The sequence below is a fragment of the Mizuhopecten yessoensis genome, unplaced genomic scaffold (genome assembly GCF_002113885.1).
Source record: "Mizuhopecten yessoensis strain PY_sf001 unplaced genomic scaffold, ASM211388v2 scaffold2329, whole genome shotgun sequence".
Classification (NCBI taxonomy): Eukaryota; Metazoa; Mollusca; class Bivalvia; order Pectinida; family Pectinidae; genus Mizuhopecten; species Mizuhopecten yessoensis.
Window position 1 is genome coordinate 5,289,341 of NW_018404492.1, and position 72,089 is coordinate 5,361,429.

Sequence of the window (72,089 nt, forward strand, 5' to 3'; positions counted from 1 at the left end):
TGCAATCTTTAAAGGTTTTGTTTGATTGTACAGTGTAATTCTCATCCCCCCTAAACTTAACAAAGTCATTATATTGTAATCCTCATTTCAATAATAAAAAACTTTTCTCATTTTTCCTGCGACACACTGGTGACCAGCTTTATGCAGTCGAGATGCATTCCTCCTATCACACAATCTCTATCGTCAGTACGAACGATTTCGACCTCTACTGGCCATGTAACATCTACGTCAAAAATACCTCCCTTATCCCATAAGCACTTCTTAATAATTGCGGTACCTAGTGTCTTACCCGAATTCTATGTTATATGTATATGTGGCACCCCGTCCCCTCCTAGAATCCTGACCTCTACGGGCCAATATCATATTTATTGTAAATATATCTATTCAGTTCTGGTGAGGATTTAAACCTAAACTCCAATCGCTAATGCCGATTGATGTTGCAAGGTATTAATAACTATCTAAAATGAGCATTTTGATAAAAGTACTCTTAACATTTTGTACAATCTATCGACACCGGTAATGGTTGTTTTGTAATGTTTATACTGTATCTCCTACACGTTTTCAATTACATTGATTCACACAATACAAGATTATCATCTCTGACATGTACACGTATAACGCGTCACAGCTGGCTAGCAAACATATGTTGCTCGGACACAATTAACAACCGGTGTCAACCGTCTGTTTCTAGAACGTCTTCTGATCATCTACTAGATCACAAGTCCTTGAATCGATTGTCCCCTAAAATCCATCACCTAACCCATATAACCCATATAACACGTATTTGATAGTAGAGAAGGGTTTGGGTAGTAGTCGGAGCTTGTCACAATTAGACACAGCAGAGTGTCATGTGACATCCATTCAGAATTACAGATGTTATTGATTTACTCTTCCTCAAAATAGACCTATAATCTAGATGATATGCAACTCCTACCCGACTACAAAACAGCACACACTTTATGTATTATCATTTTAACCTAACAGACAGCTGTCAACATATTTCGATCATTGCAATTCCTGCGAAAACAACGTCTGGGAAATGAGCATTCCAGTGGATCCTAGAATGACGGAACAGTTGTATGATACAGTTTAATTCCTTGTTACATACTGTATCTATCCCCACATTTTCAAGGTACAATCACCTGCGTGTGTTACAGTCACCATTCAACCTACCTATCCAGTTATCTAGCGATATCACATCCCTTGTACCTGTCAACCGACCCATTGACCGATTAATGGGTGCTAGTTGTACCCTGGTATGTTATAATATAAACAAAACATATTGACTTTTTCTTGTTATGTCTTTTTTTCCTAGCATACTAGTAACACAAATGTTGACTGTTTGTGATTTAAGTGATTTTTGCTTTTCAAATCATAACATAAAATACGCACGTCTGTCTGTTTTAAAAAGGAACTGGTAGGCTTTGCCATCACCACAAACATGGCCTGTTTCTAGGTGAAATAACTTAAATAGTATATAATATAATATAACGGAGGGCTGATTTGCTGTATCGATCATATGATGGGAATCAAAACATACAATTGTATCTATATATTAGAACTTTTGTGATTTTTCAACTAAAGTTGAGAAAAAATACAATGGTGAGGGAACTTTTAAAGACATGAAGTATTCTTTAAGCAAAGCTCAGATTTTCTGATATTTAAAATATTTTGTCTTTTGATTATATTTTATCATCAATTTCTAGCATGCCACCATCACAGAGTCATATAACCTGTTTGAATACAATTATCATCGCCTGTAAACCTGAGTAGGAAGTTTTAATCTCTCGCTGTAACTTATACTGTGAAATAAAAAAAAATCGTTGTACATTAAATTTTGTTTATTTCGTGGATAACAAAAATCCACGAAATTGAAACCCCACAAAACATAAACTTGGTATGATATAGATAGGGGAAAATCAGAAAACAGCGAGATGTAATGTCCTTGAAACAGGCTAGTATATGAAGACCACGAAATTTTAACCCCACGAAAATAAATGATTCTGCAGTATGTTTAAATCCAGTGAACAGATTTGTAGATCATATTTGGACGTTTGCTCTCCTTTTGAAGGCCTTGCTTTTGTGTCGCATACTCTATATGAGGTCAGACCAGCACTTTCTAAGGTATGAGGATATAATTTGGTTCCAAGTGTACAAATGACCTCCATATTCGGTACACGCTGGATATGCGCTGTAAAACTCCAACGTCTATCTCTATCTTTGATTCAAAAATGTCAAGTTGGAAAGTTATTTCTTTGTCCGTTAGATGGTATTTTGGTACATTTTTTATTTTCATTTTTTTATTTGATACGAACAATAATTTACACTTTTTATGATGGAATCGCAATAGCCAGTTTTTTAACCGCTTCATCAAATTGCAGAAATCCTCTAGTTTCATAGATAGAGAATATTAGTATAATATAATGTGATCAACAAGCATTACTTTTGCTCTCTGCTAGATCGTGATGTATGTGACGAAAAATATAGACCAAACACACTAATTGAGATATTCCACTGGTGACAGTGTGTTATTTTGACGACTCCCGGTTACTTTTCCCTCTTGTTTTCAGTGTTTCAAAACATTGACTACCAAACACTTAGATTTTGTTGTTAATCCATATCTTCAGACTTGGCTTAATTAATTGAAATATAAATCTTTTTAAAAGTCTACATAATACTACTATGCAGTTCGTTGTCAATTTTCAGTCCATTCATTCATTATTTTAAATTAATGAAGCAAATTTTATCTTCTACATAAAAAGCCAAATTGTCGTTGATCCTCCCTTGATGATTTTTGTGTGAGACATCAGAAAAATCCTTAAAGCTGTCTTGGGTACAGAAAGGAGAAAATGTGATATAATTTATCTATATTGAAGATTTCCCGGACAGTAAATAATGCTATAGGTCAATATATACAATGAGTCGTAAAACAATTGTAAATAACATAATTATATCAAACGTTTTCAAGTGTGATTCTTTGCTCTTTATATGTACATAAATAATATCAAATATAACCACACGGGACAAAAGTTACCCTCTCCATGTAAACAAGTATGTGACGTCACATGAGGGAGGACCTACTTAGATTACTTGTTTTCTTCTATACACGTCAAAATTCTACTTCGTGATTACCTTTCCGTTGTTTAACAAACAACTCTTGTCAGACAGTTCTATCGTCTCCCGGACCTTATCGATCAGACTTTTTTTTAATTGAGCCCCATCATATTTGCCCCATTTTCCACGACTGAGGGATTCTTCTTCATGCAGTTTTTCGTCCTATGGCAATGAGCAATTGGCAATGATACGGAAAAACATGTTCATATGGGATATTTTCGAGAAAGTGTAAATGATATTCATTTAGTCGCACTTGAGAGTAATATAGAGGCTAGTGCAATGCACACTCATATCTGTATTCCCTTTAACGGTTTTTAACTAATTTTCTCAATATACAAGATTGTATCGTTTGCTCAATTTGCTAATGTGTACTACTTTATTCACGATTTGTGTTAATGGTCTGTTGGGATAATTTCGTTTACAAAAGAAGTTAAAACTTAGTGTTTTAATCAAGATTAATGATAATTATGACAATTTGTAACATTGAACTCTATCTTTTGAATAGAATTTTCACCGGGATATTGATATCAAAAGATAAAATGACTTCACATAACCCTTGCCTAGATTTTGCCAAGTTACCACATTACAGTATTTATCTTTGGTCTAAAACGTTAAAGTTATTTCATCTGCACTTACGACCCACGATGTGTATTCATTATTACACGATCAGTCAATTTCCTAGCCTGTCGAACAGGTATGAACATGTCTGCTAATGCAAAGCAGTTCACAAGAACTTTTGTTGTTATTATGCAGGTTTGGCAGCCAATGTCAAAGTGCCTTGTTTATATTTGAAGGTAACGCCCCGTATTAAATCACGCAAATGAACTGCAAAAGGGCATTTCCTTGTCAATAAATATCGAACATTAAAGTGTAATCGAGTCTGTAACAATTTGTGTCCTTGTAGCGCTTAATGTTACATTTTAGGGTCTTTGCACAGACTACACACCACCGTTTATTTATGCATCTATATACGTATTGAGATGATTATCTTCTTACTTAATGCATACTGGTGATTTGTAATTCTGTTTTTGTTTATCAATTTTAATTAATATTATTATCCATATGTTGTAAAGCACTTTAGAGTAAAATTATATAGGGTTCTATTTAAATGTTGTATATTATTAATTAAACAAATTTCACGTTATGCTAATGGTGCCGACCTGTGAACGTTAGGCGTATACTGCATTTGTCATCTTTTTTTTCAGTTTGTTTTGAATTAGAAAGACGAATTGGTAACTTGTTTATCAGGAATATGACACGATTTATTGGCATTGTTGCAGGCGATCAAAGTTTGCCTCGTAAAAGCGTTTCCCGATTTAAAATTGAACTATAACTTTGACAACTTCAACGAAATAAATATTTAATTGGCTGCAATAATTGAAAATTCCTACCAATATAATCCCCATCTTTATTGTTTACAGCACGCAATTAAATGTATTTATATAGATAGACGTCATTCAAATAATATTCTTGCTGTGAGGTCTCTCAACCTGAGCCTTTAATTGCTTTTGTTTCCAACTCTATTTTTATGCATTGAAGATTTGCAATAATCTCATAATACGTCCGGAAAATTAGAGTTCAAAACAGTGCAGTAAGATGTTACATACTCTGTTATTACTAGCAGTAGACACCTGAAGGAAATGTGTATGACGTCAAAACATAGCTATAGGATAAGTCAAAATCAAGTGTTTGATGGATGATGGGAAAGAGTAATGATAAAGACATATGGACACACTTTTAAATGGTTCTATGATTTATCATAAATCACTTCTGCAAAAATCATTACCGATAATATATGATTCACCACATATCGCGTTTAATTAACAAGGACTTTATTATTAAAAATGCACTAGCATATACTTGCGTAACGAACTTTCGAGGTGATTGATTCAATTCGTCACCAAACGATTTAAACTTCTATCTAGGTTATGAAAATGATTTAGCAGTGCTGAATCCTTTACATTTTCAATGGCAGGCCGAACAAATATTCTTGCTAACCTAGTTTAGTAATTGTGACTGAACTGAAAGTAAAAAGAGATTTTTGCATTTTTCAGTGTTAAGTGACCCGAACAAATTTATGCATAAATGCTATTGCTTCGGTCGTTAGGACGGTTGTGTTGTGATACAAAAAACCGCATACACTTTGTATAAAAATGTGTGTGGATTGTACATATATTTATATATATATATATTGATTTGGACAGTATGGACTATGGTCAAGTTTTATGGTCGTCATCACGATCTCATAGGGAAATATTACTTTCTTAGTGAAGTCTTTTTATTATGCCCACTAGAGGGCCTTGTGATTTGTTGTCAATACCCGAATTCTCGATGTGAGAACGTAACATTATTTTGATTTGGCCTAGCTTGACATGGCGGGTGTCGTGGGTAAAGCAGAAGACGCCCACTAATCCGGAACACCTGGTGTAATTTTGCTAATATTATTTTAAAAGTCTCATGTCTGTTTTCCTATTTTGCCCTAATTTTTTGAATTTGAGTTCAAATTATAATTTTGTTGACATTCCGGTATTCTCTAGTTGTTTTTGGTTTCCTTTTGATTCCATTGTGTTGACACCATGTTGTTTTCAAGTTAACAAGATTCAAATGCTGTGACTGCTGCTTAATTAACACTTCTGTCCGCTTTCATGTGTCAGCTATAAAGCATTTACAAATCTCTCAATTTGAAAAAAACAACTTTTACAATCCCACCACAGCATTTTGACAAATAAGTTCAAACTGAATCTGACTCACCATCGGATACATCAGTTAACACCAACAATGAGTAAAAACTTGAATTGATCTTTAATATTATTGATTCTTCCCGTCCGTGTGGAAGGGAATTAAAGACACATACAATAATAAATAAGATAAAACTCTCATTCATAATATTATATTCACAACATCTTGGAATTACACATTGCATAGGCAACCACGTGCTAAAATTCAGAATTTTACATACATACATACATACATACATGTCAGCAATGTGGTATTCATTTAATTGACAAGTGCTTATCCAGCAGTTACTATTTTCGATAGAACACAGATATAGTAATTGATAGTATGATCAATTTGCCACAACTTCTTAGTTATTACAGTTTAAATAATGCAATTTATGAAAAAATGCATTTTCTTTTTGTGACCTAAGAAGACATTAAAAATATAATCATAAAGGACAACGAAAAGCATTAAGCATATATATTTGGCACTTGTCGCTTAAAAGACATAGGTATTCGAATTGGGTTTCAATAACCTCACCACACGACTTCGAATGTAATTGTATGTGTCTGACCACATTTATCTCATTGGAAAAAAAATTAAGAGGTATATGACAGTTTTGATCCACATCACACCAACTTATCACTGAGCTATTTACAATTGAAATAAAATACGTATAACATTATAATCTGAAACATGTCTCAAATACACAAAATGGCAATACATAACATTACTATAATTTTATTTTCGTATTTGATGTTTTTAGATTATATCAATTTTCACAGGCATTGGTTGCTCTGCCTCTCTACTGTCTTTCTTAAAACTCCTTTTAAACATTCTCTGTCTCATGATGTTTTCCCTATCTGAAAACCTGTTGCTATCATGCCGTGACAAGCCCTTATTCAATCCCCCGCGGAAAGCTAGTGTCCCTTGCTTCCATTTTCTATGAATATTTTCCAGTCTATCTTCGAAGATTTGTTGGAGAATAGGTACGTCATTATTCTCAAAATTTCTTTTCTGTAGAACACGTGTTTTACGCCCGAACGTTCTGACGGTACCACGCCGACTCTGGGGAAGAGATGGTAATTCGTCGTAGTGTTCAGTTCCTTGCGATATCCCGTCGTCCTCCTCATAATCTGGCGGCAGTTCGTCGTAATCCGGTGCAGGTTCCATTCTCTGAAGTCGTTGCGCTTCACTGACAACGAAACGCACGAAATCTTCCTCTGTCTGCACCTTCTGGAACCAGTCAATCCGTGTACTGGACATCAGGTGAAGAAAGGTCCCGTACCTGTGGATGAGCATGCTGATGAACTGGAGTGAAATGGCCATAGCAAATACAGATAGGAAGGTAAGAGACAACGGCTCGTATTTGTTGATGATGTAGAAATTCTTTAGTTCATTCTCCATTGACTGCAGCTGCAAAGTAATAATTGTCCACAGGAAGTTGATCATGAAGTATATGAAAACTACGTTGTTCTTAAGGGAAATCAAATCCTCCTTGATTTTCTTTTTGTGTGATTGATCTTCGTCGAGGGGATGTAAATATTTCTTAATCATAAACCTCCAAAAGGCCGCTTCCTCCTCTGATATGTGTTTAACAACTCCATCGCCTAAGTACTCCAGTCCGAGCCAGTAGGGATTGTCTGGATCGGCTTCCCAACCTGTCACATCCTCGGTACGGGACGGCTGCACTTTTTTTACCTCGGGTTGTCGGCTTTGTTTTGAAATCGAACGTTGACTATCTATAGTTTCTTCCGTTTGGACAGATACTGTCGAAGTCTGAACAGCTCCTTGATTCCAGAACAATCTCTTGAGTGCACTTGTCACATCTATGATGAGGGGTGCTAGACCCAGTCTGTTGAAAAGACTTTTGCTGGCCTTTTTCTTTTGTTTTTCCTCTTGTAACTTTTGCAGTTCCTCTTCTTCCTCTTTTGATAATTTCTTCGGTGTTTCTCTAGTTCCCCACGAAACGTTATTGACATTGCAAAGGTAATAGACTGTAAGCAGGATGAAAGTAGACGGGACTGTGATGAAGTAGAGGGCGCCGTACACTAAACAAAAGAATTCTTGTGGATGCAATATTCCTGCTATCATAAAGATGGATGACAAGCCAGTAAGGAAAACAACATTTGGACTGCCGAAATTCTCTGTGACAATACTTATGACTGTCCCTACGGTAGCTACCATCATTATGAGGGAATAGAGTGCCGTAATGACTGCCGCGGCGAAGATCTGTACATCGTTCTTGAGTTTTAGGCAAATTCCCAGATAGATTAATACCGGAAGAAGGGACAAAATGTAGGACTCCCATATGCCGAGCTTCAAAACTGAGTGGTAGGACCCTGTGATCATCAGAATGACGGTAGAGGGAGCAAGAATAGTTGATGCCATGAGGACGAACTGGTAAAGAATATACAAACGACTGATGTTATCGTTAATTCGAACAGTGTCTCGCCAGGAAGCCAATAGGTCCATCATGTTAGCCAATGTCGACGGCGACCAACGACGGCGCTGAGAGAAAAACTCGTTGAACGTTTCCGGTGCAAAGGTCAAAGCATCGGCTCCGGCGCAGTAATCGATACGATGTCCTTGTTGCAGCATGAGCGTGCATAGCCATCGGTCCTCGCCTTAAAATAGAAAGTAATCAAAATACAATACAGGACTTTCTAGACTTTGTCTTTGTTTTTCGTTGTTTGAAAGTGAAATATTTTAGGTTAAAATAGTAACATAGATCACAACATTTTAATTGTTAATTTATTTTTCTATTGAATATTTTACAACATACTGCTTGGACATCGACTTATTAAAACCATGTATATGTAAATATTACTAAAAAAATCAATTAAGATAATATATTCAAATTTCATTTTAACAACTTCAAAAGAATAGTTCCTCGTTGAAATGATCTGTCCTTACCCTGTTCAAACTGGATGTAATGGCGGGCCTCTGTTGGTTTTGTAGTGTACATCTTCAGGACATTATCGTCCATGATGGCAGACCCTCGAAATAGACTGAAACACCCAGGACAGCAAAGCACACAACCGAACACGTGTTCTGCAGCTTTCTGCAGCCAATGACCGACGGCATACTCAAACTGCTGGTACCATACCATAGGACCTATTAAACAGATTGACAGTTGGAGTAAAGAAAGGCCAAGTAATTAAAAAGGAATTAATCTGCATTTAATATTTATCTTTATCATACCTTCATGATAGGCAAGTGTAATTACTCTAACCTCATAGCAAATTGATCTATATTGTAGGTAGTAGACTGCAAATACTCAAGACCTGATACAATATCAATTAATTAATATAATATAGGATAATGAAGTGATTTTGCTCCGGACTTTGTGGCACTATATAACATAAAATTGACGCAAACCTATCATCAATAAAATACCTGACGAAGCATGACACAACATATTGAGTCGTTACTTACCTGAGCCAATAGGATGAATACGCCCACACACAGCTCCGACTTTCCGGTTTTTCTTCATTCTGTCGATTAACAGTTTCACTGAGTCAGGGCGGAAATCAACGTCTCCGTCCAAGGTCAGTATATAGGTGCTCTCAGCCTGGTAACATAAAAGAACGCATAATGTAGCGAAAAGTAAAGAAATTCAGCAGGATATGCTTATCGAAAAGTGAACTAATCTGTTTGAACTTAAGAAATATCACCACCAAATTCAATTTGTTGTAAGATTGATAATTAGTGTTGAAAAGCAAACGTAACAACATATTATTTCCTAGAGGCACCATTGATAAAACAAATGCAATACTGGAGTTATGTCCTTGTTTCTCAACGATATTGTTAGTCCTTTTCGGGGTACTTGCACATCTTCATACGTACACTCTTTCATATTGACAGAAACGAAACAGGTACCCTAGTCACGGTTTTAACATAAGGTATGCAACGCTATTTTGTACTGTGTTACGCGGTTATTCTTTTTTTTTTTGCATACAATTACAGTCCTTTTTTCACTATAATCGCGCGCGAGAGACTATTTAGTTCAACTGGTAGAGCGACAGAATGGAAAGCTTGGGCTGGTGCATTTCCCGATATATCTGCAAGGTGTACAACTCTCGTTATGTCACACGTGCACCACTACATATGAATATTCATAAATGAGTATGTGTGATAAGTGAGATATAATACCTGTTCATATTGTTCCGGGTCCATGCGAGTGAAGAGGGTCTTTAGCGGTCTTGCTCGGTTTTTCTTGCCCTTCTTCCGGTTCCTTAGCTTAGACATGCAACTCTCGCTTTCCTCCGTCATAAACCGGTCAGCTTCCTTACCTCCTAGTAGTTTGAACCCCAGCAAGTAGTAGAGGTACATCACCTTAATTGGAAAGAAAGAAAATGTGAAACAAAACGTCAATAGTCAATTTAAGATTATAATTTTAATATTGTTTTGGATGTAAATGTCTATCTGTTTACTCTTAAAATGACATATAAACATTATAGTTATTAAAAATTATATAAAAAAAAACCCAAAAAATAAATCGCTTTTAGAACTGTCGACGATAATCTTGAGACATTATCATTACATCATTACTATATCTTTGTTTGTAGTCGTACTACAAAGTACATACAATTCAAACAGAGACATACCACCAATTTTGATTGCAGTGTATGGGGTACCATCGTGAAAAACTCACCTGTGACCATCTCTTCCTGTGTCGCATCTTGTTCTTGTTTTTCATGTGCACGACCAGTTTCGTGTGACCAGGCATCGTCCAGACCAGTCGTCCTCCGTAAGATGTCGGTATCTTATCGGGTGACCCCATTATCACTGGGCCCTTCACCACTGACCTATGGAAAATATAGAGGTATGGGTGTTTGATTGATTAAGCTATCTGAGAGTGATGCCGAATTTTTATAAGGTAATGCATTTTAACCTTTTCAATCAAAAAACCATTAGGAGGCGCGGTACTCTAGTGGTAGGACGCCGGGCTCGTGACCGAAGGGTTGCGGGTTCGAGTCACGGCACGGCACTGTGTTGTATCCTTGAGCAAGATACTTTACTCCGCTTGTTCCAGTCTGCTCAGCTGTGAATGAGTACGTAGTTGGGCAGCGCTAGAATTGTAGAATGTTAGCTGTGACTGCCGAAATGGCAGCACCGGCTGTATGCTCCCCATGGAGTTGAGAACGATATAAGCTGGTTGCAAAGGCCCTATAACCATGGATAATAATTTGTGAGCCGCTTTGAGACGACCTTCGAACTAGGTTGTTATAAAGCGGTATAAAAGAACCTCGAACTATTATTTATTATTTTTATCGTAATTTAATGAATCCCCCAACTCGATTTCTGTGTTCCGATATTGATCTGTAAAAATACTTTGAGTAGATTTGTGTAGCAATAAATCGTATTACAAAGAAATTAATCTTTTCCAAGTTACTGTACCATTAAACTGTTGCTTCCTGTTAGGAAGAGTATTTATTTGATTCTTAGTTGAAGTATGTGTCTTAACATGCATACAATGGGTACGTTAATATATGTAGAACTAACATATCACCCACAAAAAGTAATAGTTAAATGGAAACCTAGGGATTCCGTAAAGGTGATACTAAATAATGATATAACAGTGTCACCGAAATACTCGAATATGTTTTCGAATGGGACGAAATTACATGTAAAAGTTCTTGATGCCATGCCCTCATATAGACATGTCGATTAAGTAGGAACATAAGGATGTACAACCGGCATTTAAATATATGGTGTTGTAAGGCTGATTTATATGGTATATTAAACAAAGGTGAACCCGTTTACTTGAATATTTTATCAACACAGTTATACTTTTAGCACTTTTTTCTGTAATAAATGAAAACAATGTTCGTTTGTATGCCTGTCAAACAATAACATGACACGACGTGATACGAATATTTCATACTAATGACCCATTCAATTCGATATATATAAATATTTACCAAAAAAAAAATCAAAGGTACCAATGTGACCCACATTCCATTAGGGCCACGAACACAGCAATTTGATTGGCTAATATGACATTGATAGATGGTGACACGAGCGTAATAACTTGTGTTATCGGTGACATGTCATTTGAAGCATGCTTTGTTAATTCAACATTAATTATCTAAATGATACATTACGATAAAAATTGAACCACTGACATTTTCATTCTTAAAAGTTCGAGATTTCTAGCATTCGACAACACGTCATTTAGAAAAGTAAAATGATAAAAGTACTTTTTGTTGCAATAGGTATGTGGATAATGTTGTTTAACATTTCAGTAAGCTATCAATGACTTCTACAACAGTTCTCTGATCATATTTTAAATTGATATCAATCAAATGAAATCGCTGAATTGTTTTGTATATCCGTGAAATCTTTACAACATATATCATCTACCTTATTATTGATTAGCTTGATTTCCGACAATTTAAATCAATCTGTGATTTCTTTACTAATTATTACAATCAAAATGTAGCATTATATTTATAGAATAAAATAAATCACATACATATATAATAAAAAATACGGTAACGTTATAATATAGAAATACACAAAACAAAATACCAAAATACGGTAGTTATCAATATGAAAATATTCACCTGGCAATGGTTTGTGGGATATTGTGTTATGTTTTCCTAGCACGTTTTAAGGTTCTTGGTCACAATAAATCACATGTGAGTACAGATGAATCATAAATACGCGACACGATTGGTGTCAGCTATTCCTATCATGTCGAGGACAATGATGCACAGTAAATGTAAATGAGATGTGGCCAGTCACGACTTGGTTTACAACACATTTGTCCGTATGTTACTACAACACGTCCGTCTGTTACTACAACACGTACTTCCGTTACTACAACACATTGTCCTTCTGTTACAACAACGCGTCCGTCTGTTACTACAACACGTCCGTCTGTTACTACAACACGTCCGTCTATTACTACAACGCGTCCTTCTGTTACAACAACGCGTCCGTCTGTTACTACAACACTTCCTTCTGTTACTACAACACGTCCTTCTGTTACTACAACACGTCCTTCTGTTACTACAACACGTCCGTCTATTACTACAACGCGTCCGTCTGTTACTACAACACGTCCTTCTATTACTACAACACGCTCTTCTGTTACTACAACACGTTGTCAGTATGTTACAACAAGACGCCCTTCTGTTACTACAACAAGTTGTCCGTATGTTACTACAAGACGCCCTTCTGTTACTACAACACGCCCTTCTATTACTACAACACGACCGTCTGTTACTACAACACGTTGTCCGTATGCAACTCCAACACGTCCTTCTGTTAATATAACACGTTGTCCGTATGTAACTACAACACGCCTTTCTGTTACTACAACACGTCCGTCTGTTACTACAATACACCCTTCTGTTACTACAACATGTTGTCCGTATGTAACTACAACACGTCCGTCTGTTACTACAACACGTTGTCCGTATGTAACAACAACACGTCCGTCTGCTATTACAACACGCCCGTCTGTTACTAAAGCACATTATCTGAATGTTAGAACACATTGCCTTATATAATAAAGAGAATTGCCCTTTGTAACTACAACTCATTTAAGGTATTTTACTACAATACATTGACCGTATGAAACTACAACACATTGTCCGTATGGTACTTCCACACATTGCCCGTATAATACTACAACACATAATCCTTATGTGAACTACAACCTATTGTCCGTTTGTTACTTCAACGCATTGTATGGTAATTCTACACATTGCCCGTATGTATCACAACACATTGCCCGTATGATACTACAACACATTGCCCGTATGATACTACAACACAGCATCCTGATGTTACCAAAACACTTTGTCCGTTTCTTACTACAACACTTCGTCCTATGTTACTACAATACATCGTCCGTATGTTAATACAACACGTTATTCGTGTGTTACAACACTTTGCGTATATAACTTCAGCACTTTGTCCTAAGTTACTACAATACATCGTTGACTGTATGTTTCTACAACATACTGTTCGTTTGTTACTATAACACATTGTCCGTTTTTTATTACCGTACATTGTCTGTCTGTACTTAACATGACCGCCTTTGCAAAGATATACCACGTTGTTAACTACCAACACACACACACATCGGAAATACGCAATGTCAGAGTCAAAAAATCATTACAAGACGACCACAACAGGATATGAGAAGTCACACCAAAAAACCCACCCGAAAATGTATGAAGATATTATGCTTAACGAAATCAGGTGTTTGGCAGCAGCTGGACGTCAAAATACAATATATGTAACCTCTTTTCTCTAATCAATGATGGTCTTTCACTTTAAGCTGATGTATATTGCGATGCCTCTTTACAAAATACGACCATGATATGAGATTCACAATATATCCAACAGTTGATATTTCCGTAAGGTAAAGTCATGAGTTATGTGTGGGACTTACAACTGATGGATCGACTGAACTGACAGTGCTACATATTCATGAATTATTTATGGTAAATTGACATCAGTATCGGTTTTGTTCTAGTTCAAACAACAATATTAATATATGTAGTAAAAGTTACATGTTGTAATTAATATTTTCTTCACTTGTACTTGATATGGCTTTAAGTTTAAAATATCGATATAGATTTAGTTATTCATCATTCAAGTATTTTATGTGACAAACCATTTGGCGAGTGATGAAAGGGTAAATGTCATGACTCAATGGTGTCGTTTTTTAACCAGATGGTAGTTAGTTACTGTTAAATTGGATGTTTTTGCGTGTGGAAATTTTCGCGTTGACAATGGTGCTGAAATATATATACTCAATAAACCTATAATCAAGATGATTTATAAATAAATATTCACGTTATGATATTTCAAGCTCATTTAATCAAATTTTCCACCCCAAACATTCCCAATGGTTTCAAACGGAACAAACTCGTGAGCAGCCTTTGGAACGTTAATCACTTTTGTCTCACCACGACGAGGTAGCGGAAGCGAGACTAAGGTGTTGCTTTTTCGGCGACGGCGGCGCAAACATTAAGTTTCTGCGTTTAACTTAGGTTCACTGACAGTATAAATGCTGGACCAACCAAATTTGGAACATAGATGTATATGAGGTAGTACATCCGAACCCATGCATAAAATCTATGCTAACACTGTGTTACGGCCGTAAGCATGACCTGATGCCAAACAAAGAGTACAATGTGTTTGCTGCCTCATCGATCGTTCATGGCCTACATAATTTACCGGATTTCAAATTCCGTTTATTTTGCTGGAGTAACTGATTATTGCTCCAACGCCTTGACAATAAATCGTCAATAGTATTTCGATTTCACATCCTCTTTACAAATTTCCCGTCATATTTACCTTGCAGCGTCCTCCATACAATCCACCAGCTGTCTCACAAACATGTTAGGGACATATTTATCAACGGTCTCGTCCAGTTCAAAACTGTCATCGAAAATGATGTGCACTGGAAAACAGAAAGAATCATAATGAACGTGATGATTATTAACGTTTAGATCAATTATCTTTGATATGTATCATGAAAGGTAAGAGTGTAATGTGATGACCATTTCTGATATATACTTACTTTCCAGGTCAAAGTAATCTGGATCGCGGATGCGAAATTTCTCCTGTGCCAAGCGACTTGCACAATGGACGTAATCCAACCTGTCCATAAAGAGAAAACATTAAATAATACTCTTTGGAATTCCACTCATTAACAACTGTAGATATTTTTCTGGTCTGTAGTTAGTTTAATAACATGTAAACAGACACTTCCATGGTAACTAACAGTGCAATTATAACAGATTCAGTGAATACACCCACGTCATATTTTCGCGTTGGCGTTCATGCAATATTTCTTATTGTGACGTATTATAAACCCAAGATGGGAAAACGTAAGACTTCATAAATGTCCAAAAAATGCTTGTTATCCGCAATATTCACATAGACTCTAGTTCAAACATGTATAATAAGATAGATCTAAAATTCGTATCCATTTCACATGAAACTGTTGGAACTTGTCACAATTATTTGAATTTCAACTTGCAGGAGGATTGCTAAATTGAACATTCTCAAACTTGAATAAAAAAATCACATTTAAAATGGAATTGATGTAAATACTGTATTTATAATTTACTCATAATGATATGCAGTGTATCATATATTTTCACACATATATATAAGAAAATAAAGCGAACATTTTTCATATTTCATACTGAGACGACAGTCATCTACACAGCAATATGCGAAAGCAGCATGTGCAAATAAAAACAAAACATACATAAGAGATAAACCACCGCCAATACCAAATTAGAGCAATAATAAGATGGTATACTTGTAATATATAACTAATATATAACTTGTAATATATAACTAATACATAACTTTTAATATATAACTTGTAGTATATAACTAATACATAACTTGTAATATATAACTAATACATAACTTGTAATATATAACTAATATATAACTTGTGATATATAACTAATACATAACTTGTAATATATAACTTGTAATATATAACTAAAATATAACTTGTAATATATAACTAATAAATAACTTGTAATATATAACTTGTAATATAACTTGTAATATATAACTAATATATAACACTTGTAATATATAACTAATACATAACTTGTAATATAAAACTTGTAGTATATAACTAAAATATAACTTGTAATATATAACTAATATATAACTTGTGATATATAACTAATATATAACTTGTAATATATAACTAATATATAACTTGTAATATATAACTAATACATGACTTGTAATATATAACTTGTAATATAATGCATATTGCAATAGATTAACAAAGTACCTGAAAAGCGATTTGAGAAGCTGTGTCATTTCTTGTCGTGTTTCATGCCACATAGTTGCACACACATACACCTGGGGTGTGACATTGATTCCCGCGTAAATGTCATCTCCTGTAGTGTAAGCATCCTCGCCCACATACCGGAACGTGTCGAATCCTGTTAATTTGATTTCCTTATCGTTGCGCCTCCGCCGGAGTGTTAGAGTGAAGTCTGGGAATAGAGCATCCATGTGTGGTGTAACGAAAAGTCTGCAAGCGAGAAGAAAACGACCATTTACATTTTGTCTGTCATTCAAATCTTATTTTGCGAAATTGATAAGGAAAACTGCATATACTTAATAACTTTTTTTTATTTTATTAAATTGATAATAATTATGGATTCGCCCTTTTACAGCTTTGAGCACAAGACATTTGTTGTAAACACAATAGGTCAGATACACTGCGTCAACATACAACGAAAAATCAGTCTTAAGTCAATACTCAAAGATTAACTGAGGGAACATAAAAAAGAGAGATAAAAACTGCACGATATTTAAGCACCCATCACATACATCAGCATAATAATGATATTTCGTGATTATTTCAATTAAATGTGGTACTTACTTTTCTAGTTTGGCCATTCGCTCGCTCTGAGGAAACCATATGTGTGAGACTGTGATGGAATAGGACAGCCACAACAGAAAGGAGCAGATCAGTGGAACTAGCATAGTTTCCAGTTCATACCTTCCACAAAACCAGCCACCTAAGTGCCAGTGGGCCGGGAGAAAGTGATATTGGCACTGCAGAAAAATGACGGCCAGGGACACGGGTGGTGCAATTATCAATGGAAGAGCAAAGGCTGTTCTCTGCATATGGAGTTTGCACGCGAGTCCCGCTAGATAAGTGCATATTATTCCAGATCCAATTTGAATGAAAACCAAACTGTATGAAACGCCAACCTCCTCGATTTTTGAATCGAACTCACTCGTTGTTTTATTAAAAACACTGGCAGCTGGTACAACGAAGTTGGTATTGTTGGTGAGAAGACGAGCAAACAGAACAGCAAGACCGACTTTGAATGGCGCTACAAGGAAATATGAGGTTTCTCTTGTATCCTGTAAAATAGACCGCCATTGTCTGAATGGTATAGTGATCCGTCCAAACACCGTCCACTCTCCAGAGACGTAGTTCTCCCACCAGCCGATTGATATCAGCACCAGCGCAACCGGAAGTTCCCATTCTCCATTTGTTGCTTTCTTAACCGCTGTCGTTACATATGTGGTAGCGTTATGGCCTTCAAGGAGTGTATGATTTCCCTCCAACATGAATTTTTCGGTGGAAAAAAATGGAATGGACGCCACTTGTACGAGAAAAGCGGCAATGTTCATGATGATTGTGACTATTTCACTGAGACTGGGATTCGGTCTCTTTTCGTGTACAACTACTTTAAGAAGACTGGGAATTTGACAAACTGCAAAAGTCTTTATTAGGCCACTAAAGAAGTCTGTAGAAGGCAACACACGGAACAGCAGAAGACACAACCCGAATGTTTGCATACTCTCCATAAGAAGAAGCTGAAAACAGAATCAAGACAATTATTTTGACATATAAATGAAAATGATCAAAGACACGTCCATCTGTATATGAAAATAAGTAATTCAACGGTACGGTGAAAGAGCGAAATGGTAAAACGTTAAAACATTACGACAGATTCCGAGGTAGATAATGATCTAACAATCACAAACACTTACCAAAACAAATGTCTTTATTGAAGGCCATTCCTTGCCACCAAATAGGATTTTCATAAACGCCATAAACCAGCTCCAACCAATAGGTAAGCACATACAAATAAGGACCATGAACAGGTGCTCCCCACGGGACTCGGCGTCCTGTCAAAAACAATCAGCGGGAATGCTGCTTTGAATTTTTTTATTTTTTTTATGTACAACTTACATAACCAATTTTATTTCATCATTAATATCAAATCAAATAGTATGCTATTTCTCTACATATTTATCCTATCAATACTTTAAAACTTGCTAAAGAGACCACCGGTTTTAAGAGACCACGTGTTTGCGCACAACATTTTGGAACTCCCCAAAGCAAAACATTTAGTGTTGAGTGAACATGTATTAAAATACCACCTTCAATAGAGACCTCTTTATGAACGGCCTTGAGGTTGGGTCAGGTTTGGGTATATTAGGAACCCTTACTTGTAAACTAGTTTACTGCAGATACAGACAAAGGCAACACAGTGACACTTTTCCTTGCCATGTTATAGTCAAATTTTACCTTACTGATCCCTGATGTTAGAAGGAGGAGTGATATTTTACTGGCCACGGCACAACTGAGGATGATGATGACGAAAAACACATATAGGAAAAGTCGAATGCCCTTCAGGATTTCTTTGAATATATAATCGCTTTCTTCAAACTCTCGCTCTGATACTTGGAAAATGTCATACGGTTGCCTGTAACAAGAAAAGGGGTTCAAGCGTTAAATACAATTAGTCGATTTTTTACAAGACTGTTTTAAAAGTAAACCATAGTTTTGACGTGATAAATTATTTTCCCATATGAGTGAATTACAAATAATATTAATAATAATAATAATAAACTTTATTTATTGAGGATAAAATACATGTTTAGCCAAAGGCTAAACTTCCACATGGTCCTCTTGTTACTAAAATACGTGTGTTAGATAAAATAACATATCTACGCAATCGATATATACCTAAATACATAAACATGGTTATCTCGCTAGTAAAATATATGTGCTAGTTAAAAGTTACATATATATTGATGCAATCGACATATATAAGGTTATATCACAGTTATCTTAGTTAAGATTATCACAGAATGCATAAAGTTTCATGCAAATGTATTTCATCAATTAAATGGCATGTGCCTAATATACATACATGCTAATATAGCAAACAATAGAAATTGACATAGTTATACGCTAATATAGTATAATCTAAAATATTGATATAATTAGATAAGAAGTCTATTTAGAAAGTAAGAAGTTTTGGTTACATGGAGAAACAAATTAAAATCCAAGACATTGATATACAATATTTAGTAAGTTTTCGTTTGAAAATGGTGAAATTATATATTTTCTTTATGTCACTGGGTAAAACATTCCAGTCGTTGATACTGTCAATAAGGAGGGGGCTGGAATAAAAAACAGTTCTATATTTTGGCACTTTGAAATTATTTTCCCTAGCATATCTTGTATTCCTACTCCTGCATCTCGCACAAGAAACACATTATTTGATAAATATTCAGGCACAAACTGACGATGACATTTATATAGCATGCACAACCTTCTGTATTTATAGTATTTGTCAATCGGCATCCATCTAAGGAGTTCAAACATTTGCCTAGAAGGTGTGTCAAATGGTACATCTAAAATAAATCTAGCTGCTTGCTTCTGAGTCTTAAGCAGCCTGCCCATTTAAATTTTGAAAACACAAGAATGAAAAATATTCAGCTTTTCTTCCGTAGGTATATATTGGCTTATACGTCTCAATAACCTTATTCTTTGCCTTATTCTAGATAAAACAGATGTAACATGACTTCCCCATGTCAATCCATTTTCAAAATGTACACCAAGCAGTTTTCCACTGCATACTTGTTCAAGGGGTTCATTGCACATAACTAATTCTAAATTTTAAACAGTTTCTTTTTTGCTTTTGTTTTGAGGCACTGCACATACATTTTGTTTTCTTGACATTTATCATCATTTTATTTTCAATAAATCATTCACAAACATTGTCTAAATCAAACTGCAATAGACTGTTGATGTTATCTAACGACTTATCAACATCAGATAAGGTAGAGTCGTCGGCATAGGTATTAGTGTTAAATACAACATGTAGGGGCAAATCGTTTATAAAAATTAAAAACATAAGAAGACCTTCAGGGAAAATGGTTGTTGTTTGTCAATTTTGGTATGATGTAAATTTGTACGTTAACAAATAACAATTCACGGTTTACACGTTAATATCATTGGTCGCGCATTCGGCTATAAATAGGGGTACAATATGAACCCGTACCAGTGTTCTGTTGGCTCTTTGTCTCCTTCGACTGTCGTCGTGTTGTCCGTACTACGACTATCTTCTGACTGAACTCGACTGTTCTTTTTCGGTGGAACACTGACACTGTCGTCTATTTCAACTCCGTCAATGAGAGGAATTTGACTATCTGAGAATGGTGCTTGTGGTTGTTTATAAAGACCGTTTTTCTTTGCATAAAAGTCTTTGAAAGGTCCTGTCCTTTCCCTGGGACTACTTGTCATGTCCAGACCACTGTCAGCCGACTGTCGCGGTGTACTATGCAAGTTGTCTGTTCCCTCTGACAACAATGACAGCAGTGACGCCTCCGACTGTCGACGTCTCATCTCCTCTCGTCTGACCTCCTTTTCTCTCAGCTGTAACAAATAGGAATATAATTATGATACAATGAACCGAGAGACCACATCATTATTATGATACAATGAACCGAGGGACCACATCATTATGATACAATGAACCGAGCGACCACATTATCATTATGATACAAAGATCCGAGTGTCCAGATGGACCACATTATTATGTTGATGTAATGAACCGTGGGATTGCATTATTATTATAATACAATGAACCGAGGGACAACATCATTATGATACAATGCACGAGGGACCACATCATTATTATACAATGAACCGAGAGACAACGTTATCATTATGATACAAAGATCCGAGTGAACAGTTTGACCACATTATTATGATGATGCAATGAACCGTGGGATTGCATTATTATTATAATACAATGAACCTTGGGACTACATTATTATTATAATACAATGAACCGAGAGACCACATCATTATTATGATACAATGAACCGAGAGACCACATCATTATCATGATACAATGAACCGAGGGACAACATTATCATTATGATACAAGGAACCGAGGGACCACATTATCATTATGATACAAGGAACCGAGGGACCACTTTTATCTTTATTATACAAGGAACCGAGGGACCACATTATCATTATGATACAAAGATCCGAGTGTCCAGATGGACCACATTATTATGATGATGCAATGAACCGTGGGATTGCATTATTATTATAATACAAGGAACCGAGGGCCCACGTTATCATTATGTTACAAAGATCCGAGTGAACCGTTGGACCACATTATTATTATAATACAATGGACCGAGGGACAACATTATCATTATGATACAACGATCCGAGTGAACAGTTTGACCACATTATTATGATGATGCAATGAACCGTGGGATTGCATTATTATTATAATACAATGAACCGAGGGACCACATTATCTTTATAATACAAGGAACCGAGGGACCACGTTATCATTATGATACAAAGATCCGAGTGAACAGTTGGACCACATTATTATGTTGATGCAATGAACCGTGGGATTGCATTATTATTATAATACAATGAACCTTGGGACCACATTATTATTATAATACAATGAACTGAGGGACCACATTATTATGATGATACAATGAACTGAGGGACCACATTATTATAATGATGCGATGAACAAAGGGACTACATTATTATTATGATACAAGGAACCGAGGGACCACATTATCATTATGATACAAGGAACCGAGGGACCACATTATCTTTATAATACAAGGAACCGAGGGACCACATTATCATGATGATACAAAGATCCGAGTGAACAGTTGGACCACATTATTATGATGATGCAATGAACCGTGGGATTACATTATTATTATAATACAATGAACCTTGGGACCACATTATTATTATAATACAATGAACCGAGGGACAACATTATCGTTATGATACAATGAACTGAGGGACCACATTATTATTATGATACAATGAACTGAGCGACCACATTATTATAATGATGCGATGAACAAAGGGACTACATTATTATTATGATACAAGGAACCGAGGGACCACATTATCATTATGATACAAGGAACCGAGGGACCACATTATCTTTATAATACAAGGAACCGAGGGACCACATTATCATGATGATACAAAGATCCGAGTGAACAGTTGGACCACATTATTATGATGATGCAATGAACCGTGGGATTACATTATTATTATAATACAATGAACCTTGGGACCACATTATTACTATAATATAAGGAACCGAGGGACCACAATATCATTATGATACAAGGAACCGAGGGACCACATTTTTATCATAATACAATGAACCGTGGGACCACATTATTATTATAAAACAAGGAAACTTGGGACCACATTATTATTATAATACAAGGAACCGAGGGACCACATTATCATTATGATACAAGGAACCGAGGGACCACATTTTTATTATAATACAAGGAACCGAGGGACCACATTATTATTATGATGCAATGAACCGTGGGACCATATTATTATTATTATGTTCTAAATATATTTAACGGATCATTATGACGGTTTGAAAACCATTTAAGTGAACGTTTTATTGCATTAAGATGTATTCACAATTTTTGTCAATTTCAAATTCAAACTTCATTTTTTGATATATTTATTTAAACACTGAATGTTTTTTTTATATATATGTTTTCACACTATATAAGGCCAGTTTTAAGACAGGATCCCTCTATTGGTATGTGTCAAATCAAAATTTAAGTGCACCTACCTTTTCACGAAGAATTGAATCCAAGTTATCCTTTTGCCAACTTTTCATGAAAATCTGTTAAGAAGAAAATATGCATCTTGTGAATCCCTATAATATACATATCCAATAGTGTTTTTAATGATTTTGAATAATTATGCAGACATGATATGTGCTGAAATCAATATTCCGATGACATAAAATTTGAATCATACATTCCTATATCTGCCCTTATTTAGTATCAAGAATCAAATTAAACCAGGTCACGTCTGAATTTTCATAAACGTAGTCTCATCATCAGACAACTATACTGAAATTTATACTAACAACTTAATAGAGGGTGAGTAATTGATGTTTATGTTAACATGCGGAATAACATAATAGACAAGATATATTTATATATTTTAAAATAGTAGGGGGTCAAAGGTCTACACATATATCTTCTTGTACCGCTTCTTAAATAACGCACTTTACCCTATACTGGACCCCAAAAATAGAGTAAGAGTTTGTATTGGTTTATCAACTGTGCAATTAATAATCATAAAATGACGTCTTTACCTTTGACCTGCCCATTTGAAATCCCTCTATATTTGCTGTTCGGAGTATCTCTATACAGGACTCCCGTTCGCTTGAGACGTCATTTGCGTAATCACATATATCAGAGTATCTGAAACAAAACATATTGTATATTTATATTTCACGTTCGCATGCATGACATTGAGTCTTTTTATTTTCAAACTTGGAAACTGTATTTAAGCTAACTTTTTTATGATATATTATAATTAAGCATTTGAATACGAAGAATGTACACTTGTTTATATTTCAAAGAAGAACACCAAAGTAAACAAATACATAATTTCCTATTCAAAATTTGTTTACTGATTCATAAAGCAGACATACAGATAAACATATCTTCGAGTCTTGTTATGTCTTACTTTCTTAGGAAATCGTCATATTTAATCCTGGTCGGATACCCATCTCTCCTTAACTCTGCGATTTCCATGAGGCCATTGCAAAGGAGTTGTCTGCGGATTAATTCTACGTCAAACTTCCCTGATATCAGTGCATTGTTTGGTTTGATACACCTACAAGACGTTTAAAAGATCATCATAAAATTATGTAGCATGCTGAAATGAATCTGTATAAATTTCAATACAACAAACATTCTACCAATGTTTTAATCCTTAATTTAAGCAGCATCAAATGGTATTCAAGAAAAAGTAGTAAACATCATATGGTAAAACTGTTTTAAGTATGGCTAATAGCATCTAGTACGTTTGTTTTAATATTTAGCTAACAGGCACACTCGTTTAGCATACACAGGCAGGGCACATTGAAAACTAGAATGGTAAGAAAAGGCAGTTGATCTATGACACCGTATTTTCCCACAGGCATTGTAATAAAACTGAACAAATATCTAATATTTAGATTGATGTGTTCCATAATTATTTATATTTGAATAAAAATACTTATTAAAGGCAAGAATGACACAAGTAAGAACAAATGTTAGAGTTAGCTTGTTAAATCATCGCCTGAAATATTGCTCAAAGGCATTTATGTTATTGCAGCTTGTGTCAGGAGGTTATCAGCAGTCGCACTTTATCACCAGATTTGTATTTGACGACCTTTAAAATATAAATTATTTATCAATAAAATAACACGACTTTAAGAAAACGTTAGTATATTATCTAACAGTAATATATTATAATTTATACATATACTGTAAAGATGTTTGCTTGATAACGGAAACAACTGTGTTTGTGACAAACCACAGGTAAGCCAACTGATCAAGTGTAACTTAATGCTTACAGTCATATAGATAAGAGTAATACTTATTTGCACTTGTCAAGACAAAGGATATATTCGCTCCGTTTGTTTCTTTATTTGCTCAAGATTATAAACACTGGTGGTAATTTACATCCCTATTTAAAGGGGAGTATATAGTGTCTCTGTTATGCGCAAATGCGCGAGTGCGTGCGTGCGTGATAAGTGTTTCCATGTCATACATCTCTTGTATGGTGCACGATCATGGTATGAAAATATATTTCGCTCTTCAAAGACCTATATTTTCAGCACAACTGAGCATCAAAAGACATTTCCCCTCTTAAATAGTTACTTCACACAAACATCTAGGTTTACGAATTTCGTGCAATATAATACATGTATCGAGAAACAAAGGTATAATCACACACTATCACTACGTCAAAGCGACCTATACTTTTACTCAACTTAATATCAAAGACATTTTGTTTAAAATGTTCCCTTGTTTCTTTTTCATACATTTTTACCAAACTTCATTTGCTGTTAAATTAAGGGTCGCACACCTTAACTTTAGCACAGTGACCTATATTTACAGGACACTAAACAATAATTGAAATTCTTTGCGGGACTATAGAAACATATATTATGGTCTTTCTAGTGATTTATGATATTCCAAATTAAAAAACCCCAGAAAAAACAACAGGAAAGAGCGGAGGAATTTATTGAACTTTGCTCTGTAATATTTACTGTTTAAATGAAACAGCAATAAATATTGATACAAAGTTGATAATTATATGAGGTCGTCCTCCGCTAAAAAACTGTATTGAAGCTGAGGCATTATTAATTTCTTAATGCCTCATCTAATTATGTTGTCTGTGGAAATTGTATTTATATTCATATTAGTTGATTAAAACGTCTAACGAAAAGAACCAGAGAAAAAACTATTAGTTTATCAACTCGTTGTTTAAAATTAAGAAATCAGGTTTGATACAATAAGTAGACAGCAAAACTAATGAAATAGAAAATAACTTACCTTACAAACAGAGGCTGTGCTTGAGAAAGCTTTGTCATGAGATCTGAGAGGGACCTCTAAAATAAATTAAGGAAATATATGCATAAAATATATAAGGATCGTGATAAAAACATCAATTCATTAATTAATATTGAAGCGGAACTGAAAACAACAAATATTACACTTATATCCTTTATACGGTATGCGAACAATAATGATCATTAACAAAAAGTTTCAAATTGTGTAATGACTTGTGTATATGTTCTTCAGGTCTATGACATCGACACACGAGGACGAAATATACAACAGCGTCAATTCAAATTCCAAAGTCTTTACAAGAAGGCAACAACCGTAACCAACGCAAAACGAGAACAATAACAATCTATCGTAAAAATACAAAGAATCGAAGACGGACGCAGGATCTACAAAAAGTGTTTACTATATGTAGCATTCACCACGTTTAACTCCATATACATAAAGTATGTGGGTCAGCAACGTTGCACTATGTCATTACAGCAATACAGTTTAACTTAGAAGCAATTATTCAATTTAACATATATGTACCTTAAAGTGACGTGTGACAGTTGGAGAGGTCTTCCCTCCCAAGGAACTAGCGACACTGTCTCCGGATAACCCGCGACTGTAAGAAATACACAAATGCTTACAAGTGGAAACATTCAGGTACCTGACGCAAAGTATCCCCTATATATAACGATTAAGTATTATGACACGTCTTTATATGTTACGGATGCTATGCAAATTTGTGTGGTCAAATTTGGCATGATTGTTTTAACTATAGAAATGAGTCAAGAAACAAATAGGTTATACGCCTACCTTACTAAAAAATCTTGCAATTACCTATTTGTTATAGGAGTGGGAGGTTGGAGGTTGACACGGCTATAGGTAGCCGCCCATGTATGTGGTTGTTTCTAAATGTTTAGCTTTAAATGCGTTAATGCGATTTTCAATAATATAACGCCCATACTCAGTGGAAAACAATATATCTTAAACAATGATGTTATTATTGCGGTTGGTAAAACATCATCTTTATCCTTGAAAAGAAGAGTTAGATGACGTAATTCATACCTCCTTCTTATCTTGAGCGACGCCTGTCGTGAAACACTTTCCCGGAGTCTTTCGGGTTCTATAGCTGACGGCCATACACTAGGTAGGCATGGCCTAGATGTGCACTTACTGGCAAAGCTAAAATAAATAAACAACAAATAGTTAAATAATTTATGTGATGATACAAAAAATCTTACAGAAATGAAACTATAAATGAGCAAACCGACAGTTATTCAGTATTACCTTCCGTTCTAATCTAATGTTTAAATGAAATGCGTTTTTCATGTCTGTGTCAGCTTTTTAAGAAACGTTTTAATTAAACAAAAGTGTACCCTTTGAAAAACCATAGACTCCTACTTCACCACCGATGTGGAAAAAATAATGAAAGTATAGCCCTTATGACACGTCCCTATAAACCAAACAAACCGGACATATACAATAATGCTACATAATTATTGATATTCACCAGGCATTTGTTTTAAATATCATTGTATGACATTTGTGTAGTAGGCGTTCTCATGTCACGCCTACGTTAAATGATAAATAGAATACCATCATTGTTAATTGTATATTAAATGTGTCCGCATTAGTATCTAATGCTCTTATTTGGTAATCTTTAAAATAGATAAGGATATGAAAAGTAAAACAAACAAATAAAAAAAAACACACGCCGGAACCGGAAAAGATAAAAATGTCGTATACACAGGTAGTCATGATAGTAATAAATTATGCAAAATATGTGGTCCATGCAGTCTGCATTTAGATATAACTCGTAAAAAAGACAAACATAGATATACAAACGCGCTAATGTATAATTAACGTAAAGAGTGGCGTCCGTCAAGGATATGATGTACATCCACGTTAATCTTAACAATATCTCTACTTGCAGTTTTTTGTACAAATCATTTGGAGTAAATTCTTGCTTATTTTCAATTGAACGAGTAAACAAGAAACTGTACGGCACATAAACAAAATTCTTATTATCTAACTATATGCGTTAGCTTGAATCTTCCATCTTTAAGCAGACAACAATTTCTTACTATCTTTGGATTTGGTAGTTTCCTTTAGGTATGGTATATTGTTTTAAAATGAACGAGACAATTGTGGGTGAGGTAACGAAATGATACAAAAAGAATTAACCATATACTATAGTAATTATTGTATTTCAAAACGAATACAATTGATAAATGTAATTCGAATAAGAATGGGGAAATGTAACTTATTGATTATTTGATAAATTAAACAGAACACTTTATTACAGTATTGCACAGTGAATTGTTAACGGCGCAAGTATCTTTATAATTTATGCTGTCAAAATGATGAGCTATAACTAGAATTAGAAGCACAAATATATAAATGTATATACAAATAGATACCTGTATATAAGATATGAAGTGACATCACAGGGTGATGGTTGACATAAAGTTCCGTGTTAATAACATAGTGTTGTGACTAAGTGCTGAAGTGTATCATGTATCGTGGTATGTCATGTCATCACCATATAACAGTCATTCAGATATACACATCATACAAGGAGTAAGTTGATTAGGTCATAATAATATCGAAATCATAGCCAGGCTGTAACTTGGTCTTACTTGTGTTCTTAATTCTTATGTTATTTGATATAGAACATAAGTTTTCTATGAACTTATGTCTAGAATTAAGACCGTAAAAGCCTTATAGCATCGTTTTAAGTTAATATATCGATATGGTTATAAAGTAGCTAAACACTGAAAAAATCAGCGCTTTTGCAAATAATGTTTTGATATCATATGCACTAGGTCACCACAAAGCTGTAATATACAAAATCAGTAAAAACGATATATGACGCGAAAAAATGACAAAAACAACGGTTCATATCACACTGCTTTGTTTATATCATGTTAAATGTACTTACTCAGATATGGTACCGGTCGGGGACATGGAGGCCGAGAAGAGATCCTTGATGAAGTCGTTGTTACTGTTGAGGAGACATGCAATGAGGTCTTGACTGAGAGTATCCCTGTTCCTCTCTAAGAAGCCATCGGCATCGTACATCACCTGTTATACAATGTTTTAACATATTCCAATTGTAATTCCCTTCGTAGTGAGTAAGTATATGAGGACAGTTTGAAACATTTTTATAACATGGGCTATCAAGGAAATTTTCAAAAAAAATCCTAACTCATTTGATTAATATTTATCAACAATGGACTTATTTAGTAAGACAATATGAGGGAAGACGTACCTGTTCGGCATAATGGCGGATTCCAAAACTTGTCCGCTCTCCCATGGATTTCACATATCTGTGAGTATCCTTGCAGTACTGATTTAGTTTCTGTACTAACGTTACATCTGTCGACCTCGGAAAAATAGATTCCTCGTCCAGTAACGATAGAACACCGTCTGGTCTCTGTAATAGTACCATTTAATAATTATTAAGAAGACATAACTGGTTTTCTTCAGGCATCGTAATTCTTGAAAATGTATGCGATATGTTTTTTTTTTTTTTTTTTTTTTTTTTAACGAATACTGTATAACACGTTATATATTTTTACAGTGCTAGACTATATTTACTTAAGAAATAACTTTACGAAACAAGTGTTAGAACGGATACAAGTTCAGTCTAATAAAACCCGGAAGTCATGCCTACCCTGAATACAAGTTCAAGGACGTCATCGTTAGAGTGGTAGACGATGTCCCTCCACTCGACTCCCTCGAGCTCGTACTCTCGGCGTTCTCGCGGGAAGATGTAATCCATGAAGTACTGCTGTAACTTTTCGTTGGAGATATTGATGAGAAACTGATCAAAGGTGTTGGTGCTGAAGTTCTCAAAACCGGACATGTCCAATAAACTGATTGTTAGTCCTCGGGTGAAACTAAAAAAATGTCATAAGAGAGTATTAGATTATACACACGATATAAGCATTGCTTACAATATCTTTGTTTTTGTGCTTCGATAGTTGCTCCGTTTGAGCTTTATTTATTTAATTTGCTTGTGTTAATCATATTGATAGCTAACCAGTTGCAAGAAAAGGTGCCTGCATTATCTTCAAGAATTCTTACTGTTTTGCACATTTGTTTTGCATGTTGTCTCATTTATGGTATATTACACAATGTAATACTGTTCTACCCTTATCTGTGCATGCCACTTATCAGGTCCTATCCATCCTACTTACTGAGATGTCTTGCCATCTCGCTGAAGCCACAGTTTTCTGTTCACCTGACCAACAATCCACCCAAACAACCTGGAATATAGGTCTTTAACGAGGGCATCACGGCTGTCGTTTGCTTCCCTGAGATTTTTCCAGGACTGAATCCGTTCTCCTGTAAGTAAACATAATTTCGAAATTTGTTTAAAATGAATAGGGCATTGTATCTGCTGAAGTGACACAAACAACGGTAAATAAATTAGTAATAGATTTTTTTACTTTTTTCTCTCTCGAGTTGAAGATGTGTAAACAGCACGAGTTCTCATTTGGAAGGAAAAGCCTTCATTTGCAGACACTGACGTTACGGAACCGACATTAACTCCAGCAAACCTACCGATGATGAAGTAATGTGACGAATGTTATTTCCAGTTAACGTACCTTTGATGAAGTTAACGTTAGAGATAAGGGCCTCTGTGAGTTCCACCTCGTCCTCTATACCCAGAAGTTTGGCGACCGCGTGGAGAGGGTATTCGTCAGCTACAGTCACGCCATCTGTTTCCTCACACGGCATGAACACGATGTTGGCTAAGTGGAGCACGGATGCCAGAACGAGGAAAATTACAGAAATATGCTGCAAATTTAATAAACACAAAACTGGTATTAATACAAAATCGCAAGTCAATAAATTAGCTTCCAAGTCCCGCTATATAAACTTTTATCATATGTTTTATTTATTTTTACTAAAACGTTACATCATTTATTGACACTGCAATTTCTGCATAAAACAAATGTATTGCCTACTCCATGATATCACATATTATGTTTTTATGAAATTTATGGAAGGATGGTGTATCCTTAGTTTCCATTGCTGTTTGGAATGGAAATGTTAATGGTATACAAGCAGTTAAAGGAGTATAGATATTAAATTTGAATACTTTAGTTATTGTTATGCGTTTGATATTTTATACTTTGTAAAAGTACGGTATATGTATTTGTCATGTTGATGTTAATGGATCAATGCATGACATGCTGATTGAAATTACTTACCTCATCTGAAAACCCTATGTTTGACATAATCACTGTCAGTTCACCAAACATATTTTTGTAGTATTGGAACTCGTCAGAATCCCGGAACACCCCACATGTCGGGTCACCATCACGCATGATTCTGCAGAAATATATTAATGTTTTATGTTTTATTATTTGTAAAAGTTAATCACATTGTCAAAAAGTCATTCATTTGACTGTTTTCGCAAGTTGCAGGATGTAAAACATATCGTATTTTTATGTTGAATATCTTATTATCTTGCTCATTCTTACCTATGACAGTCGGGATCCTCAAGAAAGTAGTATAAGAGGCGATCCCTGGACATACCAGCGAACAGAGAATAAAACACGTGGAAGTTCTTCTCGCCCCTGTTCCGGTACACCACTCGTGATTTCTCTAGTATGTAGTCATCGATTTTGGCTATAGGAAAAGGAAGGTTAAAACCATTGACCTTACCGTATTGGTTAATACCTAGAATTTCTGCAAATCTGTCTCTTATCTGGAGTGGACTTTTGTATATTACGTTGGCTTCTTGTGTAAGGCTATTATCGAATTTTGGTAATTTGGAATAAAAGTTTGATTGTCATCAAGTTGATAATTATCTTATTCTTGCTACACTTTGCTGCAGTGTCATGATGTAATTGTGAAAATTTGGTGAAAATCATAAACAAAGTGATATTATACATGCATGATTTCTGTGACTATTTTAACATATATGCTATGTTAATAAAAAAAATTCAAACGATGTGATGTTAAGAGCATCATGCACTTATTTACACAGCTAAACATAAGATAGGAAGACTCATATCTGGTGATTTAATTGCTCATTAAATAACAATCACGCAATGTATGTACTAAGAGACAAGCTGATCAATAATGCCCTGACAAAGATTGATAATGATTAAAATTGACCTTTCTCATTGTCGTTAATAAGACATAGATATTCAATTAAAAATCAAAAGGTGTACACTTGTATAATGTCACACAGTTAAATATTTACCTTGTGCAGTGTAATACAATTCTCAACAGAAATGTAAGCAGTTTTGTTTTTGCTAATTTTGGCAATCAATTACGTTAATTCCAAAATTTATATTCGTCCTTTGAAAGGCCTTTTGTCAATAATTGGAAAGCAAAAGACCATCATTGGCTTTTGATCCCAACGTCATGATTAACGTCATTGTTGTTATGACGTCATACTCACCGCGCCATATTTAGGGTTGTTCTATATCTCATAGTTGACTATGAAAGTATTTATATAGTGGCAATGCAGAACAATTAAAAATGTTCAAAGCATTTAACTGCATTCTTTGCACAGTCATAAGGCAATGTCTTAGAGTTATTCCTTATAGAATTCAGAAGTACCGCTGATGACTATACATAACTAAACATATCGAATCCTGCTTAAAAGACAACATAGACAAAGCTTGAACATGGCTGGGATAAGTCTTAAGATAAAACCGGTAAGAAATGAAATACGATTCATATTCTCAAACTTACAACCAGCCTTTTTGTTTTTACTAATCAGAGTTTGTCTACTGTCTCACAGACGGTATTTCTGAGTTCAAAGTTCGATGGTTATCATAATACATAATAAGCGTTCACCATAGCATAATCATGATGTGACATAAAGCTTTGAATTAATTTTCATCGCAAAATAAAGTTTTGTCACTGAAATTCATATCCTGTGTTTTTCTTCAATTGTACTTAAATAAAATATGCAAACAGTTAGTATGCCACATAAAAGTGTTATTATTATGCTAATTAACTAATTAATTATTAATACATTATTAATGTAGTAGTAATTATATCATGATATATATGTTATAACTATGTAAACAATGTGTTGTGTATTAACATTCAAGGGAACCTATACACAATCTGATATGTTTTTGTAATTCCTACCTCCAAGAAGCGACCCTTCTTCTGTATAGTGAAGTTCTATAAATTTTCCAAATCGACTGGAATTTCCGTTGATAACGGTGGAGGCATTTCCAAAGGCTTCAAGTAAGGGATTTACCTATAACAACACGAAAAAACGAGTACAGCTAAAATATTATTTGATATATTTGAAAGGTGCTATGATCAATTGTCAATAAAACAATTGAAAAGTTCGAAGTTTGGAGGCATGGTAGTCTAATGGTAGGACGCCGGGCTCGTGACTGAAGGGTTGCGGGTTCGACTCAAGGCACTGTGTTGTATCTTTGAGCAAGATACTTTACTCTGCTTGTTCCAGTCTACTAAGCTGTAAATCAGTATGTGTTTGGGCAGTGCTAGAATTGTAGAAGGCTAGCTGTTAGCGCCGAAATGGCAGCTCCGGCTGTATCCTTCCCAGGGAGTTGAGTAAGGTATTGGCTGGTTGCAAAGGCCCTATAACAACGGATACTAATTTGTGAACCGCTTTAAGACGACCTACGAACTAGGTTGTGATAAAGCGGTTTATATAAGAACCTCGAATTATTATTATTATTATTAAAAGTGGCATTTGTTGATACCCTGTTGTATGAGTTAAACAGTAATGCATTATAGCATAGCGTATGCCATTATAATTCTGGTAGAGTTTCGTGCTAAACGTTGGCTTTGTAGTCCTCTAATATGATGTATTTATGTGTTATGTGATTGATGAAACAAGTCATTGGTCACATTTTCATATTGATATCATGCTTTAACCGACGAAATTAATACATTTCAATATCAGATATACATGCACAATAAAAAACGGTGACCTTTTTTGCCATTAAAATATTCAAAACATCTCCGCTGCATTTTTTTCTTTGATATCTTGGGATAATATATGATTGGTATTAAATAGGGGTTTTGCCAAGTATTTTAGTTTTATTGATTAGTTTAAAGATCTATGCTTCAGACTAATGAACATCTGTAATAAACCCTAAAATAACAGAATATGACATGTTGGGGAGATGACCTGTCGCAAATCGGGTTCTGACCTAGCATTTGATATAAATGCCCGAAATGTGCAATGTGCATATATTTCCTGCAGACATATTTATTACTTTGTTAGACTTATGTTAATCATATACACGGTCATCGTCTTCGGTTCAGTGTATGAACGACTCATACCTTGATATATATATTATCACCATGGTAATTAATGTACGATAAAGTTTTGCATACTTTACATATATACATGATGTTTTAGAGAGCTAAACACGGTTGTGCTATATATCGAGACAGGCGTGATTGACGGTCCGGTCTCAGATAATAATGACTTCGGTAGTCATAGACAAAAGATATACTCCGTCACAGGTAATGAATGACCTGTCACCCCCGGGACAGGTTATAATAGGAACAAGTCTCCCGGGGCTATCGGTCGCAGTCGATGGCGCGTGGCCATGGATCACTTATCTTAGTTAGGTCATGGAATAGTGCTAAAGTATCGTGTCTTATGGGTTTCTTAGATCATACTTGAGTCATGATTTTTTGTTGATAACATAACAGGATAAACATAATTGTAATCACTTCACATGACCTATGTAGCAATTAACTGCATCTTAGTTTATTTTTTTCATTTATTTCAAAACTGATAAAAATGTAATCAATATACGTTTTATTTGTTTAAGGAATAACACTTATCTAGATGTAACGCATTTTTCATTCATTTAAATTTGATAACATCTTTAATAACTACATGTAACTGTACATCTGTCTTTTATGAATAAACATGATATCGAACATAAATAAATTCTATTTTTATAAGGATATATATCACAAAAGCGTTACTTTATTAACCGGCCACTTTCAGATATTCTCAGTTCAAATTCTCAATTAGCGTTTATATAAGCGTTTATGTAAGCGTTTTTCAGTTTGGTGGTCTGTTAGACTTAATTTGCATAACTTTTCGCTAAGGCATGTAAATATTATGAGATTACAAAGAACGATAACTCAGGTGTGTTAATGGCTTAATCATTCGTATGGCCAGAGACAGAACACAACCATGCTCCCCAGGGAGTTGATAAATATATTGGCTGGTTGCAAAGGAACATCGAATTATTATTATTATGACTCTGATAACAAGGTACTGTATGCCCGATGGCGGAACATATGTAGTGTCTGTAATCAGATAATAAAGGTATCCATCTTATTGGTAAAAATACTTTTTAGAAACTAGAACAAATCTACATAGCAGATCCTAGTTAAGTCGTTTGGACCACGAACATTACTTCGAAATGAACATAATATTCCAACTATTACATATAACCTAATTACCATGACTACGAACTTATGAGTTCTATCAGATTTCTGTTAACGATATTTGCAGGGAGACAATTAAATTCTTATCAATATATCTGACGCTACTTGCATAATTATTTTCTGTCTATTGAATTTCGTTGTTCATGGACGATCTAACTGCCAATCATAGGCCAATAATCAAAATACACATTTGCATAATATTTGTATACAATGCATAAATGTCATATTTTTCGGTAAGAAAAAAGAACAAAATTGATAAATTGTTTGTTTGATAAACAGAATGAGTAAACACCCATGTTGACGCTTCGCCTAAAACATATTTGAAAGACGGCCTAAAAAACGACTTAGATAACGTCTTACTATTTTTTATGAATACTTACAAGATAATGGTTTATGTAATTATTGACAATGCCAGTAAGAGCGAAATAATAAACGTTACTCGAAGGGAAATATAGCCTAAACACACATTTAATATGTGAATAACAGCGAGTAGGATTATGCGATATATTTCAAAAGACAGACACCTTACTCATCAATTTGTCAGGTATTGTTGTATTTATTGAATATGCATGTAAGGTATTTGCACGTATTAATGAATCCTTCAGCTTGAAACATTATACGAACTGTTAGTTTCCTGCTGTCGAAATATGTCACCTCATTAAACAAAAATATTTCAAACTAACATTTATCATTTCAAACTTGATTAAAGTGAAGTATCGCGCTCATTAACCTAAACAGGAATTCCAGTTTAAGATATATAGTTCATATTCCAAATGATTGACAAGCTAGGTATATTGTTCAATATTTATAAGAATAATCAAAGCTTGAATGTGATAAAATGATCTCGAGGGTTTATTAAAGTATGCTTTAAAGCATCATATTAAAAGAAGTATATTCATGTGACAGATACATGGGCATCGAATAAGTGTAGTGCATCAGTTCAACATACAAAATATTAAAAGAATCCTGTTAGATTTAAAACATCATAGAGCACAGACTAAATATATATGCAAAAACAAAAGTAAATTAAAACAATACTGTCTTGTTTTGTGAATAAATTATCGGATGTTTATACAGTGTTTTGCAAAACACCAAACAATGCATACACTACACTTTGCAAACTCAGTTTGCAATGTGCTATTTTGGGCCGTTGTGATTTTTTTAGGGTCCACGGTGTTATCAAAACACCAACAAAATGCGTATCTGTAATTACACACAACTTGAAATGGGCAATTATGTTCTTTGCACCACCACCAATGTCGTGAAATAAAGAGTTTGATATGTTCACACGTCAAATATCTAATTAAAATATCCAAAAGATAAACCATGGTTTATTTTGATTGATCAAAAGGTGAAATCGATATTAATGGTTAAATCTTATTAGGAACGTTTACCATCTATTTATACGTTGTATGTATTAATTTTGATCAATATATATATATATCAAAGTTGACAATGGCGTACGTGTTATGATAACATATTTGACGTCTATATAATTTTAAACATCATAATACGGGCCATTGCGTAATGATCATAATTACCATTCATATCAGAATCACATAGGAAATGCATTTTACGATGATATCACAGTTCAGAAGAAATTCGGTATTTGGAGATGAAAGTCGCATCGTCTTATTGTTTGTCTTTGTATGAATAAAAACAAACTAATTTTTCAATGATAAAACCACAAGCATTGTAAAAGCAATACCATGATTTTCTATTCTGGAAATGTCAGAGGTATAGGTCCGAAAAACTCGAATATCTAACAAAGTTCTCTATCAATGACTGTACACACACCAAGGTGATAATTACCTGTACAATTTTGTCGAGTAGGTGTTTATCGTTACTCGGACTGATCATCATGAGGTGTCGTATCATGTACTTTGTACTTTCTGTTTTTCCAGCCCCGGACTCCCCACTGACCAGGATACACTGGTTCCTACTGGTTTCCAGTAGTGCCCTGTACGCGTGGTCAGCCACCCAAAACAGGTGAGGGGGCTTCTCAGATCGGACCAGCAGCTTTGCATACTCCTCATGGTTCTGAAATAAGGCAACGGGTATTACTTTCATGCGATTACTTTCGTAAACATGGTGTATCGTTGAACCTGCGAAGCATGCTCATTTTGCAATGTTTGATAATATGTATCACAGTCATAGACCAATAAAGCAAAGACATAAAAATCTACATAAACTTGTATGCTACCTTTTATCAAGACAATAGACTATTTCTCAAACGTTAATCTAGGTAGATATTTTCACTTTTCTATCGAAATGAAATTGAAACTTCGTCAAACCTGTGTGTCATGTTTTCATGATATAACATTTTCAGGCGTGTATGTAATTGAGTAGTTAGACGTTTCTAAACAACTGGTACCAAGTATATAGCAGAACAGCAACGACCTGTAAAAGAGGATATTTTCTCTCACTTTTTCATTAACCAACGCTTCACAGCTGAAAAGCAGTCTAACTTAGCAAATTGTATGTAATGTTAATGAAAATCACGACATTTTCTAATTATAGTTTTTAATAACGGCTAGATCACGATGATTGATGGTTTTGTAGATAAAAACGGCCCGACCTGTGCAAATGATTATATATGCAGCTGTACCATCAATTCAGATGTTGAGGTTGATACAGTCAAATAGTCGTTTCTTACCGTTTTCTCGAAAAGATTCAGAGGTTTACATGGATTTACAGCCACTAGAATATCGCCGATATATGTCTGAAATAAACAAACAGACAAACAAATAAGAAAAATATTGCTTCGCAAAAATTACAACATTCAGAGCTATTATACAATTGTTATAGTGTAGGAACTATGGTAGAAATGTTACATGGTATGTTCGGGAAAGAACTGTTGCAGTACAGCTATCGGGAAAGAACTATTGTAGCACAACTATAGGGAAGGAACTAATGAAGCACAACTATAGGGAAGGAACTAATGAAGTACAGCTATAGGGAAGGACCTATTGTAGTACAGCTATAATGAAGGGGGTAATGAAGTACAGCTATAGGGTATAAACTAATGAAGTACAGCTATAGGGAAGAAACTAATGATGTACAGCTAAAGGGAAGGACCTATTGTAGTACATCTATAGGGAATGACCTATTGTAGCACAGCTATGGGGAAGGAACTAATGAAGTACAACTATAGGGAAGGAACTAATGCAGTACAAATATGGGGTTTAAACCAATGAATTACAGCTATAGGGAAGAAACTAATGAAGTACAGCTATAGGGAAGGACCTATTGTAATACAGCTATATGGAAGGACCTATTGTAGTACAGCTATAGGGAATGACCTATTGTAGTACAGCTATAGGGAAGGAAGAAATGAAGTTCAACTATGGGGTTTAAACTAATTAAGTACAGCTATAGGGAAGGACCTATTGTAGTACAGCTTTAGGGAATGACCTATTGTAGTACAGCTACAGGGAAGGAAGTAATGAAGTACAACTATGGGGTTTAAACTAATGAAGTACAGCTTTAGGGTTGGAACTAATAAAGAATAGTTATCGGATAGAAAATAATGAAGCACAGCTATAGGGAAGGAACCAATGAAGTACATGTAAAGGGAAGGAACTGATGAAGTACAGCTATAGGGAAGGGGTAATGAAGTACAGCTGTAGGGAAGGAACCAATGAAGTACATGTAACGGGAAGGAACTAATTAAGTACAGCTATAGAGAAGAAACTAATGAAGTACAGCTATAGGGTAGGAACTATTGTAGTACAGCTATAGGGAAGGACCTATTGTAGTACAGCTATAGGGAAGGACTTATTGTAGTACAGCTATAGGGAAGGGAGTAATGAAGTACGACTATAGGGAATGATATATTGTAGTACATCTAAAGGGAAGGAACTAATGAAGTTCAACTATAGGGAAGGAACTAATGAAGTACAACTATAGGGAAGGAACTAGTGAAGTACAACTATGGGGTTTAAACCAATGAAGTACATCTATAGGGAAGGAACTAATGAAGTACAGCTATAGGGAAGGAACTAATGAAGTACAACTATAGGGAAGGAACTAATAAAGTACAGCTTTAGGGTTGGAACCAATGAAGTACAACTATAGGGAAGCAACTAATGAAGTACAGCTATAGGGATGGAACTAATGAAATACAGCTATGGGGTCTAAACTAATGAAGTACAGCTATAGGGAAGGACCTATTGTAGTACAGCTATAGGGAAGGAAGTAATGAAGTACAACTATGGGGTTAAAACTAATGAAGTACAGCTTTAGGGTTGGAACTAATAAAGAATAGTTATCACATAGAAAATAACGAAGCACAGCTATAGGGAAGGAACCAATGAAGTACATGTAAAGAGAAGGAACTAATGAAGTACAGCTATAGGGAAGGGGTAATGAAGTACGGCTGTAGGGAAGGAACCAATGAAGTACAACTATAGGGAAGCAACTAATGAAGTACAGCTTTAGGGTTGGAACTAATAAAGAATAGTTATCACATAGAAAATAACGAAGCACAGCTATATGGAAGGACCTATTGTGGTACAGCTATAGGGAAGGGGTAATGAAGGACAGCTGTAGGGAAGGAACCAATGAAGTACAACTATAGGGAAGGAACTATTGAAGTACAGCTATAGGGAAGGAACTATTGAAGTACAGCTATAGGGTAGGAACTATTGTAGTACAGCTATAGGGAAGGACCTATTGTGGTACAGCTATAGGGAAGGACTTATTGTAGTACAGCTATAGGGAAGGGGGTAATGAAGTACGGCTATAGGGAATGATATATTGTAGTACATCTATAGGGAAGGAACTAATGAAGTACAATTATAGGGGAGGAACTAATGAAGTACAACTATAGGGAAGGAACTAGTGAAGTACAACTATGGGGTTTAAACCAATGAAGTACATCTATAGTGAAGGAACTAATGAAGTACAACTATAGGGAAGGAACTAATGAAGTACAACTATAGGGAAGGAACTAATGAAGTACAACTATAGGGAAGGAACTAATAAAGTACAGCTTTAGGGTTGGAACCAATGAAGTACAACTATAGGGAAGCAACTAATGAATTACAGCTATAGGGATGGAACTAATGAAATACAGCTATGGGGTCTAAACTAATGAAGTACTGCTTTAGGGTTGGAACTAATGAAGAACCTATAAATGGTAGGAACTAATGAAGTTCATATATAAAGAAGGAACTTATGGAGTACAGATATAGGGAAGGAAGTAATGAAGTACTACTATGGGGAAGGAACTAATGAGGTACGGTTATAAGGATGGAACTAATGAAGTACTTTTATAGGGAAGGAAGTAATGAAGTACAGTTAAAGGGAAGGAACTAATGAAGCACAGCTATAGGGAAGGAACTAATGAAGTACTGCTATAAGGAAAGAAGTAATGAAGTACAGCTATAAGGAAGGAACTTATGAAGAACAGCTTTATGATATGAGCTAAAGTAGAACACCTATCGAGTGTTCTGTTACAGGGTTTGAACTATTGTTGTAAAACTTTATTGTGCTACTTTGTAGGCTAGGAACTGTTGAATAACTGTAATACAGATAGAGAAGCAACAGTTGTAGTACATGCATAATGTAGGGATCATTGATGTACAGATATGCGTTTGAAGTTATTGTATTTTAGTTCTTTCCACCAATAATCTGTTGTGTTTCTGTATATCTGCGTGATTCCCTAAAAATCTTGTTCATAGCTGTAGATTTTCCTCTTTTAACGTTAATTGTAATAAATGCTAATTCATCATATTTTAGTGATAGCGTTAAAAATAGAAATAAATGTTTTCCCAATCTATAGTTTTTGTACATGATATTTATAAACCGGAATATAATATCACATCCATAAGATGATTAATCAAGTTGAATTTAAAAAAAAAAAAAACAGTTTTTACCTTCTTTTCCTTTTTATACCTCAGTGATAAAATTTGTTTATGCATAAAACATATTTCTATAAACGTATGTGTTTTTACTCACATAATATTTATCTTTATGGAATCTCCCTCTCAGCGCCTGGACAATGGTATTCTCATCCAGCACCTCGAGGTGGCTAAGGTCATCTGGCCTCATTGCTAAATGTGTAATCCTACGTGTTGATCATAGTAACTGAAAGTAAGATCGCACAGTTCTTGAGTAAACATTAATCCAGAGAGAATTGTGTCTATTCTTTACCATAGGTAATATTTCATATCCAGGAAGCCACAGGATGGAAACTAAATGACACACGGAACCTCAAAATTGTTTACAAAAGATAAATCCAGAAACTGATGAAAAATCCAAGAATATCCATGTAATCTCCCAACCTTAGACCTGATTTACTTTCTTTTGCAATATGTTTTCATTACAGGATATGGCATACAGGTAGAGATGAGAACAGATTAGTGGAAGCCATTTTGTTGTGTGGAGCAGACGACTACCCTCTCTGTTCTGAGAGCCAGGTTGGGCGGTGCTTTCCTTGTTCACACTTTCGGCTATGTCACGTGGTTTCTTACCTGTGTTTTATCGTCGTTTTACCTGATGGATACCTGACAGGTGAAGGGAGCCATGATAAGTTTATCGAATAGAGAGCCAAAATACGTCATAACTTATTGTACAACATATACATTTGTTACTAACATCGCAATTTTGGGCGCGCTATGACACGTAATTTCAATTATTGAAAATAACTTCAAAAGTAGGTTAATAAACTGATTTAGTTAATAGCCTATGCTGTACTTTGTCATGTTGTAATTTTATTCTGCTTCGTGTTTTCTAAGGTCACTGTTAACACGGACGTAGTTATGTTTGTAATGGGCGTAGAATACATATTCCTGAAACCAACAGCAAGATAAATGTCTGTGTCTTAAACTGTCTCTCGCGCGTAATGTAGCTATACAGGTCCAGTGTCGTTTTCTCTATTAATTAGAGCAGGAGTATTATGTCAGTTTCACTAATACAAATTGTTCATCTAGTATATGTTATGTAGAAATTGAAAATTACGAACAATAAAACAAGTAAATGTTAATACTTAAACTTAAAGTGCAGGTACATTGGTAGCATTTCTAAAAGCAATTTTAATAAGTTAACTGCGTATAAATAAAACAAACAAACATAAATAGTCGTAAATATCATGTTCATGACGATATAAACAATGTTCTGGTTATATTGATATTATGGTTTTAAAAGATAATAACAATAAGATATATATAACTATTTAAAAAAATATATAGTGATGAAGTATACCCATGAATGAATGAATTTGAGAATGAATGAATGAATGAATGGCATACTATGAATCTATGTTTAAAAAACTAAATAGAAGCTAGACGATGACATTTTTTACAAGGGTCTATCAATAGAATTAGATCCTTTGACCATTCGCGAATCAGTTCTATTGACTGACTCGTAAGAAAAAACTTTACCATATAGGCTGATACAATTCAAAATAATGATGAAAAGTAAAATGTAAAAACGTCTGAAATGTCAATATTTTCGAAAACATACTATAAAGGTATAAAATCCTGAATGTATCGTAAGGGAGATTACTAAGTTTACCATAAACTCTTCGAGAGTAATTAACATTAAAAATGAAATACGACTCAACATAAAACCCACTTCCTGTAAAGTTTCGATTGAATTTAAAAAGGAACATCAGAACTTCTTATTCCGACATTTGAATAATATAATGATATAAATGTTCCATGATTTATTAAGTCTGAATAGCTTCCTTGTTTTTTGCCTAAGCTATAATGACATAGCTCATCTCGAAACCTTCAATAATTACTAATAAGTATCCCAGTATTCCATATTATAAAAGGATGTTTTAAGTTTGTAACACCTTCACAGCAGACAATTTAAAAACGAAGTGCTTAAGGTGCTATGTGTATCAAAGGAGAGCTATCAAATCTTAGGCGTGAAGATTGATTGTTTCATCGCTTGCATCTTAATATCATTATCAAATTTGAAAGTCAATGTATCGTGTACCAATGATACGAATTGAATGGTTATCTATTGTGATAACGTCAGTACAAGCACGCCACAGAAATGTCCAGTAGATGACAGGCGCATCCATCATATCATAGAAACAGCAAGCATTCACCTGAGCTATATAGCAATACACTAGGATGCTAGATATTCGTCACCATATTGGTGCTTTGTCGGAGGTATTACTAGGTTTACTCCCATGCCACGTCGCATCACTGACTTTCAATGACAACGATAGCGCTCAAAAGTAAGGAATGGACGCGTTTTAACGGCTGCTGATAAGTTTAACAGTTGTATCAGTTTTCTTGAAATGTGTTTCATATATTTTCATTTGTGTTGCCCGCTTTATTCAAACAAAATACAAACGCTCTCATTTTTAAATTTCTAATAACCAAAGCTCAATAATAGTATCTATATTCTATTTTCATCCTTAAAGTAAGCATAGTGGTAGTATTTTGTAAACAAATGGTTTGTAACCTACATCTAAATCAAGTTTAGAAGAATGATGAGGACAGGGCAATATTACTCTTAATAACTAATGTTCCTTGATGTTCCGTTGTTTTAAAAACGAAATATATTACTAGAACTAATCCTAGCTATACATAGCGGGCAGTGATGATGAAATATAGACGCTAACCATTCCGGAACACCTGGTCTAATTATCATTATACTATGCAATGGTCTCTATTTAAATATCTCCTTTGTCCATGTTTTGCACTGGTCTTAACGATTTCTAGTTCGAATTATGGTTTGGTTGACACTTATTCTTTGTTGGTTTTAAAGCTACATGCATTCACTATGGATGAGTCTGAGGCGTGTACCTGCTTTCCTGTGTTATTTGTTTGACCTTTTCTGGATAATGAAATATCTATAATAATATCGCTTTTGAAGCAGGTTATTGCCTGGTGTGATGCCCTCTCTGTGTGTATAAGGGTTGTTCTTACATGTTCTGACACCTATCATTAGTAGATGCCGCCGTTCGAGCCTCGGGCGATACATGGTGATCATTTAATGGCTGACATATATTATCGGGCACTGTGGACCACTGCACACCGTGACTCTGCCCCTCAATAAAAAACACTATCGTCCATAGTGTTGACATCACAATGTTACCTTTACCTACGCATGTGAAGAGGTCGATGAGAACAAGTTAAATATGTACCACCAAAACTATTTATGAAATAGTATTAATTTAAGGATGAGCTGCTGCTGACTTTTGGCATAACCGCCATTTCTTGCCTATTTTATGCTTCGTTACTTTCCTTGGACACCCAATACAATCGTTTATATAAATTTACAGAATGCTAATCAGGGTAATTTCCCTTGAATTAAGGTATCTGTTTTTATAATAAACTAACATTTATGATTGCAATCATTTAATATAGCTAATAATAAATATCGAAAAGTAATTAACAATGTCGTCGCAATACCGATAGCCGTCGTTATTTACTATAATTTATACATGCAAGGCGTCCCCGAAAACTCCTTGTATATTATCGCTTAACATAGCGACATATTCCAAAGGTTTCTTCATGAAGTTAGGCATGAGCGCTGTGGAAAGCCATCTTAAATTGTTGAGGCAAAGTAATATCGCAAAGCCTAGGTGAAATATTGTAAACTATGGGCACGAACACCGCAATCGGAAGACGGAAGGAAGCGTTGAAGTTGATGAGAAAACTGTCGGACATACACTCCGGGTGGTCTGACTTTGATGGTTGGGAATAGACTACAATTGCAATCCCTTACTAGCACTTTTTTGGTGTATTTACTTTCCATATTAAAATCTTGAAACTTTGTACAAATTTGAGGCATTTTTGTTGATAATTGGTATGTGTCTTCAATATTTGATATCAAAGACCATATACATAGTCTTAGGTTTTTAAACATTTCAACAACTTGGCAGTAGCCTGTTTATTGAGATTGCTCGTAAAGGTCATTGGAAGGGGAAACCGCAAAGCATGTGGTTAGCACACAAGATTTAAAGGAAAGGTGCAACTGCTGAATAACAGACGTAAACCAACTTAAATTAAAATATTGCTGCGCTTTGGTTCTTTTCAAACTCTTTCCTTGATGTATTACAAACTGTAAAAATGCCCAAATTATGCAAGGTACATTTTTGTAGCAGGCCGAACCTACTTCAGAATAGGTAAATAATAAAATGCCAGTGCTTCGACCTGCTCAGTAAATGAACTAGTAAATAACTATTGTCTCCTTATATTTAACAGAGTCAATCAAAAATAGTTTGAGAGGATAGCTAAAAGATTTAGGATTCTTATATCAGACAACTAACTATAAATCTATTATTTGGACGCTTATCTCAAATTTTGTTATTTTATTTGACGACGAAAGTGAAATTTGGTAAATTTATTTATTGGTTGAAAATTATCATAACATTTTCCATCTTTGAAATAGTGAATTAATACCGAAAATGTACGGGACATGTCATTAAAACAGGTAAATGTAAAGATGACTCCTAATATTACATTCCTTTTTATTGTTTATACTGTTTGTTCAAATGCAAGTTTGCTTTTGTCAGATGTAAGGGGGAATATTCACTATTAGAGTTGAATATTTGAATGCATCATGAAAGATTGAGAAAACTCACATAATGAAATATGTTAAATAATGCTTCTGGCACAAATTAAAATAGATATAAGTCAGCGCTTCAACACAAAAGGACGGAACCGGATTTCAAGATCTGAACGATGTGTTTGCATCACGTGCTTGAATTATTGGCTATTAACATTCAAAAGTGACCTTTACAAATCAGCCCAAAACACTGCTATTTTATTATTGTTTTAATAAAATAGCAGTGCAAAGTTAGTATATAGTAGATACGAACCGGTTTTATAACTACTGTTAAACGCTTATCTAGCAGTCACATTAAATCTAAAATTGTCAGTAGTAACATTGACATTACTTGTTTCCCTTTATATGTACCACAGGGTAAAATATCGATCATCAATCGATTTCAGACAGACAGTTTAATATTAAACGTGAAACATTTAACTTTGAAAACCCCCCACTAAATTTCACATTTATTTTATAATAATTGATAAAAATTTGAAGAACACTCTATCATTTTCCTATCGACGTGACAGGAAACAATTCTCTATTAAATTGTTTTTTTTTGTTTAAAATTGATAAGAACATCAATCAATATTCGTTTAAACAGCCTTACATGTGATAGATATCGCCATAAAGAATATTTATTACTGTAGACGACATGAGATAAAAAGATGGATGTATCATAATTTTTAATCATGAACATGGGTTCAATGATGTTTAAGGTTCAAATTGTAAAGTAAATACAGCACTTACTTTAGTACAAGTAATGCTAGTATGATAGGAGTACGTGTCTATGTCATAAATTTCCACATAAGATCCTTTTTAAGGTTAATATGACGTTGACGGATAGTTTTATGAATAAAACAGTAGCAAAGAAAACAAACACGCACTGTATGAACACAAATAACAAAATAATATTTTCTATGATTATAAATGGACCGTAAAATAAACATAAAACAAATGAAAACAAAGAACAATACACTTGGTACAAAGCTAACGGCAAGTGAATATCCTCTGTCAGCTAGGTGATGGGAGCCAGCTGATCTGGCGGTCAACACAGTGACGTCATAGTCCTTTCTGAGACGCTCTCGCTGCCATATAGAATGTGTAAACACTTGTATACCTCTATGAATATGTGGGTGTTATTATTGATTTAAAAAATGTGCAATCTACGACATTGAAATAACCCACCAATGATCATTATACAATACAATAAATAGGATTGTCAAAGAAATCGATATTTTTTCATGAAATTTGTTTTTACAAGTTTTGTTCAAATAAAGGGTCTTCTATCAGTATCTGTTGACATAACGAAATCATGTTTAAATTGTTTTGAAAAAATAATTAAAACATGCATTATCAATATAAGACAATTTCAGGGGTAATATTGTTTTTCGACAAGGCACATTTGAATCAATGTGGATTTACACAAGCGGTTATGCATTGCAATAACACCATCACATAATCGCATAAAAGTCACAGAGACAAATATTTAAACGACCTATTATCAAACCTTGTGCACGTGTTTTATTTAATGTAAAGTGCTATGAACGTTGCAATAATTTTGAAGGTTTATATAATATACATACAGAGCAAATGCCAATATATATCTGACTTAATTTATTGGCAGTAGATGTAGAGATGTGTTAAGTATCAGGGCATTCATATAAGCATCAATTTCCCAGACATAATAAGGAATGAAAAATCAAGAGAGGAATCGAGCGGTGAGAAAGTGCAACTTTCGGGCATTCGGAACCTTAATTCCAGACACAAAACGTCGGAACTTGATACAAAATGATACAATTATGAAAAATAATTAAATCCGCCAATCATTCTTCATCGCATACAGCTTCTTTCTTCAATCTGCTACCAAGTCCAGATAAAGTTGATAGTTCACTAACAAACTAAGACAACAATCTGTTGATTATTACAAGCACGAAAATCCCAAAATAGGATATGAGGAAAGTGATCATAAAACACAACCCATGTATTCTCATAATTTTCAAAACTCTTCAGACATGATCCTTCATTTTTGCATTCAGTGTCACTGTTGTGTCAAAAATGGACGAAATATACATAAAGTCAATAAGTGTTTACGCCTTTCTGCATCAACAAAAACAATTAAACAGGTGCTTTATTTCTTCCTATATGTTATGATTATTTTGTTGTACTCTATAATAATAGCCAACACTCCACAACCAATTGTTAAGAACTGATTTTATACTATTGTCATATAAATACCACGTAAATGATGCACGCTCTCTTCAATAGATACCTTCTCTCACAAGAAAACTGACTACGTTTTGAAGCATTTAAATGATGCATGTATCATTAATCAAGTGGATGTATCCAATTTATAAAATGATACAGCATGTATTGTTTGATACAACTAGTATTGTTTAAATCAAGAATCAAGAATCATACATGGTAGATTGGCATTAAGAATAATTAAATATTGAAATGTTGACATGTGTCCAGTTTGATGTTTTTATGTGGTCTAGTCAATAGGCACGGTCATGTTTATTATTTATAGATAATTAATTAAAATCAATTAATATGTGGTTTTGAGAAGTTGCTTGATGGATCTAGTGTCGGAAATTCTACAAAGGTTGATTAATACTTATGACATGTCAAACGCCAGGAATTCTGATAGTTATGGAAATACACGTATTATTTAATCGGTCGACGTATGGTTTGCCCCTATTTACTTATTTTATTACACCTACACAGATTCAGAGATAAGTAGTTACTTCCGGCATTTTACAAAGAAATAAAGTGTGAATGCACAAATAACAATACCCTACTTGCATTTAATATTTTGGAATTTTCATAAGCCGGTAAACGAGGTCTACGCAAAACGCTGCCGAGCAAAACAAAATGAAAAATGATTAGTGTTGAACCGTTTTAACTTTTTTATTTATCTTAATCCGACGTCACATTACTATCTTGCAGTTGTTTATTTTATTTCGTGTCTACTGTGGTCAATATGACGATATTGAATGAGGCAAGTTGCACCAATGTGACGTGAATGCATTCACCACATGTAGTCATGTGATACAACTATATCTTATAAATAGAGATTTCATCTTCACATTAAAATCTTATAGTTATGCACATCTTGGCGATATTAAAATGACATCATCTTATTACATGTAAAAAGAATGGAATATGAAACTGTTTATTGAAATCTTGAATATCATCGGTTTTACAACGGAAAATAAAATATTGAATGCATTTGTCTACAAGATCAAAATTGACCAATCAGTGGCCCGATATAAAATCAAAACACCTGGCGTCGTGTCAACATAAAAGAAACAAAATCAGACCACATCCAATTCGAACTAAAACGCTAAATGATACAGACAGGCTCAAAGTAAACTCTTAAATCAACAGAAACAAACCACGAAAGCCACAGAAGCAATGGATGGCGAAACCCCCATTTGATGTTTTCTGTCTGACAAAGATAAGCTAGTACATGTAGGTAGGCCACTAGCGGCAACTGCACTCATATCTATGAGATCTGCCGCAGTAAATGGAAGAAGAAGAATATTATCTATGATAGACACTGACGTTTTTGAAATTTGTTAATAGATATCCTTTCAGCTATTGCTCAATCATCCTTTCGGAAACATTAATAGAACGAAAAAACGAATATAGAAACCCTCTATCAATGATTCAGATTAATATTATTCATATATATATATGCATTAAAAAGAATGTGTTTACTTTCGCATGAATTTATAACAAGGCACAATTCATAAGAAATTGCACACTCTTCTTACTACAGTCCATTTGGTTGTTTTTACATTTTTATTCAACTGCAAGTTTGTTTTTGTCAGATGTAACGGGTAATATTCACTATAACTGTTAATTGAATATTTGTATGCATCATGAAAGATTGAGAAATCTCACATAATGACATATATTTAATAATGCTTCTGGCACAAATTACATAGAAATGAAGTCAAAGCTTCAACACATGAGGACGGAATCGGATCTCAATATCTGAACGATGTGTTTGCTGAATAAGGTGCTTGAATCTAAAAGTGACATATTCCGTCTTTGCGTATTGCAGAGTTATCTTCGCTTGGGAGCAGGTATTGATTCTTACGTCACTTGTTTGTGAGAGTAACGTCATCAATTTTTGAGAAAACGACGTAATTTTCTCGCACAAACCAATGACGTACCAATCAAAACCTGCTCCCAAGAAAAGATAACTCTGTAATTCGCAAAGACTGAATAAAAATCCGCCAAAAACAAAGATATATATTAAATTCTATAACATAAAATGTTGAGGGGGTGTCAGAATTAAAAAAAAAAAGTTATGAAGAAATGTAGGTTTTAAAAGAATGCTGGCTAATGTTTAACGCGGAGCTATCCGTTAAGGTAATGCTAAGAAAAAAGAACACACATTAATCTCTATTCACCTCTTGTAATTATAGCCTAACACCTTTAAGTTCTGTACTCACTAACCCACATTTAATACACAATACTAAGCTTTGGCACATCTTTCTCAATTCTAATATTACGGACAAAAGCTCTGTAGAAATTACGTCATAACGTTTGCTTTGTCATGCACATCAGTACGTAAGTGGTTTTTTTGTGATGAATGAGGGCGACTTGAATGTTTTAAACGAACAGGCGGCAGTATTATCCGGTTGATTAATTTTAATCCGTAGGTCATTAGCTATTCATCGCCTTTCACCGTTTTTGTTTTCGTGGCTGACGTGCACATTTTAAACAGTTTGATAGGTAAGATTCAATGAATTAGAAATATAACATAGCGACAATATAACAATGTATCATACATGTATTCCCAATATATTTACAGGTGAAATAGGTTTTATTATTTAAATAAAAGGCAAATAGAGTTTTCATTACTTAACTTCTGTATAAAAGGCAAATTACTTTACATTATTACTGTCTTTTTTAAACAAATATGAGCACCGTCACGAATTAAAAAGAAGATGGGTTCCAGCTAGGATAATGAATTATATATCAATCATTTAAAATTGCCAATTTAAATTTATATATTATTAGGATACTAATAACTACTGTTACAATACATTTATTTGGCATTGGCCAGTTGATATCATATCATAATTTGATTTTAACTGATCAGATCTCATCCGGTGCCATGCAGAATGATGACTTCTATTGTAATTCTAACTTACTAGTAGAAAAGAGAACTACGACAAAAGTCACAGCAAGGGATCATACAAGATTGTCAGACACCAAGGAATAGTGATAACAATAATAAGTCACACTGATATAAGGGAAACTACAAATAGCAAGTACATGTTAACCAAATAAACATCAAACACTGCAAAACTGCTCGGGATTTTGAGAAATATTTTCGTCAAATAATCCTGTTTCGTATCAGAACGCTAATTGGTCAGTGCTATCTGATGACGTTCATTGGTTAAAAAACAGGACATTCTTCCATCACACTGCGGACAATCTCAAGTACGCTTAACCGTTTACATGAATTGACTAAGCGGATAATATATGTTTCTGTCTAGGATTGTTCTGAAAGTTTAGTTTCTGACACATGACGCTTGAGTAGGTCAAAGGTCAATGTCTGATTTGCATGACTGCTCCAGACAAAACGGATAGGTCATTAAAGTCCACATACGTTTGTTAGATTCGTCTTGCTTGCATGTTTGCATCGACATGTTTGACCATTGGTCAGTGAACATTTTGCTTTATAGCTTGTCCCTTTTGTGGTAAAACACATGTTGATGACAGGTAATTACCATCCTGTTCAAGGTAGACGCCATGTAATCTTTATACCTTTACATCAAATACTTGGATATGTTAAGTCTCTCAGAAGCAACAACTTCGTGATTTCATTTCTTTTCCAGTGTTCATGTTTGCAGACTTGCTTACTCTTTCTTAGCTCGTTCGTGACCTATATACAAAGATAATGTACTTTCAGAATTTACCTGGAGACAACATGATGAGAGTCACGTTTCACCTATCCGAACCACATGATATGGCTTCCGGTAAATTTATTGAGATGCATGTCTTTCCGTTTTTTGTATGTCTCGTCTGTTTTTTGGGGCATTGTTTTGGAGCTCCGATAATGACCAATGTGTTAAACGCTGTGATATACTACCCTGTCTTATTTAAAATAGGGAAGCATGTGTCTACGAGAATGGCTCGACATATACAAATAAGGCATTTGTTAATAGCAATGTACGCCTAAAAACATTAGTAAAAGAATCATAGATAATACATTAATAAAAGGTAAGAAAATATACAACAGGTGAAATAAGGTTGTGTAGACTCTTAACATTGCTTGTTTGAAACAGAAAACGAAGTGTTGCGGTTCACAGTAATTGTTGTATTTTTGACGACAACAGGCGACTTCATACCGCGATTAACAGTGTATCTACATGTCGTCGTTTCCCATACAATCATTAGCCAGTACGACAAGGACAAACCGCACATATAACATTTGTTTTGGCGTTAATAAAAACACCACAACCACACATTTTGCTGAATAAGTAGCGAGGCGGACAGTTAGCGTGTGTTCAGACATACCACATGCTGTAATACGTACATAAATATATACTGTTGTTCGTATCATGTTTGGCTTCCTGGAATGAATCACACAGAACGTAATGAATGAGTTTCCTGTACAAGACCACGTCCTATAGATCAGATGGGATCTCACTCATAATCATTTGTATGCGAACTAGTGGTTACTTTGTATAGTATTGTTATGAGAGGAAACATCATTTACTACGAATATATCGTTAAGAGAGGAAATGGGTCCTTTTTGATGCTTACCAATAATTCATATCTAAAACAATAGTTGTTTGTGATATCGATCAACTGCCAGTAAAAAATTTATGGGACTAAGCTCTTTTTGCGGTTAAGTATAAAATGAATTTTAAGAATAATTTATTACGTACAACAGGAACATGAATCATATCTTTGAAATGTGATTGTGAAATATCTTTTTTGCCAGATTTCAACCTCATAGCACATAACAATATGATAATAACAATAATATTATAATAGATATGCTTGGATTTGCTCTTTCATGGTTTACATGAAATACTGGTTTTATAATAAATTATGTGTATGTCAAATTTGTTAGATTTTAAAATAAATTTGATTTCATTAGACCTTTAGTACCTATAATGAGTCGTAAATAAAACGAGTAGCCCTATGATGCAGTCAATATTTAATTAGAATAGCTTTCGGTTTATATAATGTAGAACGGAATTTACAAGACCTGTTACTTCATCGACAATGACTTTAATCCACACACAAAGATATTATATTGTTTTTTGTTTGAGATAACTTTATCCAGTATCTTGCACGCCTTACCTCTTGTAGAGCAGGTAAGTGTTATGATACAATAGCAATTTGCTGTTTCAATACAAAATCTTAAGATCTAAGTATCATAATGGTCTTGATACAAGTAAATACGTCTTGTTCATCAGTATATTTATGTAAGCACAGCTTTCAAGAGAGGATGCTTTAATGTAAGCTATATATATGTACTACTGTCGTCATAAGCTGATCTTTACAATGTGATTTACGTATCCTTACATGAGTAACAAAACATATATGCTGTTTTTATAGTTGTGCCCTACAAAAACAAAAAACGTTTTCCCTTCCGAAGCACCTGGCGTCGCCTCCATTTTATTTTTTGTCCTGCCTTTTGTTTTGAGGTCTCTTCTTTATTGTAATTTAGTATCTGGTTTTGTTCTTGTATGTTGTTGCATGATGGTGTCGTTATATTTCATTCTATTTTACTGATCGAATTATGCCCATTGTTAGAGACAACACCTGATGACCAGATTTCTATAACATTAACATGAATAATTAGCTCAGTACGAGGATCGCATCTTGTTACAAACGTTACATATCTAATCTCTAGGAATAATCTGAATACGCATAGGATTTAACTACTCAGACATTTACCATTTATTAAAAATGTAGCAGTTTAATTTCCTGTCTAAATTAAACAAATTGTCTAAATCTATCTCTTTCATTAAATCATTAATAAATTCTCAATCAATTATGGACATCTGAAGATTTAAAATATTTCAATAAGTCTATTAGCATTTATATCTTACGTACAATTGTATACCTATACAAGACTTGTTAATTTTTACATTGTACCTGACGGCCTTTGATTACAATTGTCGTGCTTTAAAGAGAATGTCGCCAAACTCAATTACATATGCAGTTAATTCTACGTTATGACACCTAAAACAAAGGATGTATGTATATTCATATTACGAGTGTGATGACTGCCGAGACGGTACGTAGGAATTTTGACATGGAGAATAATATTTTAAATGTACAACATACATATGAAAGACTTATTTATGAGTTGTAAAAGGGTTTCTCCGCAAGAGCATTTATTGACAATATGATATTAAGGCAAAGAATTATGCTAATATTTTTCGTTATGATCTCAATTTTGCATACATGTTTATTAAACGCAATATTATGAATAGGTAGTAGATGTGAATAATCTAATATAAGGGTTTTAGTAGACACAGACAATAGCAGTCAATATACACAAAACATCTAACCCCCTCGCGCTAACCCCTCCCTCAAAAAAAGAAAGGAAGCTAAACACAAATATTTGCAATAAGTTAAATTAACAACACAGATATATGGTTTAAAACAATAAGATAATGTTGTGATAATGATAATCAGCGGGATAAAACAAGAGTTCATTACTACTATGCTGATCATAAAATTAAGATGATATTATACAAACTAGGGGGAACACACAACATTATAGGTATGGGTACTCTTGCTAATGGGTCTTTGTGTGTCCTGTATATGATTGATCTATGGGTGACAACTGATCGGGGAACAATACATATGTAGATTATATTTACGTTTTGGAACATATCACATGAAACAAAACTGGTTTATTAAGTGAACACATACATGTACCATCATAGTAAGACAAATATTGGGCAATTTGTCCAGCTATATCTTCAGCGAAACAAGTGAACGTTTTCATTAGAAATTCTTACACAAAATATGGCAGCTACCTATTTTTCATAAAATGATTGTTCATTTATGCAAATCGTATGTCATCTTGTCGCTTCTTTCATATATGATTTATGCGTTTGTTTACATAATAAATATGTATCATTACCCAGATTCCTGCCGAAACGTCACAGCAGCATTATGGTCCCACGATGTGTTCTTCCGAAAATGTTCTTGTCGCAACTAATGAGGTTCTCAACCTTTCAATGATTTGTTTATCCTTGTAATCCAAGTTCTCAAATTATGTCAAAACTGACGTATTGCAATTGCTTCCAGTATTACGTGCAAGCAATTAGTTCGCGATTCCTTTAGCTACACCACACTGTATACTAGTAGTGAAGACATAATGACATTTTAGAATATCCTCTGTGCATTATAACAATGTAAGTTTGATGTGAATTCTTCATGCCGTGAAGTATTTACTAACTGACTTGGTGACGACGTTTAATCTAATTGTGACGTATTTCGTGCAAGAATGATGAACGATTACCGGTCTCGAGAGGCGGGGTAGTACCGGTAAAGACCAATACTTCATTGGACAAGCCCCGACTACACACCACAACAATTAAACATACTGCAATTTTAATGTATGACCTCACCTGTGCACACCTTGAATTTATCCGCATGTGTCCTAGTGTCGTCCTACAGTACAGTCCAGTAAGACTCCCAAACTTGATAATTTGAAGCCCACATACAAAATTTATTACTTTACGTTCTTAAAGTGATACATTGTTTACACGATCTTTGATTCGTTACCACATCACATTCCTCACGTAACCTTACTAGATATGGTTGGTGATATAATTAGTATATAAACACATGCATATGATCAGGTAATACAATAACAGGGCAGTTAGAGAAATCAGCCAAGTGTGACGGGTTTAAGTGTGACAAACGTGTCCCCATTTGTCAGGTGATATGTTACAGGACTTTGTTAAGTTCTTAACCACCATCAAGTATAAGTGATCTACATAACACCGTATGTATACAACTAATGTTTTTACATTTTTGTTATGGTAACTTTGGGAACATTTATAAGTAGTGTTTTATTGCTTAATGACTTAAGCATGCATTCTCAGTAGTCAGTTCCATGATTTATGAATTTTGTTAGATAAATTAAGAACGAAATATCTACACCTTACAAGAACAAACTTGGAACTACATGTCAATAAGACAATAGTAAAACTGAGGAGATGCTATATGCTTTGAAGGGGTAAAGCTTTCCCTATCATATAAAGGCACGTTATGATGATATTTCCTATTAAATTAATGAAAATATTAAAGTCATCAGCCAATTTAGACAGGGTAAACATGATAAACACTTAACGTCTAAAAGCCCAAAAGCAGATTTAGGTCATGGGGAAGATAAATAAATGTCGTAAGCATATACTGAAGTAACTTAGGTCAACGCCCCAGCTCTGGAATAACGCATTAACTGTGACATGTAAATGTATGTTCAAAAAGGTGGGGAGTATGAAATCCTACTACCAAGGAAAGGAACATTCACAATCTTGAAATTAAAGTCGTCACGTAAAATGTATATTATTATTTAAAATCAATATTTAAATTTGAGCTCTTGAGGATGTATAAGAAGCAACAGTTCATCTCGGAAAGTCTTAGTCACAATCCAACATAACCGTTATCACCGAAACTAGAATAAAGAACGCATCGAAATTCCTCTTATTAGCAACAAAACATCATCAATATATCTGACAGTAGAATTAAGTATATGGCAGACATCTTATAATAATTAGGTAAACTTATTGGCTTAAATTGGATCACAGTAGTACATTGAAGGTTCTATCATATCCAAAAGAAAAGAGGTGAACCAAATCCTGTCTCATGGATACAGCCATTTTCTCTGTTAGCAGTTTGATGCATCAATCGTATTGAAAACATGCTGTTTTTGTGGTTTTTACCACTTTCAGTTCAGCCTGATTTTTTTAAAATATATAAACTTATCTCATCTTCCAGATGAAATTGTAGTGTAGCACTTTTAATGTGTAGAATAAAGAAGTTTTAGAATATTAATGTGTTTAGGGTTTGATTGTAACTGTAGCTGAAACGGGGATCTAAAAATGAGTTAAAATTAAAACAGAAACTGTTGGTAAAGGCAAACATTCCTATACATTCTTAACATGCTTATCACCTTTTCCCATTGTGTTTGTTTCAAGGCGTCTTGTTAATATCGTTGTTATTTGGTTCGATGTAGAAAAGCCTTGCAGAAGATTGAATCTGATTTGTAATGCAATGTATAAGAAAAGTAATATGGAGGTAATGCGAACAGTTTTCTTTTTCTTGATAATTGATATCTAAAAACTATTGTGTTAGCTGTATGTGTGTGTGTGTACGACGTTTCAGGGTTTTGGATCTGCTCATTTTATCTGTAGATGTTCATGATATGTTTCCTTTTTTTTTTACATTTTAGCTCTGTATTTTTTTTATGTGTTGACGCTGTGGTGTATATTTGTGACCTGTTTACTGTATTCCACACCACGAAGTTTAATCATCCATCCTTTACCCATGTCTGCATCCTCAATTTAATACATAATTCAGTTCAAAATGTTAAAGAAAATGCTTATTTGTCTCTTACTAGGTAATGAATTTGATGATGTCTTTTGTACTTCCATATTTTTTACTTTAAAGATGCTTGAAAACCGCAACGATGTAAAAACATATATAAGAAAACGTTGTGTGTTATTTTTGTCTTATATTGCCCAAGTAATACCTCGAGAATAATGAAGCACTTTTAAGTAAAACTTAACAAAACATATTTGTTTGCCCCAAAGTAAGACACTTACTCCTTATTATTAAGAGGATGTGTAGCAATCCATGAAGAATTTGACATTACTAGTAGCCAGATTAATGCTATTGTCACTAAAACAGAAGTGCTCATATTTTTACGTAGCGTAGGATCATGCAAGACACAATAAGGAAAAAGTGAAAATATGAAAAATTTAATTGTTACCACAAAGAAAGGTTGAGGTATTTTTCCATTCATGAGTGCAAATGTCAAAATGTCATTTTGTACTTGTTAATATTAATTACACCTGTATTCTGTGTGGCGCCAAAACTGACAAAATTCCACTTTTCTTTGTAACAATAAGTGTCTGTGGTAATTATAATGAATAAAAAATACACACCTGTTCAAAACCTACTATTCTGCAGACAGTTAATGACTGTGTCAGACTATTAATGTTTCTACTTTTGGTAGCTATGAAAATTATCAAAATTTATTTTTTCAATGATGAGAATTCAAATTATATTTCTTTCAATTCATCTCACTTTTTTTTATAAATCGGAAACTGTCTTTAAACAACCTAATATTTGTATTTGATTTACTTCTATATCTGTTATTCTGTCATTTATTAATCACCATTTCTGAAAGAAATAACTAAATGATATGAGAAACCTTATTTCTTTTGTGATTTTGCAGTCACGAGGAATGTTTATTAACCAAAATATGGCCAATGCACAAGTAGACGTTTGTTGTTTTTTAATTCCAACAATGGATTTTCGGTGTTTAACGTTATGATGGACATTTACGATCATTCGACACGAGGCAGCTTGGTACATTGTATATAGCAAATCATTTCGAGTCCTTTTTGTGGGAGCTCACGCAGTTATTTTTTTTATTTGATGTCATCGGTTCCTGCTCCGGTTTATTTTTAATTTTTGGGTCCTTGTGTATTGGCGCTTTGTTATTTTATTATTTCTATGTAACTGTGCCAATGATGAGTCATATTAAACTTATAAAACAAACACCATAATAGAAATCTATTCAGAATATATGTCAGAATTTGTATTCATTATTTCTGTGTTTTTTTTTTTGCTGAACACAGTTTATTACCGCTTTCATCATAATCTGTAATGTGTTTACCATTGATACCAAAGCATAACAAATACCTGACTTGGTGATACATATTTTATTTCAACAAGTTGGCTTTCTCTGTAAACAGGTTTGCACATTGAAAATAAAGTGTATTTTAATAATAAACATGCATAAACAAATTAACGACAAATCCATGAGCAGTTGAACTATAATTTGTTGCACATTTCTTTTCCTGTGCATGTTAAATATCAATTTAAGTAGATCTAAGTGTACATAATACATATGCAAATATTTGACAAGAGCTAGATGTAGGCGTGAACACTTTACTCCCAACTAGAATTGTGTTGCTGCCAAATGTATTTCTTTTAACTTGATTAACTTATATAACAGAAATAAAATGTTTCTCGACTTTGTTTTGCAAAATGGAATTTAGAACAATTCTAAATAGTTTGTTGTTAATGAATATATCAAAATGTTATTTATTTTCAAAGATCTTTTATCATATTACATGTAATCATGGTTATATATGCTGTTTTAACAAAATAAACAATATTCAATAAGTCACAATAACAGAAATTCTCGTTGTTAAAGAAATATCTATTTATTAGTTTGATATTTATGGTACACAACATGTAAATATAATACAAAAAAAATCAAAACGTGTTTGCATCTTATACAAACAGATATGATAAAAACAAGGAATACAGCAAAAAATAAATAAAAGTGATAAGCACATTTTCAAATAACGTTTCGTTGATTTAGATTTCATTATTAAAATTATTTCTGATAGTCGCTATAAACAAAAACAATGTAGCACTTATTTAGAATTAAGGACTGTGGAAATTAAAATAAATATTTGCTGCACCATATGTCCATTAAATACATTTAGCACGAAGATATATTCCTTTTTTGGTAGGCTGTCAGGATAGATAAGTTAAATGGAATCCTGTTCTGGTTAAATTAAGTATTTGGAGATTCAACATTTCAACGAATTGTTTACATAAAATTAAAGTTCAAAATCATTTTTTTCTGTATTCAGCTAGGAAAATAATGAAAAAATATAATTTGATATGTCATTTATTTAGCTGGCAAAGTATAACACAATTTGGACTAGATCCCTGTATCACGAAAGTTCTCAACTTGAGAAATATTTACAATTATTAATGATTTTATTCGTGTTTAGATATCGCCTAAAAGGCAGACGAATAACCATATAGTGGAAATAATCATGAATATGTTAAAATTTAGAATAATCTAATTAGAAAAATTCTAAATGTTAAATAGGAAGTTGGTATTTAGGAGGCATTTTGTACAACAAAGCCAATTAATGAATGTACTTCTCATTTATGCATGAAATTGTCTACATAATTGTTTACTTCACATTTTAGCTCATAAATAGGGAAATCAAATAATTCTATTGAGTTAGGTTATTATGAAATTAGAAAGTAAGACTGGTATAATATCGGACACGTCCCTAATCCTCTTATTAAATTCCGATTTTTTTACATTGTGATAATGAAAGAGCCGATAATGACATTTATCTTTTTTTTCTTTCTAAAAACAGATTCATAAAACAATTGTCACTCTAATATCTCAATGAAATTTTAATTATTCGTGAACAGTACTCGTGATCACCATATTATAATATGTTCCTTTTTGCCTGTATATTGATTAATATTTCGATTATTCATTAGGCAGACTATTTAACATTTCAATGACTACGAACGTCAGGATGTGGATTATGTCTAGCAAGTGATGAAAAAGGATGTCAGCAGTCTTCTCGAAACGTAACGAACTTTTAAGCATCTGCGTATTCAGTACGTATATAGTATACCTTAATGTTCTCTGGTTCTTATTTCTTTGATAAACTTTGTATCACACTAAAATAAAAATTGATTGGGGGCAAGGTGAACGATATTTAATAGCGTGATACGTGATAGAAGACGTGGGTTCGAATCCATGGGTTCTTGGGCTACATATATCGGACCTTTGAACATGCTTTAAATATAAATTTATAAAAACGATTATATCAAGATCAAATGCTCGTCTGCCCTCGAGTAATAGAATGTTACATACAAGTATGGGATCTTACATATAGTTAATTCGTATTTTATCAAGCTACAATTTATAAGACATCGCTGACTCATTTTATGAATGATCTTTTGTCTTCTTTAAAAGACACATGCGTTTGTGTTACAAATTTATTACATATAAATAGTGAAAATTGCCATCCATCAGTAAAATCGTCGTGTCTTACGAATATTTTTAATAACGATTTTTTTAAAACCAGCTTAATGCTTTAGGACATAGCAGAATACTTTTTAAATCTTTTAATAAATTCGTTGATTGCCGTTTCAGTTTTGTTGCAAATATAAATATGATCACATCTTTTCTATAAACAATTCATGCCACACAGATCGAGTAAGAAGGAAATTGAAAAATATTGATTGACTGGCTGGAGATTAAAATACTTTCAAATTTAATATGGGCAAAGTGTTGACTTTATTGATCTATACAATATTCAATTTGAGATTCAAACTGTGACTTCAGACAAATAATCGATGTTAAATGTATATTTCGATGACAGATGAAATAAATAACGTCAAAGAGATATTTTACAATAGGAACAAAGGAATAAATCTATTTAAAATACACACTAACGTACAATTTAAATTACATTCCTTATCGACATAATAGGTACCTTTTAATTTAGCATAGATATTAATGCAATAACATTGATTTTTTTTTACACATTTACATATGAATCCCTGATTAAGTAATTTAATGCATATTTTATCCTATTGTAATCATATAACAATTTTGATATATACGTATTGCCAGATATTTTAGCGGCTCTACATTTTCGGTCAAAGATGAACATTACACACACAGGTGATTGCACTTTTTAAAACTTGATACAGTATGCGAAAAAAATAACACTGCAATACAAAGCTGTGTCGTCTTTTTACAACATGTAAGTGACATCGGTGATCCCAGTGGCCAAAACGTTGGAAATTCAATTTTACAAGCAATAATATTTTGTGATCCGCTGATCTAAGAAAAAATCCCGGAAAACATTCAAAGATGTATCTCGATTTTCAGTAAACAAAGGCGACACTACTGTCTGTTTTTAGTATATTTAGAGACATCCATTTATCATCTGTACCCAACTTATAGTAGTACACAAGTCCTTAAGACACAGTCTTTGTCAAACAATCGCATGTCTGCATTACCACATCATATGAGATAAGCTAGGCAAATGCTAATGACGTTACCGAAGTAGTAGTGATACAAGTCTGCATTGCGGTTTATATCACAGTTTAAATGTACACGTGCCAAACTAACACATGTATCAAAGTACCGCATTCACGATTATACCCTGTGAATGAGCAAAAATAACGAAAAAAATCCAGTGGAAAAAAGTGGTTATACTTCAATCACGAGTGATATTTAAACATAATAAATGTGCTTAAAATCATAAAACCTTATTCAATAGGCCGCTTAACGTACGGTAGGACAACACACAATGAGTGATGTAAGTTTACGAGATACAAAGCTGAATAGGTAATTTAAATTAAATAAATAAAAATAAAAGTGTGTGAATACAAATTCAACTAAGCATGTACGACTGACATGAAAAATTAACAATTGATAACAAATTACATATAACAAAATAATCTTGACACAAAGGATACAAGAATTGAAGGATCACTGCCGTACCGCAGGCAAAACTCCAGATAGTTACTCTTAGTTGTTGTATATGCAGTAACCTCCCCTTATTAGATTTTGTGTATATGCAGTAACCTCCCCTTATTAGTTTTTGTATATGCAGTAACCTCCCCTTATTTCGTGTTGGCTATACTACACGTAACAGGGTAGACCAGGTACAATTGTAGCTCACTTAATGGGACAAATGTCTAATGATGGGTGGTTTAATCTTAGTCTGGCCAGTATTATTTTTATACTCAGAAAAATGTTGCTGAATTTTTGTTAAATTTTATCTTTATTGTATTCTCATACATGTGACGCAAGTCATTATTTTCCTTTCCGAAATGATCTGTCAAACATATAGTGAAGCAGGAAAAAAAAAATTAAAATGTATATTTACAGTTTTTGGTGGATTTGCGGGGATCCTCTACTCACTCAGTTTAGATTCTTGGTAATAACCCCAAGGTAAAGAATGATAATTTAATTTGCCTGTTCTCTAACCCAATTTAAGCTTCTCGTGTCTATAAGTATGCGAGCACGACAACAAGGATGGCGGATTAATTTCGCCTTTGTCTCTGCCGCTCTGCATGAATGTATATCAATACTAAAAAACATTTAGTTGTTCATATAAATATCACATTAGTTGATTATTAAATAGGTTCTTGACAATCGTGCCAATGAAGACACAAATACAATTTGAATAAAATTATTTATTAACAAATGTATATTATAATTACAATTTTGCCATACCTTAGGCTACCAACAATGTGAAGGTTGGGAGAATGTAAGCAAATTGTTATACAGTTTAGTTAGGATCGACCTTTTGAACTGTTTTAATTATGATATTGAACACGATGGTATACATATTATATTCAATGAACATGATAATTATTATTATATTTGCCTTTTGAAAATATTTACATCTTGATCTGATTAACATCGGGTACTTTTTAAACCATATTGAGAGCGTGAAAAACCTGTTACAAAATACATACATCTCAATGATTACATTTGAACCTTAGCCTTTTACCTTTGGTGTAGCTTGTGTGACTCGTGTAGAAACAAGGGAGATAAATGAAGTTGGAGCAAAGAATATAACGAAAATACGCTGGAGGACGGAAGGAAATATAAAGTTGGCGGAAAAAGAATGCAAAGTGAACGTACAAGTCGAATGTTGAAAAACTAATGGGAAAAGCTCCATCGGTCCACAATGTCTTTCACGATTACAAAATTAAGGTCAATGTGGATTACAGTATATACCAAATAAATACGAGCACGGTGATTTGGCTTCACTGTCTCATTAAATATTAATATAGGGATTGAATCTGGATTTTTCCAGTATTCATGCAAGTATGAACGGGCGGAAATTAACTAACACACCATATGAGCGGTCGTAGCGAAGCGAATGCCGTTCATATGAAGTGTGTAAGTAAATTTGTACCCGTTTATACTTGCATGAACACTGGAAATATCCAGATTCAATCCCTATAATTCCATATCACTATCAATGGAAAGGAAAACAAAAAACATCATTTAAACATTTTTTCATTCATTCATAACTTTAGTGTAGTAAAATATGACGTAACATCGCAACGTCATTTCAGGAATCTCGAAACTAATTCACGTGCAAATTTTTCAGTAGCTAGACGTTTTTTGTGTCGTGGATCATTCATGGATAAATAATATGAAAGAACTTTAATTCGTATGTCATGGAAGGAACATTATGTGTCGTAATTCCAACCTTGGGTTCGGTTGTTTGTAGTCTCGGCCTTGCTATGTGCGGCGTGTGTAGGCCTAGGCTTAGAGTTTACATGCTGAGTGCGTCATGTTCATGGAAATTCATGGATAATACAGTATATGTGTAAGTAAGTTCACCTCAGTTGATACTTTCTTATGTTGGAAACATCCAGATCAATTCCTTATATTGCCGCTTATTTGACCCATATGTGAAATATTGTCAGTTTGAGCTTTATCAGTTTGATATCGTCTAAGGAGAAATCGGATCACCAAACCATCATTTTATTCATTCATTGAAAATTCTGAGGATGAATTATATTCATTTACTGAAACACTTACTATTTGTAGACAACAAAATGGTGCATGGTTATCTATTCTAAGGATATTTCAAAGTATTTTTGCAAAAAGTGATCCGATTTGGGTACTGATCCAATTTGGGTAAGACGACAGAAATTGTCACTGCTGAGAGTATTATCAACAGTAGATTCAAGTTATTTCTTTTAAAACTTCTAATACTTAAAATAATGCAAAATAAGACAAGGATACAATATTAATGATAAACAGTAGATCTTGCAATTTTTTTCACGGCGATTTTAGTTTTTGCAATATGAGACCACTAGAAGGAGAATACGGCAAAATGGTGATTTGAATTTTTTTAAAAGTAGCCTCTTGGAAAAATAGCTTTCCATACTAATACATGTAGTAACAGCTGTTTTTTGGGTCACATATGCTACTATTAGCCCATCACAGACCCTATAACAAAGTGCAAAATGAAATTTAGAATTATATTACAATGTATCACAGACACAGCTCACCACTCAATCGATTTAAATACAATCGATAAAATAGGTTTCATTAATGGAATTGATTAAGGAATTGAGACAATTCTTGTTTGCCTCTGTCCCAGTATCATATGAAAATGTAAAGAAAATGTATTCAAGTTTGAAAATCATTTTTAAATTCACAAAAATGTTAATTATATTCATGCTCTGAACGTAGTTTTAACTAATTTTTATGCTTTCAAATAAACATGCCAGCAAATATTGTGAAATTCATTATTATATGATGTATATAATAGTTGAAATTAGCCAATTTTGAGGAAATTTACCTTCAGTATTTTTGTTTTGCTTATGATAGTGGGACAATTTAGAGTTCTAATTAGGTATACTCGGGTACTGTTCAGTTATATAAAAGGCAAAATTAGACTATGGTCTAAGCGATTACACTCTGTCGTCGTTTCATTCCCCTTTCAAGAGACCGGTTGTACAGAGCCTCCCGTCTACTTATGTTTGTATTGTTAAGACCATTCACCTGACTCATTCGTCTCTGGTACCGTTTCTGGTACATGTTTCTCATGGTCTCAAACCTCTTCGAGAAATTACGTTCGTAAGCGTTTTGGTAACGGTGATGGGGGGTTCTTTCCTGTTCCCGATGGTCATTTGACGGATAATCAGGTTCCAGAGCCTCGTAATCTGGTTCTGGTATGTTACCTTCCCATCCACGAGGCACTGTTGTGGCAGGAAGTATGACCGACTGATCGTCATCCGGGTAGTCTGGTGGATCCTCCGGAATGCCGTCACATCGTACTAAAGTATTGCTCCTCGAGGATCCACCCTCTGTGTCACTATCAAGATCTTCTATATAATCTGGTTCTGGATCCCCGGTTTGAAGTCGACCCGCTTCCTTAAAGGCGACTTCAGCATATTCTTCTTCAAAATTTCGTGTACATAGTCCTATGCGCGTGCTAGACATAAGGTGAAGGAACGTTCCCCAGCGATGAAGAAGCATTCCGACGAACTGTGTCAGAAGTACAATGGCAAAGACGCTGAGAAATGCCAATGATAACGGCTCGTATTCTCCTAAAATGAAGAACTCAGACAGTTGTTCTTCATTTAGTTGCAACTGAAATATTGCAATCATGAATAAAAGATTCATCAAAAAATACCCAAACACTACATTGTTTCTTAGACTAGTAAGATCGTCCTTAATTTGTAGTTGCTTGTCTTTGTCTTCGTTTATTGGCTCCAGATATTTCTTAATTGTGTACTGCCAAAACTCCTCTTCCTGTTTAAAAATATCTTGAACTTTCTCGGTTCCAAGGAAATCAGCCTCACCCCACGCTCCTGGGTTAATCTCAGTTTTTACCGGTTCTGGTTCGGCTGGCTTTGGTTGTGGTATAGGTAGAGTAGGTCGGCGTTCCTTTAGTCGCTTTACAATTGCTGCTTCAATTTCCTCTTTTGGATCTGATTTCTCCGACACAGTCTTTTCTTCCTGTATACCTCCTAAGGCGTGTTTTATCAAAGATGCAGCTTCGTGAAAAAATGTCGATAAACCAAGAGCACGGAGTAATTTCCCACCTTTTTTCTTTTTCTTTTGTTTTTCTTCTTCTTCCTCTAGTCGCTTGCGTTCCTCTTCTTCAGAGTCTACTCTTTTTGGCCCTTCTCTTGTACCCCATGATACGACGTTTAGGTTACACAGAAAATAAATAGTTAAGAAAATGAACGTACTTGGAACGGTCAAATAGTAGATGATGCCGTGAACAAGACACAAGATTTCCTTAGGGTGAGATATACCAGCAATGCAAAATATCACGGACAAGCCAACTAAAAAGATAACATTAGGACTCAGGAACGATTCTGTAGCCATGTTGAGCACCATCCCGACCGTCACTATTACCATGACTACTGAGTATACGGAAGACAACAGTCCAGCAACCATGATCTGGGTATCATTTTTACACTTCAGACATATTCCGATAAAGATAACGACCGGGGTCAGGGACAATAACAACGCGTAGTACATGTTGATACTAAAAACAGAAGCGTAAGATCCTGCAATCATCAATGTCACAGTCCCGGGTCCCAAAATACTGGAGCCCATTAAAACCAACTGGTAGAATATGAATAATGTACTGATGTTGTCATTCATTTTGACAGTAGAATTCCAAGATGACAGGAGATCAAGTATATTTGCCATGGTAGATGGAGCCCAACGTCGTCTCTGGACGAAGAATTCCTTGAATGATTCCGGGGCGAATGTCCAAGAATCTGCGCCTGCACAATAGTCAATTTTCCATCCTTGTTGAAGTAATAGAGTACACAACCATCTGTCCTCACCTGTAATACCGATGAATTATGAAATATTGATGTTTCAATGAAAAGTTCATGAACAAATATATATATATATAACGTTAAGGGTCAAAGAAGTAATATAGAATGCTGTATTTTCTAAACTGATAAGGTACATTTCATTGAAACATCTATACACTGTTGGAATTACTTCTTTGCCCCATATATATAATCGTTGTAATACGTTGCAGGTATATTATACTTACCTTTACATAATTGAGCTTAATACATCTTACAGAATATTTAAATCATTCAAAAAAAAAAAAAAAGATTTTACACTTCGTTCAAGAAGTTTTGTAATAGATGCTTGACTGTATTTTACCTTGTTCAAACTGGATATAGTGTCTGGCCTCAGATGGCGGGGTTGTGTACATTTTAACAACATTGTCGTCTATAAGGGCGGCAAATCGAAACAGGCTGAAACATCCGGGACAGCAAAGCACACAACCAAATACGTGCTCCGCAGCTTTCTGCAGCCAATGACCGACGGCGTACTCAAACTGCTGGTACCATACCATTGGACCTGCCAGCAAAATGTGGTGTTAATGGTTTTCATAAAAATACATTTCTCTAATAGTAAATGCTTAATGCCACTAATTAGGACAACATGACACGTCATTATAATATCACATTTTCATATTGTAATTTCGGACACATGGTTTCAGTTATTGTACATAAAAAATATCAAGTAAATGAAGTTCCTCTATATACATTATCAGTTTAGAAAATACAGCATTCATTTTTTCAAGACCTTTTCACTATAAAATAAAGTGAAGAGTCGACTATGTTCTTCATATTTTCCATGCTTAAAAAATCTATTAGTGTGTCTCACCACTCCCTATGGGATGGATACGTCCACATACAGCCGCAACTTTGTCGTTTTTCTGCATCCGATCAATAAGAAGTTTAACAGCGTCGGGTCGGAAGTCGACGTCGCCGTCCAGAGCTAAAATGTAGGTATTATAGGCCTGAAAGAGAAAGTGTCAATTGTAGCATGTTCCAATGATTGACACAGTGCAAATCGATGGATAAAGAGTATCTTAAACAAGATCCCTATATAATGTTTTTGAGTTTTCTAATGGGACCAGATTTAAAATCGAAATGCTCAACAATATCGTGCACATTTCAAAAATAATAATTAGACCAGAATCAAAGCAAAACACCAGCAAGTGTGCCTATGCCGTGAATTAGTGACGTCTAAGAATGGATCTTTGTGACGTCACATATGTACAAGGGAGATGTTACACATATTGCATACAGACGATTCCTAATTGGTGTCATTACACTTCGTAACCTGAGCACATGATAATGTGATATGTTCAACTAACCAGTGTAGATATACCTTCACTATTTCATCTTCCTTTGATGTGTTATCTGAATAAGTTTGAACATAGCATCTGTCATTGAGGTATTGATATATATATATATATATATATATATATATATATAATTAAATTATCTGTAAAACGTCTTGAGTTTGATCACATACCTGTTTGATCTTGTGTGGAGGAATTTTATTTAGGAGGGAAGTGAATGTCTTCACCCTTTGACGTGATCTCTTCTTATTTAAAATGTCACTTTCATTTCCTACGCCCATCAATTCAAATCCGAGAAGGTAGTACAAATATAGAATCTGTAATAAATACAAGAGATTTGTATTCATGTTCTGATGATGTGGAATGCCTGGTTTATAATTATATTTGATCTATTTAATGCATTGGTAATTTTATATACACTTCAAAAGTCACATTACCGAGACAAATCATCCATAAATGTATATCATAAGGTCTTGTTAAAATGATAAAATAAAAAGCAAATCGTATGATTTATAACATATGACGTTAAATTAAATCCTTATGTAATAAGTGTTTGTAATATCAACATACTTTTAATGTTGTTGTTATTAAAATTTGAAAATATTGCCACTTCGCTGACCGGATTTCGGTATCTCGAATAGATTAAACATTAGAAAAACGTCTCATTCTTCCTTGCTCATAATTTAGGTAAATGGAATTTTAATAATTCTTTTCAATGCATACCTGTGACCATCTTTTTCGGTGTCGAACCTTAGTTTTGTCCTTTAAATGGAAGAACATAGGAATACCTCCTGGAAGTGTCCACTCAAGCCTCGCACCGTAAGGAGTTGTGAACTTTTTTGGATGGTTGTTCCAAAAAATCCGGCCTTTGGCAACTGACCTACATACATCAAAGTTTATAACGTTTATAAAGGCTTGTTGCTTATGATAGTAAAGGCTCGGTTAGAATGTATACAGGAACATAATTTAAGGCATGATCTATACATGTCTTAGAAGTGTTAAGATTTTAACGTAGGTAAGTTACACTGTTTTTAAAGATTGCAGTCGTATCTCTATTTTCATTACTGAACACAGAGGACATTGCTATTATCGTTATGAGTGTGTGAGTAGTACAAGTAAAAAATACGAAAAGCATTCAATCAACGAGTGAAAAATAACTGTTACTGCTATGTATTAAGAAATTCTTTACGTTTTTATTATCCCTTTTCAGACATTGGCTTCCACAAATAGATGCTATGTCACCAACCATAACATATTTAGACAAGCAATGATAACAAAACCATCAATGAGAAGGCGTGAGTGATGTATCGCAGAATTTACTTATAACGTCAATTAACATCACTTGAAAATAGCGTAGGTGTTAGATTAATATACAAAAAAATACACCCCAGAAAGTATCTTTCTTACATCGAAGCTTGGTCTATGCATTCCACAAGCTGCTGGACGTATTCATTTGTCATTCGTTGTTTTGTTTTGGGATCAATGAAGAATGCATCATCGAATATAATATGAACTGAAATGAATAATGACATGAACTCTTTAACGATGAGCTACGAAACAATTTCCCAGCGATAGTACAGGCAGAATAAATGTTCAATCCCTTGTTTTTTTTACAGCAATTACAAAGTAAATTATTTCACTTTATCAAATGCATTTGTTTTCGTGATATTGTATAAATATTGTTGTTGTTTTTTGTAAAAATTATCAACGTATTCAAACTTTTCTTATTTCCTATCTTTCTATTTTAAAAACAAATTAATTTACCTGAATAGGTTTGATTAATTTGCGTTTTACAATCATCATATCAATAACAATTTATATATCAACAAGCGATGACAAATGTTCACCGTCTGGACCAATTGAAACGAATTTTCGTTTTAATCATAACCAATGCCTAATTGAACTCGCCTCTCGTTTAAAGACGAAAAGAATGAAAATACTTTTATTGTTATGCAGTACGCTCCTGTTATATATTATGATGCTGAAGAAAAAAAAGGAATTTTGCTTTATGACAACATAATGCAGATGATTATTTCTGATTCAGTACTTACTCTTCATGTCAAAGTAGTCCCGTTCTACACCAAAGCCCTTTTCTGCATTAATGTTTTGTGAGTAGTATCTATCTAACCTGTAACGATACAAGAATTGTGTTAATGTTTTTAGTCAACACATTGGTGTCCGCTCTGACGAACAACATTAATGTTTTATGAGTAGTATCTATCTAACCTGTAACGATACAATGATGGTTGGTGTCCTCTCTGACTAACCACATTAATGTTTTGTGAGTAGTATCTATTTAACCTGTAACGTTACAATGATGGTTGGTGTCCGCTCTGACTAACAATATAAACGTGTTGTGAGTAGTATCTATCTAACCTGTTACGTTAAAATGATGGTAGGTGTCCGCTCTGACTAATACTATAAACGTGTTGTGAGTAGTATCTATCTAACCTGTAACGATATAAGGATGGTTGTAAATGATAACTGTTACCAACATACAGTGTGTTGTTCCAAACAACATTAATGTGCCTGTAAAGCAAGATTTTAAAATTGAATCGATATGAATATAATACGTATATGAAGAGGAACAACTCAATGAAAACATATTACTTTGTCATGATCAAATTTGTAACATTGTATTATAGATACATTTTATTGTAATTATGCATTTGTTGTGATTCCCGGAAATTTAGTCTCACCAAGCAGTAAGGTACAGGGTAAAAACGTAATGACCTTTAAATTAGGTTAAACGCTAAAAAATGTCTTTCTTATTTAGGAATATTAGGATAATTGGTGAATAAACGTATATGGACCAATGGAAATGTCTTGCACTTATAGACTGTCAACATTCTTACCGGAAAAGTGATTTAAGGAGCTGAAGCATTTCCTGTCTGGTCTCGTGCCACATTGTCGCACAAATATTGACCATAGGGCGTGCCTTCTTCTCCTCTTTCGTGCGAGAGCCAACCCTTTTGCGTTCGGTCTCTTTCTCCATCAGATCATTTTTTCTTCGCAACAGGACGTTAAAAGCGGTGAAAATGCCATCCCACATCGGAAGGCAGAACAACCTGCGGTCAAGTAAACAATAAAATTAGTTACTATATTATTATATTTGTTCGTACAAATACATCTAAGGCATAATCGCATCAAACCAATGATGAATGTACTTTACACAAGCGTGATCGCAGCTATTCATTTTTTGAATAGATACTGAATGCCAAAAATGAGTAACAATTCCCCATACAGCTATTTGGTCCTTGTAGGACCTATCGGTAATGCTGGGGGCAACAGAGGTTGAAATCAAAACTGGTCTAACTACTGTTAAAACAAAATGCGCGGTGCTTAAAA

At 34.2% G+C, this 72,089-nt stretch overlaps 2 protein-coding genes across 5 annotated transcripts in view; both read right to left on the reverse strand.

The window, feature by feature from the left end:
- Positions 1–5,899: 5,899 nt before the first annotated feature.
- On the reverse strand, positions 5,900–55,671 carry LOC110445656. 3 transcript variants are annotated; one of them, XM_021490381.1, is made up of 31 exons: positions 55,130–55,508; positions 52,553–52,589; positions 41,434–41,562; positions 38,129–38,194; positions 37,285–37,512; positions 33,166–33,280; positions 31,536–31,683; positions 31,263–31,383; positions 30,654–30,846; positions 30,243–30,390; positions 29,717–29,942; positions 29,312–29,476; positions 28,982–29,124; positions 27,106–27,222; positions 26,584–26,659; positions 26,041–26,096; positions 24,182–24,331; positions 23,805–23,913; positions 23,271–23,324; positions 20,664–21,037; positions 18,899–19,076; positions 18,358–18,495; positions 17,231–18,180; positions 16,631–16,876; positions 15,383–15,462; positions 15,157–15,262; positions 10,490–10,643; positions 9,988–10,170; positions 9,271–9,406; positions 8,749–8,949; positions 5,900–8,459 (listed from the first exon to the last, which is right to left on the reverse strand). In XM_021490381.1, the coding sequence occupies exons 3-31, from the start codon at positions 41,524–41,526 to the stop codon at positions 6,595–6,597; spliced, it is 6,819 nt and encodes a 2,272-aa protein (XP_021346056.1). In that variant the 5' UTR covers positions 41,527–41,562; positions 52,553–52,589; positions 55,130–55,508; the 3' UTR covers positions 5,900–6,594. The 3 variants fall into 3 exon arrangements, with proteins under 3 accessions (XP_021346056.1, XP_021346057.1, XP_021346055.1); XM_021490382.1 differs by lacking the exons at positions 52,553–52,589; positions 55,130–55,508 and adding an exon at positions 55,620–55,671; XM_021490380.1 differs by lacking the exon at positions 52,553–52,589.
- A 4,473-nt stretch (positions 55,672–60,144) lies between these two features.
- LOC110445657 overlaps positions 60,145–72,089 on the reverse strand; it is a 60,690-nt gene continuing 48,745 nt past the window's right edge. For both annotated transcript variants that reach the window (XM_021490383.1, XM_021490384.1), the window contains exons 24-31: positions 71,597–71,809; positions 70,793–70,869; positions 70,149–70,254; positions 69,465–69,621; positions 68,915–69,058; positions 68,258–68,393; positions 67,748–67,948; positions 60,145–67,413 (exon numbers count right to left, since the gene is read on the reverse strand). In XM_021490383.1, the coding sequence (XP_021346058.1) occupies positions 65,510–67,413; positions 67,748–67,948; positions 68,258–68,393; positions 68,915–69,058; positions 69,465–69,621; positions 70,149–70,254; positions 70,793–70,869; positions 71,597–71,809 (2,938 nt within the window). In that variant the 3' untranslated portion in view covers positions 60,145–65,509. The remainder of the gene's footprint in view (positions 67,414–67,747; positions 67,949–68,257; positions 68,394–68,914; positions 69,059–69,464; positions 69,622–70,148; positions 70,255–70,792; positions 70,870–71,596; positions 71,810–72,089) is intronic.

Coding starts and splice junctions, on each gene's coding strand:
- LOC110445656 (XM_021490382.1), bottom strand. CDS start 41,526: ATGAGGCCAGATGACCTTAGCCACCTCGAGGTGCTGGATGAGAATACC. Junction 38,195..41,433: donor TCCATAAAGATAAATATTAT/GTGAGTAAAAAC, acceptor TGTTTATTTCAG/ACATATATCGGCGATATTCT. Junction 8,950..9,270: donor TATTCATCCTATTGGCTCAG/GTAAGTAACGAC, acceptor TCTGTTTAATAG/GTCCTATGGTATGGTACCAG.